This window comes from Crinia signifera, chromosome 1, assembly GCF_055691185.1.
Source record: "Crinia signifera chromosome 1, ASM5569118v1, whole genome shotgun sequence".
Classification (NCBI taxonomy): Eukaryota; Metazoa; Chordata; class Amphibia; order Anura; family Myobatrachidae; genus Crinia; species Crinia signifera.
This window is the reverse complement of record NC_139217.1, coordinates 268835698-268907786: the sequence shown is the minus strand read 5'-3', so window position 1 is coordinate 268907786 and position 72089 is coordinate 268835698. Positions and strand designations below refer to the sequence as shown.

At 46.9% G+C, this 72089-nt stretch overlaps 1 long non-coding RNA gene across 1 annotated transcript; it reads left to right on the top strand.

The window, feature by feature from the left end:
• The first annotated feature begins 27206 nt into the window (after positions 1 to 27206).
• LOC146074968 (uncharacterized) lies at positions 27207 to 57715 on the top strand. The gene is made up of 4 exons (XR_014473483.1): positions 27207 to 27624; positions 42437 to 42654; positions 54389 to 54535; positions 55682 to 57715. It is a non-coding gene; the product is annotated as an uncharacterized LOC146074968 (long non-coding RNA).
• The last annotated feature ends 14374 nt before the right edge of the window (positions 57716 to 72089 follow it).

Here is a 72089-nt window from a genome sequence, read left to right as displayed (position 1 = left end):
CTAGAAACGGCCCTGGGTGTAGGTCAAGGATGATGAACCTTCGGCCCTACAGCTGTTGTTAAACTACATATCCCAGCATTCCTTGCAACAGTTTTAGCAGGGTCAAATAGCAAAACTGTAGCAGGGCATGCTGGGATGTGTAGTTCAACAGCTGCAGGGCACACCTGCATATCATACATCTGAGCAATAGCTACTCAGACGCAGGAGCGTATCATTGCTGGAGCGTCTAAGACGCTCCTGTGTCTCAAACAAATGGAGCGCCTCTCTGCTGGCGCCAGCATGATCACCTCTCCGCCAAAGAGAGGGGATCATGCTGGCGCCGGCGGTGTGAGAGAGGTGCTGACTAGGCTTGCCAGGGACGCTGGGGACAGATATTATGTTCCTGGCAACAGTACGGTAGTTACTTGTGTAGTTTCAAGGCGGCAGCCTACACTGATAATGTAGCTTACGCTGCCGCCATTAAACTACACAAGTAAGGCAGTCAGGGACGCTACGCTACTTCTGACTGACTACACTAACTACGCTGGGGGCAGGAACACTACACTGATTCTGACAGGTACGGCATAAGGTGGCGCCGTGAAATTACACAAGTACCGAACTTTTTTCCAAATCCCGGACCAGACCCCGGATTTTGGTGGAAAAGGGATATAACAGATGGTTACGGTATAGATGACAGACAATGTCTAGGTTGACGACTAATGGTCAACAGTGACTAGGTCAACACCTAAGAATGGTTGACATAGCCTAGGTTGACATAAGCTTTAGGGCAACATGAGTTTTTCACGTTTTTGGTGTCTATGTCGACTCATGTAGGCATGGACAACATATAGGTGTACCGCTGTGCTAACCATGCATCAGGCACACTATTCTATTTTCACTCTATGCCCATGTATAGTAAAGTATGAAAAACCACCTCTCTTTAAAAAAGGTATGTGGACCATTCTTAGGTGCCAACCTAGTCAATGACAACCATAAGTTGTCGACCCAGGGACCGCATATCATAACAGATACCTACACAATTTAGATTTACGTATATTGTTGCTAGGGCATTGAAGTGAATCTCAAGTCCCCCATACACTATGCAATTTGAGTGAAATTGTCCCAAATTACATGTGTATGACATCCTATCCAATCCGCAATCCTGTGCACATCAGAGACGGACGAGCTGCACATATGTCGTTGGTGCAGCCTGCCAGTGACACATCGAGAAAAGAAGGGGGGGTTGTTGCAGCGCTCTCAGATTTTAATGAGTGAGTAAACTCAATACCAGTAAAAAATATTATTTAATCATGCATAACATACAATAAAAATGCGAATAAAAATATGCCAATAGTTTAAAATAAAAACAGCAAGTGGACCAATAAATGTGTGGGGAATATAACCTGCTCTGGTAGACAACCCTTAGGTGGAGGGCACTGGAGTCCAAATTGTATGTCCCAATTGTAATCCCAATGGCGGTCGCTGGAGGTGTCCCTGTCCAAATAGAGGAAATGTTGCTTGTAGGGATCCTCTCTAAAGTGCGATTTTGTGCAGTGGGAGACGGGCTGGAAACTCCAAAGGTGCAGATGGGCCTTGATCTTTTTACCCCAAACCAAGCTTATGCGGGGAGGCTCCAATTTGTAAAGTGCTCTGTGCCAAGGGTGATTATATTCCCTACATGGGAGCTCCGCGGCTGATTGACTTTCATACATACATGTATTGTCGCTCTCATTCCTATATGCACCGCCTCTCACATTCATACATACATGCAGTGACACTCCCATACATACATACATGCACTGACACTCCCATACATACATAAATGCACTGACGCTCCCATTCATACATATATACATGCAGTGATGCTCCCATACATACATACATGCAGTGACACTCCCATACATACATACATACATGCACTGACACTCCCATACATACATACATGCACTGACACTCCCATACATACATAAATGCACTGACGCTCCTATTCATACATATATACATGCAGTGACGCTACCATACATACATACATACATACATACACTGACACTCCCATTCATACATACATGCAGTGAGTGTGACACTCCCATACATACATACATGCAGTGACACTCTCATACATACATACATACAGTGACACTCCCATACATACATGCAGAGACACTCTCATACATACATGCAGTGACATTCCCATACATACATACATGCAGTGACACTCCCATACATACATACATACATGCAGAGACACTCTCATACATACATACATACATACATACATGCAGTGACACTCCCATACATACATACATGCAGAGACACTCTCATACATACATGCAGTGACACTCCCATACATACATGCACTGACGTTCCCATTCATACATACATATGTATATGCACTGATGCTCCGATTTATACATACATGTACTGTCGCTCTCATTCCTACATGCACTGACTCTCCCATTGATACATACAAGTACTGCCACTCTCATTCATACATACATGCACTGACGCTCCCATTCATACACCCATGCAGTGACACTCCTATACATGCATACATACTTACATACACTGACACTCCCATTCATACATACATTGATATTCTGATACATACATACATACATACATACATACATGTCCAGCTGCTCTCATTGATACATATACTGGTAAAGTGCCACGGAGGAGGGGGGGCTAGGATCGCGAGCCGCGGGTGTCAGCATTAAAAAAACATGTCGTCCATCAGAGGGTGTTCTAGGTACTCACAACTTCACATATCTACCCCCTTTCCTCCCTGGGTGGGCCACTTACACTGATAAATGATGTGCTCTGACAGAGCCTGTTGCCCGGCATCTTTGTGCAGCAACTCTTTCTTCTGCTGGCCTCAGCACACTGAAATCAGTGATGCTGCAATGACAGTCCCTGATGGAGCCCACCGCTTCTGTGCACTGGAGGGACACTAAGCGGCTACAGCTCCACTCCTCTCCCTCTGACGTTATCCCGCATACAGCGCAGGCTGCAAGAGCCTGCCTCTCGCAGCCTACAGCCGGGTGGCCCGGGACCAGTGTTCCCTCTAAGCTGTGCGCGTGCACACAACCTGACGAGCGTGCGCACAGACATTACAACAGAGCGCACAAAGCAGCAGTGGTCCCCTTTTTGCAGTTGTGGACTCAATTAATGTGTTTTACCCATTAACGGCATTGTGTATTGTGTTTTGAATGTTTAAATGTTTTTAATGTTTAATATCATTTTAAAGTAAAGTTAAAAAATGCTTAACATCGTTTTAGTTAAGTGACGCACAAAAATTTTAATTTCCTTCAAAAGTTGTACAGCCAATATCTTTTGCCACACGCAGCCTTCGTAAAATTAGAGGGAACATTGCCCGGGACCCGGGCATAACTAATAATTTTGCTCCCTTAAGCCAAAAACATTTCTGGCGCCCCTCCACGGCACTTTTCTAAAATGAACAGGGTTGTTATGCCACACACTGTAATGTTTATTAGACAATATGCCACACACCATAATGTCCATTGCACATTATGCCCCACACCATAATGCCAATTACACATTATGCCCCATACCATAATGCAAATGACAAATTATGCCCCACACCATAATGTCCATTACACATTATGCCCCACACCATAATGCCATTTACACATTATGCTCGATACCATAATGCCAATTACACATTATGCCCCACACTATAATGTCCATTACACATTATGCCACATACTGTAATGCCCATTAGACAATAGATCTCACATTTGAATGCCTCTTACACATTCCGTACAGAGTAGGGTAACACTACTCAATGGGAGGGTTAGGTTTAGGCACTAGTGGGGAGGGTTAGGGTCATGCTGTGTGTGTGTGTGTATGTGTGGGGTTAAGGTGATATAATCTATCTGTACAAACACACAGACATATATATATATATATATATATATATATATATAAATATATATATATATATATATATATATATATATACAGGAAAGAAGAGACTGGCACTCGAGGGTCTTTGTAAAACAGCAGTGTATTCACAGGAAAAACATCCAACGTTTCGGGGCTACGCCCCTTTGTCAAGGTGTGTGGTAACAACATTAAAAATGAGTGCTTACCTTAAATAAGTGATGGTGGGGGTGAGGCAGCGTGAAACGCTGTGAGCCGTCTGCCGTCACTGCGGTTGTATCGGCAGAAGTGACGCGGATGTGACTAGCGCAGCCGGAAGTGACACTGGCCGGGTCTTGAACGCAAGCTGCTGGGATCTTGAGACGCAAGCTGCTGGGGTTGCCTAGGTGACCTGGGAGAGGATCGCGTAGCCGCTGGCGGCAGAAAGATTAAGCGGAGGAGAAGAAAAAGCACACAATATAAGGAGGGCTGGGAACCTCCATAATGGGAGTGTACGAAGAGCTACACAATGACCCCATTATCCTTTATAAAAGGGAACTGGACGACATACTGCAAGATGCTAACAGATCAGGCTTGATCACAGACAAGTATGGACAAAAAGAGAAAAAAAGGGGTTGTGGATTAGGACGCACACCTTTGTTTAGGAAGAGTTTTTTTTTTTTGAGTAGGTAATTTTTATTAAAAATGTCCTTCTGGTTTTTCTTTTATTGTGCGAAACCTAGAGGGCATGTAAGTTCTTAGGGCAGTATTCAATGGAAATATTCTCCGTGCACGGCGAGCATTTTTTTTTGCTCGCCGTGCACTCTCCGTGTTCCGGAGGGCTCGTTGCCTCTCCTGCTCCCACTATTCAATGTTTATAAGACTCGCCGCCACTCGCGGCGAGTCTTAACCCCTGCAGCGGACGAGCGTCCGCAGCAGGGAGCTGACAGGGACGTGGCATCCAGGGAGATTAAAGTCTCCCTGGATGCCACAGAACATATGTGAGGGTAGGGGGCCCCCCTGGGACCCAGGCAGCACAGGCTGCCCCCCTCTATAGCCAGCGGGGGACCCAGTATTCACTGTACCCGAACGTGCATACGGGTGCAGTGAATATATGAATATCTAATGAGCGGCTCGAGCGCTCCGGCCCCCTGCTGGCTGCACTGTGTAAAAAAAATAAAAAAAAAAAAAATGTAAAAAAATATTTTTTAAAAAATTAAATATATATTCATGTGCTATAGGCACATGAATAAAAATAACATGGCCCTCCACAGAAAAAAAAACCTGATTTTTTGACACCAAAATTAAAAAAAACACCCTTTTAGTTTAAAAGTTCACATTCCTGCTCTCCATCAAAAGATGGAGAATTTCTTCACGGAGAGAGACGGCGAGAATCACTAAGAAAGACGGAGAATATTTCACATTGAATAGGGTGGCTCGCCTTTGGAGAAAAAAAACCTCTCTCCACGGCGAAAAAAGCACAAGTTCTCCACAAAAGACGGAGAACTTTTCTCATTGAATACTGCCCTTAGACATTGTGAAAAATGAAGAGGTTAAAAAATGACATACGATTAACAACATCAATGACCATATAGTGAGACAAGGAATTTAAAGTTGTGAAAAAAATAGAGTTTAAAAAGTAGGAGCTGAGCTGGGGATGTTTGTGCAGTCTTTGTGGTTTTTCACCATCTGGGATAAATGCTGGTCTGTCGATTCTTTATTTGTGGCTGTTTATTGCCTGTGTTATATATCACCGCTCTGCTGTTAATACAGAGCCCAGCTTTTTATCCCTTATTGGGTGGCTTGTAAATGTTAGAAATAGTGTTCTGCACAGTAAAGTTCTATTTGGTATCTGCTTCACATAAATTCACAATAACCCTAAAGATGTATTCCAGGTAATCGTTGGGAATTAGTATATACCTTGTGTCAAAAAACTCAGTTTTGATCAACAGTGGGTTATACTTTATGCGAGGGATGAGAGCCAATGTGATTTTATTACTAGCTAATTGCTTTTGTCACATATTACTTGCTCTGTGTTATTGGCACAGAGCCCGGCTTTCTACCTCTTCTTCTAGAGTGTTATACAATGTTGCAATGATATTTAACAAAACATTGTTTCACTTATCTCTCTCTGTTTGATTTTTAGATTGATCACAGACAAGTTGAAAACCACTCTGTCTCAACCTCACCCAGCAGTACCCGTCTTCTTCATGGTCCCAAAAATTCACAAATCCCTGGAAACCCCCCCCTGGTCGTCCCATCATTAGCGCTTACCTATCCATTTACCAACCGATCTCACAGTTTCTGGACAGTATTGTACAACCCCTCATCATAAAACAGCCTTCCCACATCAAGGACACTACCGACTTTTTAAACAGGCTCGACCTAGTTCCCCACCTCCCTGAAGGGGCTCTGCTGGTGACCATGGATGTCACCAGTTTATACACCAGCATTCCCCAGCAGGAGGGCTTGGCGGTTATGCAACAATTTCTTGTCCAAAACAACATGGACACCCTGGACTTGGACCTCTACATCAAATTACTGGGTCTAACATTGACCAAAAATTATTTCTTATTTAATGGTCGGTTCTTCCGTCAAAAGTCCGGTTGTGCGATGGGGAGTTGCGTGTCGCCATCATTTGCCAATGTATATATGTTTGAGCAAGAAAGAGTGATGTTCCAGAATGATCCTGAGATCCAACAGCATGTGGCTATGTTCACCAGATATATAGATGACTTGTTCATGGTCTGGACAGGAGGCGAGACACTTCTGACTAATCTGGTTGATAACATCAATGCACGGAACTCGCCCATTAAACTCACCCATGCTTTTTCCAGCATAGAAATCAACTACCTGGACGTCCTGGTGAAAAATAACAATGGAACACTGTCGACCTCAGTTTATTCCAAGCCAACCAACAGAAACACTCTTTTGAGAGCCAAAAGCTTCCATCCAAGGTCCTTGAAGAGGACACTGTGGCTGTCTTGCCGCCAGCGGCTACGCGATCCTCTCCCAGGTCACCTAGGCAACCCCAGCAGCTTGCGTCTCAAGATCCCAGCAGCTTGCGTTCCAGACCCGGCCAGTGTCACTTCCGGCTGCGCTAGTCACAGCCGCGTCACTTCCGCCCATACGACCGCAGTGACGGCAGACAGCTCACAGCGTTTCACGCTGCCTCACCCCCACCATCACTTATTTAATGTAAGCACTCATTTTTAATGTTGTTACCACACACACCTTGACAAAGGGGCGTAGCCCCGAAACGTTGGATGATTTTCCTGTGAATACACTGCTGTTTTACAAAGACCCTCGAGTGCCAGTCTCTTCTTTTCTGTATCCCATTGTTTGTATGGGCACCGGGGCAGCTGACTATTCGGAGTGAGTGCCGGACCGCATTACCCTATATATATATATATATATATATATATATATATAATCCTGTACAAGTTTGGTCTGTCCCTCTAATAAAAAGTGTATATGGTGGGGTTCCAAATGTAAAGTTTAAATGTAAATTGTCATACCCAGTCACGGCACATATTTGTTTGTGTTTGCACCTCTCAATCCCTCCTTCCCTGCACACCACCCCTATCACCAGTGCACCTCTCACTTTTCCCTTCTCTGCACCTCTCCGTCACACTTGCACATCTCACTTCCTCCTTCCCTGCATCTGGATTCGGTATGAGATCCGGACGGTCAAAATCCGACAGGGTCAAAATCCCAAATGGGTCATAATACCGACAAGGATGAAATCCCGATAAGGTCAAAATCCCCGACATGGTCAAAATACCAACATATAGAATGTACAGGTGAAACAGTCAACATGACTTTCCGTCGACAGGTCACGAGGTCGACATGGGTTTTTTCACAGTTTTTGGGCCTGAACGTCGACACAGTCGACATGGACACAGTTGGAAGTGAACCGCAGCCGTTCGCTATGCTTCAGGCACGGTGCCTGGCTGCACTTGGCACACTATTTTATTCTCCCACCATTAGTGGATGATAGGGCATGAAATAACGCCTGTCGGGTCAAAAAACAGTGGACAAAAAAACATGTTGACCTCGCGACCTGTCGACGGAAAGTCATGTTGACTGTTTCACTTGTACATTCTATATGTCGGTATTTTGACCTTGTCGGTATTTTAAATATCGGGATTTTGTCCTTGTTGGGATTTTAAATGTCGGGATTTTGTCCTTGTCGGTATTATGACCCATTCGGGATTTTGACTGCATCCCCTGCATCTCTCCGTCCCAGTCACCTCTCATTCCCTCCATCTCTTCTTTTCAGTCATATCTAATTCCCTCCTTCCCTGTACCTCTCCATCCCCCCTGTCACCCCCTGCACCTCCCTGTTCCCATCTCCACTGCACTTCACCATCATGTCACCTCTCACTCCCTCCTTAAATCCACCTCTCCATCCCCCTGCATCTCTCATTTTCTCCTTCTCTGTACCTCTCCATACCCTGTCCTACCAGCACCTATCTGCCCCTGATCGCCCGTGCACCTCTCCATCCCCTGGCTGCACCTCTATGTCCCTCTGTCCTCCCCTGCACCTTTCCATCCCCTTGAACCTCTCGGTCCCTCTGTCCTCCCCTGTACCTTTCCATCTTCCTGTCCCCCCTGTACCTCTGTCCCCCTTTACCTCGCCATCTATCTGTCGCCCCCTGCACCTTTCTGTCCATTTACCCCTCCACCCCCCCTGCATTTCTCTGTTCCCCGGCACCTCTCCCTCCATCTGTCCCCCCCTGCACCTTTCTGTCCCCGCTTTACCTCTCCATCCATCTGTCCCCCCCTGCACCTTTCTGTCCCCCTTTACCCCTCCATCTCTCTGACCCCCTGCATCTCTCTGTCCCCCCTTTACCTCTCCATCCATCTGTCCCCCCCTGCACCTTTCTTTCCCCCTTTACCCCTGCATCTCTCTGTCCCCCTGTACCTCTGCATGTTACTCAAATATATACTGTAGGTAGAAAACATAAAAAATTATTTTATTTACCTAAGTTAAGGAAGACAGCAGGCGGAGAATGAGGCAGGCAGCAGATGGGCAGTGGGGCAGGCAGAGGAGGTAAAGTGCCGCTCTAGCAGCCACGGCTGAGTCCCCTTCTCATCCATTGCAGCCCCAGCAACTCCCGGAGCAGGCTGCTTTGACGGCTGCCAATGGGGCAGCAGTGCCACTGGCTGCTAGCATGGCATGTCTGGCATGACTGGCCTGCAGAATTCAGAGGGAAGGACGCGCACGATATGCCCCTGTTCTTGTTAATCAGGCGGCACGGCAGCTTCCTCCCACTCCACAGCGCCCACTTCAGTTCCCGCCGGGTCTTCGCATTTCCCCGGCACTTAAGCAGGCAGCAGCTCCTGGCGTGTCCGGTGTGGCCTCTAATACAGACATGTATTGAAGTCCATATTATTACATTTAATAACACATTTCCCCTAGTGACAACTCCTACACAGAGATACCTCATACATCCTCCCCTCACCACCAGTGACAACAACTTCACAGCAACCTCCCCCACCCCCTCACATGCATATCTGCCCAAACACTGACCATCCACACACATAAATCCCCCCCTCAACACTGGCATCTCCATTTCCTCAGCTGACAGCACAGGCGGCAGAGGTTCCCTGGGATTGATACACAGTAGCAGCCGGCTTAGCTCTCCTCTGAGGCTGTTTGGGAGGAAGCGCTGCTGCAGCATCGTAAGCTGTTGGCTGCACAGTGCACCTCTCCGTGGCCCAGTTTAAATATTTCTAGAGTTAGAGAGAGCTGTGGGGTGGGCAGCAACTCGCAAGTGCTTGAGATGCACTGTGCATGCCCTGTGGCCTTTCTGGCATCCAGAGCTTGCGCTCCGCTGGAACCAACCTCCCTGACAAGTGTGCACATTCACATACCCTCCAACTGTACCGAATTTGCTGGTACAGTATCGTTTTTAAAGTCTGTACCGGCAAATTTAAATTGTACCGAATGTACCGCATTTCAGCGGTCAGTCATTCCTGGCTCCCGGGCACTCCATGTGTGCTGTCTGGACTGCGCCGCCAGCTCTCCCCTTCACCCGTTCCCAAGAGTGCAATGCGTGGGCATCATGATGTCACGCGGCGATGCCGCGCACCCTGTGCAGTGCGCACTCACGGGAGAAGTAGGACTCTTTTCCGCCCTCAGTTTCCCTCTTGGCGGTGAATCTACCGGAGTACTCAGGGGTGCGGTGGCCAGCCGGGAGCCCCGGCGCACGTGACACACTGACTGGGCCGGGATCATCTCGCGATTCGGAGGAGCCTGCTGCAGCACACAATGTAAGTGCAGCAATGTAAGGTGGCTCAGACTGTAGTAGTACTTTAAATACTCTTCTTTATGTATCCATCGTGTGACGCACCTGCTGCAGCTCATGTAACATGGTGGCTGCTGGTATATTAAATAAGTATAATAAATATACTTATTTATTTTAATATACACCAAGCCACCATGTGACATGAGTTTCATATGTCCCACAGGGCCACGCCCCCTTTCTAAATGTGTACCGATTTCTGCCCCTCAAATTTTGGAGGGTATGCATTCAGTTGGGAGGCTGTGGAGGTTGTCAAAGTCACCCGGATTCTGGGAGAATACCAGAGTCCGGGAGACTGCAAAAACGTCCTGGAGGGTTGCCACCAATTCAGGGAGAATCAAGGAAATCCTGGAGAGGTGGCAACCCTAGTCACACATGACAATACCTGACTAGTACAGGGTTGCCTACCCTCCCGGAATTTCCGGGAGTCTCCCGAAAATCAGGTACCCCCTCCCGGCCCCCGAAAGGGTGGGCAACCCTCCCGGATTCAGGGGGGACACCCGCTGACCCCCGGATCGCGGCATTAAAATGCTCGGGTCTCAGAGGAGGGGGCGGAGCTAAAACGGCACAATCGTGTCATTTTAGCCCCGCCCCCTCCATGGAGATCCCTGAATTCGCTGCTTTTACCAGTATGGGGCGGGGCTTAGTGATGTCACTCGTAAGCCCCGCCCCCTGAGCGGCTGCTGAAACTCTCCTCTCCGGGCTTCTCCCGGAGACGAGAATGTTAAAGTCGGCAACCCTGGTATATATCAGGGTTGCCGACTTTCTTATTCTCCTCTCCGGGAGAAGCCCGGAGAGGAGAGATTCCGTAGCCGCTTAGGGGGCGGGGCTTAAGCGTGACATCACTAAGCCCCGCCCCCATGCTGTTAAACCAGCAAATTAGGTGATCTCCGTGGAGGGGGCGGGGCTAAAATGACGCGATTGTGTCATTTTAGCTCCGCCCCCTCCTCTGAGACCCGAGGATTGCGGCATTTTAATGCCGCGATCCGGGGGACAGCGGGGGTCCCCCCTGAATCCGGGAGGGTTGCCCACCCTTCCGGGGGGCCGGGAGGGAGCCCCGATTTTCGGGAGACTCCCGGAAATTCCGGGAGGGTCGACAACCCTGGTATATATGTGAGTGAATGTATGCATAGCTGTATGTATGCACATGTGTGTGCCCTGTGCAATGACCATACCCCAGCCAGGCCAGCAGCAGTTCAGCTGACTTAGGTGAGCACAAAATTGAAAAGAGGGAAGAAAAGCGCCCAGGCCCTTGGCATGGAACATGTATGCACTTACAGAAACCATGTACCCCCTGTCAGAGAGAGTGTATCCCCTGACAGAGAGCGGGTATCCCCTGGTAGAGAGCATGTATCCCCTGGCAGAGAGGCATGTACATACCGGGCAGAGAGCATGTATCCTGCGGCAGAGAGCATGTAACCCCTGGTATAGAGCATGTACCCCCTGGCAGAGAGCATGTACCCATGGCATTACGGTGTGCAAAACCAATATTGTTTGTGGCATCTTGGGGTCAAAAATGCTGTCTGTAGGATCTGGGTGCCACCGATACTACCTGTAGGGTATGTGGGTGGGTAATCAATGCTATGTATGGGTCGTAGGTGCTGTCTGTAGATCTGAGGGTCACTTACGCTATGTACAGGTGTGTGCGTTTGTGTGTGTGTGTAGGGGGGGGGCACTACCATCTTTGTCGCCTCCGGGCACCTGGTATGAACTTACGCCACTGTGTGGGCATAATGTGCAACAACGGGCCACACTGTGTGGGTATAATGTGCAACAAAGGGCACTACTGTGTGAGAATAATGTGCAATAAGGGGCCATACTGTGTGGGCATAAGGTGCAATAAGGGGCCATACTGTGTTGGCATAATGTGTGGGCATAAGGTGCAATAAGGGGCCATACTGTGTTGGCATAATGTGTGGGCATAATGTAAAATAAGGGGCCATACTGTGTGGGCATAATGTGCAATAAGGGGCCATACTGTGTGGACATAATGTGCAATAAGGGGCCATACTGTATGGGCATAATGTGCAATACGGGGGCCATACTGTGTGGGCATAATGTGCAAAACATATTGGTACTATTGTGTGGACACCCCCCCCCCCCCCCCTCCCTCACTGTGTGGACACTGTTTTTTTTTTTTTTTGCATAAAGGTCCCCACCTGGGAAATCTTTACATTACATTAGGCATCTATTGGGGCATCTATTGGGGCAATTCCCCATTCTACTGATGCCTAGGTCGGCCATCAACAAAATCCAAGATGTTGTAAATCCTAGAATCACTGATTCCATCCCAAAAATGTTTTCCGCGTCCCCTCGCCACGCTTCAGGCTCGGTGGCTCGCTGCGCTCGACACGCTTTATAAAATCAACTCTATGCCCACTTGGATAGTGGAGAAATGAACAGGACCATGTTAACATTGAATCCTATGGAAAATCGCATCGAATCGATCTTAAAATCGAGCTCCCAGATACTACATAAGTACCTAAAGTACTGCCAGTGACCACTAGTGGGCACTCAACGGACCAAATTACTCCTTTGTGTGCTAAAAAAAAATAGAAAGTGACAGCAATTTTTGCAGGGACACTGATCTGCTTCAATCTTGCTGGATATGGGGAGAGGGAGCTGTGAAGAAAGAGATTGGAGGTAGGAGCAGAAAGGGGCTGGGGGTGGGGTGGAGAGTTTGTGGGCTAAAATCAATCACAGCTCAAAGTGAAAGTAAAAACTGCCACAGCTCAAAGTAAAAGTACATTGCAGGAGCCGTCATTTTGATGGACTTTTTGGTACTTACTTGTTTCCTAGCACGGCCACAATCGGTATCGGTCGCGGCTCTTATTTAGTGCACTATAAGGGCCGCGATCAACCCCGACGGACAAGATGCTCTTGATTTCAGAGATCGCGGATACTGTGTACCATGCTTCAATTACCGCGACGCGACCGACGCGATAATTGAAGAATTGAACGAAATCGGCGGCATTACAAGCTATCGGTCCCATCGGGAGCACTGAATGTCAGTATTCAATGCCCCCGACGCGATCAACGCGATTATTGAAGAATTGACTGAAATCGGCGGCATTACAAGCTATCGGTCCCATCGGGAGCACTGAATGTCAGTATTCAATGCCCCCGACGCGATTGACGTGATTTCTTCATTGCAAGCACCCATTTCATGTTTTGACATGGCTGCTTACAATTGCACACACTAGAACAATTTTTGGGCAGATTGGCCGTTTGCCGATAAATCGGTCGATATATCTTCCGATGTTTACCGATAATCGGTCGAAAAGCGACCGATTTTTGTCCAATGCGCGCTCCCGTGGATCTTTAGCTGAATCTTCTGATCTTATGTGCTGCACAAAAGATCAGAAGATTTAACAAAAGATCCATAGGAACGCACACGGGATCTTAACCACAAATTAAACAATAAATCACACGACACATGTCAATAGCTTTAACGGGTTTTATTTTAAAACATTTTTTAACCGATTTTTTTTTATTTATTTTTTTTATTTTTTCAGCAATAACTTGCTTTTTTTTTTTTTGGAAAAATAAGTACAAAATAAATTAATACATCACACAGCATTGTTTTTTTGTCTTTTTTTCTTGTTTTTTAACTTTTTTTGGGCATCTTTAAGAAATTTTTTTTTTTTTTAAGAACTTTTTTTAGTTTAAAAAAAAAAAAAAAAAAAAAAAAGATAAATACAGAAATACAGGTAGAACATAGGTTCATCAAATGCAGAAGAAGTTGATCGATCAGTACAAAGAGAATAGATGCCTGGCTATCACAACCAGGCAAATTGAAATGAGGCATGGGAAGATAACGGCACACTAGAAAACTGTGCCCACTAATGCAAACAATCACATGAATCCGGAAGAAAACACAAATATGCAGAACAGTGGTTAGTGAAGGAGCAAAACAAGTACGGTCATCGCAAACTTCAGGAAGACCGGACTGCAACGTTCACCAACCAAAATTGCAGTACATGACCAGAAACAGTTCATTATGGAGAAATCAGAAAGGAACAGAAACAAGAACATTGCTGCCAAATTATAAATTGAAACTCAAATTAGCCGAATTACAAATTAATAATTGAAGTAACGCTCTTCGTCTGGGGTGGGGGTCTGCACACTTCTCAAAGCAGACAAAAGACTCCCAGACAAAGACGAGGGATCACTGGCAGGTGGCATAGGGGGTCCCGGCACGTAGTAAGGGGCAGGCGGAGGAGCAACCGGCGCACTGAACATGGGGGGGGTGATGTGGGTATGGGCATGGTGGCTCTACGTGTGCAGTGCGGCATGTCGTTACCTTGCAGTCAGCACAGAGGTCATCCTCGGCTGCCCGCAACATACAGTAATACAGCAAACGCTTAAAGTGGTGTACCGTTGGACGCTTCCACTTTCGCATTTCTGCGCACACATGATTTGTGAACATTTGAAAATCATCGGGGGGATTATTTAATGCTTCCTCCTTGTAGGGGCAGCAATGTTCTCGGCCAGTAGCAGCAGGTCTTGTCGGCTGTCTCCTCCTACGCCTCCTGGGGGGAGCTGATGACGTGCTCGCCACCACAGGAGCCGCCACCTCCGACACCGACTCAGCCGGCTGCGTTGACTCAGAGGGAATTACCTAAAATGAAAAGAAGCAAAAAAAAAATGTTAAAACATTGCATTTCACTTCCATTTACATGCTGAACATGTTTGAACTAGATACTTACTACGTCCGCACTCTCCTGTGCACTGGATGAAGAGCCTTCATCCGTAGTAGTTCCCTCTGCTTCTGTCCTTCCTTGTTCCTTCACAATGAACAGCATCCGGTCATAATACCACAATTTCGGTTGGTACACGTTGGCCGGATCGGTTCCCGAAGCTTGCGACTCCCGGACCCGATTATGCTCCTTCACCAGCACTGTCCGCATATTAGTGAGTTTCTTCCGGACCCATGTGACATCAGCATTAGGGACACGTCTCCTAGCGTAGGCCGAGATCTTCCCAAACGCCTCATTCCGCTTTGCCTGATTGTGAATATCAATATGATCTTTTCGCCATAGGCATCTATTCTCTTTGTAGAGATCGATCAACTTCTTTAACAGATGGCGGTCCACATTACGCTCCATACTGTAAAAAAATATTCAAAAATGAACTTTACCCTGTAAACTACAATGCACTCCACTGTTATTCAGTAATACGCAACAGAAAGCCACTAATATTTACCTGAGGCGGTGTAGGTTTAATTAAATTTGAAAAATAAATCAAAAATGGCCTTTCAGGCACAATAAGTCAACAGAACTGAAATAGAATACGAGAAAAAAAACAAGGCTTTAATCTGAGACACTCATAGCATAGGACATAATAAATGCAATTTACACCACATTTGACAACAGAAGTACTGATATATTTGTGTCCCCCACTATCCACGCCATCCCGAAGCGTGGCGAGCGGCGGCGGTACGCGTCCTCCGACCTTTTCATACCCCCACTATCCACGTCGGCGTGGAGTTGAGAATAAAATAGTGTGGCGAGCGCAGCGAGCCACCGAGCCCGAAGCGTGGCGAGCGCAGCGAGCCCCGCGGGGGGGCGCTGATACCTTCACAGATCCCTGCGTCCCCTCGCGGGCCTCACAGGTATCCACCTCCCCTCATGGGCTTCACAGGTATCAGCGTCCGCTCGCCACGCTTCGGGCTCGGTGGCTCGCTGCGCTCGCCACACTATTTTAGTCTCAACTCCACGCCGACGTGGATAGTGGGGGTATGAAAAGGTCGGAGGACGCGTACCGCCGCCCCTCGCCACACTTCAGGATGGCGTGACATGGCCACTGTGATGGGACACAAGTTACTCAAAGTCTACTCCAACAGGTCATCCCAAAAAAAATGTGAAAAAAAAACCACCTCGCACATTAATACTAAAAGGACACATCATAATACACATTTCGAACACCAAAATTTAGAAAAATGCAGTTTTGCATGGAAAACACTACACACTCCACTGTTATTCATTAATACACTACAGAAAGCCACTAATATTTACCTCAGACGGCGGCAGGTTTAATTAAATGTGAAAAATAAATCAAAAATGGCCTTTCAGGCACAATAAGTCAACAGAACTGAAATAGAAAACGAGAAAAAAAACAAGGCTTTAATCTGAGACACTCATAGCATAGGACATAATAAATGCAATTTACACCACATTTGACAACAGAAGTACTGATATATTTGTGTCCCCCACTATCCACGCCATCCCGAAGCGTGGCGAGCGGCAGCGGTACGCGTCCTCCGACCTTTTCATACCCCCACTATCCACGTCGGCGTGGAGTTGAGAATAAAATAGTGTGGCGAGCGCAGCGAGCCACCGAGCCCGAAGCGTGGCGAGCGGACGCTGATACCTTCACAGATCCCTGCGTCCCCTCGCGGGCCTCACAGGTATCCACGTTCCCTCGTGGGCTTCACAGGTATCAGCGTCCGCTCGCCGCGCTTCGGGCTCAGTGGCTCGCTGCGCTCGCCACACTATTTTATTCTCAACTCCACGCCGACGTGGATAGTGGGGGTATGAAAAGGTCGGAGGACGCATACCGCCGCCCCTCGCCACACTTCAGGATGGCGTGACATGGCCACTGTGATGGGACACAAGTTACCCAAAGTCTACTGCAACAGGTCATCCCAAAAAAAATGTGAAAAAAAAACCACCTCGCACATTAATACTAAAAGGACACATCATAATACACATTTCGAACACCAAAATTTAGAAAAATGCAGTTTTGCATGGAAAACACTACACACTCCACTGTTATTCATTAATACACTACAGAAAGCCACTAATATTTACCTCAGACGGCGGTAGGTTTAATTAAATGTGAAAAATAAATCAAAAATGGCCTTTCAGGCACAATAATTCAACAGAACTGAAATAGAAAACGAGAAAAAAAACAAGGCTTTAATCTGAGACACTCATAGCATAGGACATAATAAATGCAATTTACACCACATTTGACAACAGAAGTACTGATATATTTGTGTCCCCCACTATCCACGCCATCCCGAAGCGTGGCGAGCGGCGGCGGTACGCGTCCTCCGATCTTTTCATACCCCCACTATCCACGTCGGCGTGGAGTTGAGAATAAAATAGTGTGGCGAGTGCAGCGAGCCACCGAGCCCGAAGCGTGGCGAGCGCAGCGAGCCCCGCGGGGGGGCGCTGATACCTTCACAGATCCCTGCGTCCCCTCGCGGGCCTCACAGGTATCCACGTCCCCTCATGGGCTTCACAGGTATCAGCGTCCGCTCGCCACGCTTCGGGCTCGGTGGCTCGCTGCGCTCGCCACACTATTTTATTCTCAACTCCACGCCGACGTGGATAGTGGGGGTATGAAAAGGTCGGAGGACGCGTACCGCCGCCCCTCGCCACACTTCAGGATGGCGTGACATGGCCACTGTGATGGGACACAAGTTACCCAAAGTCTACTCCAACAGGTCATCCCAAAAAAAATGTGAAAAAAAAACCACCTCGCACATTAATACTAAAAGGACACATCATAATACACATTTCGAACACCAAAATTTAGAAAAATGCAGTTTTGCATGGAAAACACTACACACTCCACTGTTATTCATTAATACACTACAGAAAGCCACTAATATTTACCTCAGACGGCGGTAGGTTTAATTAAATGTGAAAAATAGATCAAAAATGGCCTTTCAGGCACAATAATTCAACAGAACTGAAATAGAAAACGAGAAAAAAAACAAGGCTTTAATCTGAGACACTCATAGCATAGGACATAATAAATGCAATTTACACCACATTTGACAACAGAAGTACTGATATATTTGTGTCCCCCACTATCCACGCCATCCCGAAGCGTGGCGAGCGGCGGCGGTACGCGTCCTCCGATCTTTTCATACCCCCACTATCCACGTCGGCGTGGAGTTGAGAATAAAATAGTGTGGCGAGCGCAGCGAGCCACCGAGCCCGAAGCGTGGCGAGCGAGCCCCGCGAGGGGACGTTGATACCTTCACAGATCCCTGCGTCCCCTCGCGGGCCTCACAGGTATCCACGTCCCATCGTGGGCTTCACAGGTATCAGCGTCCCCTCGCCACGCTTCGGGCTCGGTTGGTCGCTGCGCTCGCCACACTATTCTATTCTCAACTCTACGCCGACGTGGATAGTGGGGGTATGAAAAGGTCGGAGGACGCGTACCGCCGCCCCTCGCCACACTTCGGGATGGCGTGACAAGGTTGCTGAAATAGGACACAAGCAATACAAACTATACCCCAGCAGTTTAACCCACCCCCCCTTCCCCCCCAATAAAAAAAAAACAAAAAACATTTACATGCACATTACTACAAAGTGGACACAGCATACTGCCTGCTGCACCATTCCAATAACAACCACATGACACCTCAAACAGCTATATTTACATATGTGTACCAAGAAACCATTACAGTCTATGTCACCCTGCATTACTATCACAAATAGCAGAGTATTCTGCATGTATTACAACACACAGTACATAATTTCCAGGCACATGATACCCTCTGCACATAAACAGGTTTTACACAGATTTGCATTATTAACATCACCCTAAAGCCATACACTTCATAAACTCCTTCACATGATCACTTTCTGGCTCTATAGATAAACAGTACCCCTTGAACATAAACATTATCCACTCTATATACCCAATGGTGACCCCCTAATCCACAAAAATTGATATATGAAGCACACATGTATATATATCATTAACCACACTAAGCGCCCCCCCCCACCCCCTCCCCCCCAAACCCCCACACTCCCCCCAAGCCTGCATATGTTCCTCACAAACCCCAAGGCCCACCTATGCTGAGGAATCCTCAAATTCCACTTACTTTTTTCAGCAGGGGCAGGGAGCCAGACACAGGTGCTTGGTGTTCTCTGCAATTACCATTAAAATGGCTGCTGTTGTCCTTCCCCAGAGTGCTTTTGGCGCCTTTCCCCCGGCAGAAAAATCGCGTCGGTCGGGCGGTGATGTTACGCACCCGTCAATGCATAAGACCGACCGACCGATATTTCTTTGTAGACGTACGGCGCACCACGTATCATGTACGTCACATCGGTCGCGTGTAACTGTATAACGGAAAGTAAACTCCGAAAGACGCGATTAACATGCTAAATGCGGCGAGGTACTTGGAAATTGATCAATCGCGTCGGTCGCAGCCCTTGTAGAATGCTCCCGACGCGACTGACATGCTAAGAACTGTATTAACACTGTATAGTGCTTATACAAGGAAATGTCACGTCGGTCGGCGGCATTGAGCTGTAAAGCTGACAGTACATTGCGTCCGACGCGATATGCTTTTAAACATGTCAACATGTGTATCATGTCGACATAACATGTCAACTTCAAGTTGATCATGTTTAGTATACTGATAACAGCGGGTCTCTGTGTCCAAACCATGGTGAGGCCCACAAGCCCCAGATGCCTATGCAGATTATTATGTTAGTAACCCACGCACCCTTCTTGGGGCTCGCTGCGCTCACCACGCTTTGGACTCAGTGGTCCACTGCACTCACCGCGCTCCAAGAATTATTTGGATACTGGTGGTGTGACTGCAAAGCATTCATCCATCCGAAATCATTCAGCTGAGACAAGAAAGACAAGTTTTTTAAAAGCATTTTTTAAATTTTACTTTAGAAATGAAAAATGCTAAATTGTAGGGAATTCACTGAAAATAAAACATATAACAGCAACAGAAATGGGGGGAAATTTTAAGAGTACATGTCAAGGTTGTTCAAAATTCAGTCCTTAGGCAATAAAGTCAAGGCATATAATATGCGGGCAAAAGGATTTTCATGTCCAAGGCTCTTCCGCCACATAAATTCTTCTAAGTAGCTTTGAAGCATATGCCTGGCGGTGCCCCTGTGGCGTTTGTTACGCCATTTGCATGCCCCCCACATACGTTCAACATTTTGGGTGTGAACCCCTGTTGTAGGGTCCACAAAGTTATACCTGTGGTTCACCTGGGCATGCTCATATCCTGCGGCATTGAGCTGGGCCGTACTGTATGCTCTCCAACAATCTGTATAGACAGTAGACCCAGGCTCCACAAATTGCAGGATAGCTTCCATGAGGGTTTTGGCGTCCCGAGTGGCAACTTTGGTGGCAAAACACTGGCCCGTTTCTCTGCAAATGCACCAAAAACCCATTGCTGAGGTAAAACTCGGCCAACATTTGCCTGCCTCTTCACGAACAAGGTCTCGTCGACCTCAACGATCTTGCCGGGACCTCCAATCCGGCGCTGCGGCTGCGCCATGAGGTCGAGCAGGCAGGCCTCCCTCATGTATTTATTGTAGAGTACGGCCGTCTTCTTGGAGAGGGACAGGTTCTTCTCACAGTACTCTACACTGGTAAATTCCTGTACCCATGAAAAGATGAAGCGGACCAGCGTCAGGAATGGTAAACGGCAGCCAGGGAAGAACATTCCTGCTCTAAGACTCCTCTTCAAGCGGCAGTCCCTCACATTGCAGCGCCACATGGTCTCCTTAAGATTCAACCGCATCGGATGACCATTGGCGCACATAGCCTCTGCTGGCAGCAGATGATGGCGCTGCAGAAATGCCACTGCCTCCTCCTCACTTGTAGGCAGTGAGAAGATATTCACCCCAGCCATCTCAGAGGTCAGGGAATCAACCACAGAGCAATCCACAGCACAGCAATCCACAGCACAGGACTAAGGATCAGCACGGCTCAGGGTCAGGATCAGCAGAAATCAACAGCACAATAGTCAGGATCAGCAGAAATCCACAACACAATAGTCAGGATCAGCAGCAATCCACAGCACAAGGCTCAGGATCAGCAGCAAATAGTATTCAAAGCACAGGATCAATCAGGGAGATATCACCAGCAAAGGATCAATCAGCCAAAATTTCACCAGCAACTGAATACACGTCTCACTCCTACCGAGACAAACCCACAAAGAGATTGGGGAAAAAGAAAACAGAAGGGGCTGTCAATGTAAGGGGCCGGATTACCACAATAAATATTGACATTGATGCTGTAACTGAGCAGATTACAGAGGGCAGATTTAATATTTACATAGAAACACACATTAGAACACATTAAAACATATGTTACTAGGAAGATTTTATAGGGGGCAGGACTACAAGGGTTAATTGGGCCTAATAAAAAAGGGCCTTAACAGTGGGACCAATGGGCCAGAATGACATCGTGTGCATCATGAACATCGTGTGCTTTTGCATAAACATGTGACGCGACCGACGGGATTAACGCGATTGACGGCATTTAGAAAAAAAAACGATCGGGAGTAAAGAAGTACATCGGTAGTATTGCGTCGGTCGCGCGTACATACTTAAAGGAACCCGACGCAATTAACAAGATGGCGATGTGAAGACCGCCGAAAAAAAAAACATCGGGAGTAAAACAGTACATCGGGAGTATCTCAAGGGTCGGGATCATCGTAACCTTAAAAAAAAGACACCGATGCGACGCGATGGTCAAGACTAACCAGATACATATCGGTGTGGCCGTGCTAGGAAACAAGTACCGACTTTTTATTAGTAAGACATAAAAAAACAAATTGTAGGAGCTTATCTTTTAAAATGAGATATGTTCAGGAATCACCCAACGCGTTTCAATGTGTGGAGCAGGCTGCATTGTTCAGCTCCTACCTCTTCTGTTGATGCCTTAAAATGGAGGCGCGGATGTTTCTTCTGCCCCGTGGCTGTGACAGCAGCGCGCACATAGAGTAAGTAGATCCGCAACAGGTGAGGGAGTGGAGGGGAGATAAGGAGGTACTGTAGGTGGTTGGTCATAGTTAAGAGAAACTACTTAGCCCCCCCGATCGCTGCATTTAAATGAGGAGGGAGCAGAGCTAAAATGACACTCGTGTCGTTTTAGCCCCGCCCCCTCCATGGAGATCAGTGATTTTGACTATTTCCCTAATGGGGGCAAGGCTTAATGACGTCAGTCAAGCACCCCCCCAGCAGAGAATTTGAAAGTCGGCAACCCTGCGTTATACTATACAGTAACACCCTTATAAATGTTTTGTTACACAGTAGTATCACTACACAGTACACTACACAGTATTGCCACTTACACAGAACACCCACAGTAGTTGTGCCACACATCATGCCCACAGTCGTAGTGCCCAGTACACATAATACCCAAATTAACAGTGCACAATACACCCACAGTAGTAGTGCCACACATAACGGTACTTATGTACTAACTGGGCTGCCGATTTTGAAATCGGGTCCATCGCATCGCATCCGACCATATCGCATGCGATGCGATGGACCCGATTTTTCCATAGGATTCAATGTTAAAATGGACTGAGTCCATTTTAACATGGAATTCAATGGGAAAAGGGGTCCTTTTCATACCCCTACTATCCAAGTGGGCATGGAGTTGGATATAAACCTGTGGCGAGCGTAGCGAGCCACCGAGCCGGAAGCGTGGCGAGCGGACACAGAATACCGTCCCCTCGCCACAGGTTTATATTCAACTCCATGCCCACTTGGATAGTAGGGGTATGAAAAGGACCCCTTTTTCCCATTGAATTCCATGTAGTAGTTGGGTGGTGTGGTTATTACACAAGATATCTGCACAGTGCTTAGATTGGAGAACTATTAAGCTGCTGATGCGGCTGATGCTTTAATCAAAATAAATCTTCAAATAAAGACAAAGAAAACTTTATTTGTATAATCTATGCATCCATTTTTAAATGGTCAGTAGTGTGATTAGGGGATCAATCCTATTTTTTGCAGCTGCACTAAATCTCGCACCCTTAGCATCCTGGGGTAGCGAGCACTTTTGTTGCCGTAATGATTTGCATCAGAAAATGAATTATAAATAATAGGTTCAAACCCTGGGGAGAATGTGGAGAGGCTGTGGGATGCCAGGTATCCGCGTCCACCCACCTACCACACCTGCCACTCCACCACCCACAGCACCCCCACATCCACCTGTGGAAACACCACACACACTCCTTACACACCTGCCCCTCCCCCACCCATGGCACACCAGGCTCTCCCACATCCACAGCAGGCCCAGACCCTGTCTAAACATTTTTTTAACTTATAAATGCAATAAAGCTGGGGTAGCCAACCCTAGTCCTCGAGAGCTACCAACAGTGCATGTTTTGCAGGTCTCCTCACAGAATCACAAGTGAGCTAATTAGCTCCATCTGCGTATCTTTTAAAATGTTTCAGTGATTAATAAGTGCAGCTGTGCAGCAGCTAGGTTGTCTGGAATATGTGAACTGTTGCATACCCTCCAACATTTGAATATAAGAAATCGGTACACATTCAGAAAGAGGGCGTGGTCATTAAAAAGGGGGCGTGGTCATGTGCAAAAAGGGTGCAGCCACGTCCCCTACTGAATATGTACTGTGCACCAACCAACTACTACACCCCATGGCTATATGTACCCAGGTTACCTAGGATTGCTGATGGTGTCCCCTGTCCCGTTTCTCCGCTTATTTATACAGATGGGCAGCTCCCCTGTCAGCCAAGCCAGCATCGGCTGTCATATTCTGCAGTTCCCCATAACAGCACCACTATAGTGGATCCCCAGCTGCTATCAGGCTCCAAGTGGCCAGCAGTGCATGCTGGGACTTGTAGTTCGGAACAGGAGATTCACGTTTGCAAAACTTGGCCAGCAGATGCGACTACTGGTATAAATTAAGTTCAGGAAAAGGAGACGAAGAGCGGAAGTAGCGGGAGCAGTCGTCCACCCCCGAAGACACTCCACTTTTCTTACCAGTTGGTCTGTATCGTCCATTGCGGGTCGGGTGGGCACAACAAGCTGGGCCACAGAACGCTAACTCCTGCTGCTCCAGTGTTGCCGCCTTCTCCTCCTCCCCCCGCACGCCCGGGACTGGTGCGAGCTTGCCGCCGCACATGAGTTAGGCAGCTTGCTCTGCATGACACCCAGGCCAGTGCAGGAAGGGAAGCGCCGCTGAGTCAGTATAATAGGGCTGAGCAACTACACGTGTGGGTTAGTTTCTCTGGTACTTATGTATTAACTGGGCTCCCATGTTAAATGCACCCCATTTTTTCATACCCCTACTATCCAACTACGCATGGATTTGATTTTATATAGTGTGGCAAGCCACCGTGCCCGAAGCGTGGTGAGCGCACGCGGTCTCATAAGAAAAACGTACCGTTTCTCTTCGTGGAACCCTTACTCTGCGACTGCAGCCAGAGTCCAGACACTCCTGTGCTGCCCGCACCTTCAATGACACCAGCGCAGGGTTGTCTAAAACCGGTACACTATGATTTAGCCGGTACAGACCATTTAAAAACGGTACTGTACCGACTAAATCGGTACAGTTGGAGGGTATGCTGTTGGTAGCTCTCGAGGGCTAGGGTTGGCTACCACTGCAATAAAGGACCTCACAAGTTAAGGAGGCGGAGCAATGAATCACCTAGTATAATAATATGTTTTGCAAATAAGCTGAAAGTTGTCAGTACAGTCACACAGCGAGTCTGACAGCACAGTTACACGGTTCTAACTTAACAACAAAATGAATATTGCGTTGGTCCATGGTGGCTGTGCCACTACCAATAAAATGAATTGGTAACCCCATCGCCAAGGGGCCACGCCCGATAGCCATGCAATAACAGCCACGGGTGGGGGGGGAGGGGGAGGGGGAGTGGGATGGGATGGGTTTCTTTGTCTTCGGTTCCCAAGCCTGTATGTGGGTCTCTTTGTCTTCGGTTCCCAAGCCTGTATGTGGGTCTCTTTGTCTTCGGTTCCCAAGCCTGTATGTGGGTCTCTTTGTCTTCGGTTCCCAAGCCTGTATGTGGGTCTCTTTGTCTTCGGTTCCCAAGCCTGTATGTGGGTCTCTTTGTCTTCGGTTCCCAAGCCTGTATGTGGGTCTCTTTGTCTTCGGTTCCCAAGCCTGTATGTGGGTCTCTTTGTCTTCGGTTCCCAAGCCTGTATGTGGGTCTCTTTGTCTTCGGTTCCCAAGCCTGTATGTGGGTCTCTTTGTCTTCGGTTCCCAAGCCTGTATGTGGGTCTCTTTGTCTTCGGTTCCCAAGCCTGTATGTGGGTCTCTTTGTCTTCGGTTCCCAAGCCTGTATGTGGGTCTCTTTGTCTTCGGTTCCCAAGCCTGTATGTGGGTCTCTTTGTCTTCGGTTCCCAAGCCTGTATGTGGGTCTCTTTGTCTTCGGTTCCCAAGCCTGTATGTGGGTCTCTTTGTCTAACTCGTGCTGCACCCACAACGTTTCAGAAATTTGGAGGCCCTTGACCTGGATGAGCCAGGGGGCACCTTCTCAGCTGGGCAATCAGCCACAGACAGGGGTGGGCATTTGGGAGCATTGACCGGGTCTGCCTGCTTGTCCTTGACCAGGTCTGCCGGCTTGGTCTTGAATTCGTTTGCCGGCTTGGTTTTGACCGGGTCTGCCGGCTTGGTTTTGACCGGGTCTGCCGGCTTGGTTTTGACCGGGTCTGCCGGCTTGGTTTTGACCGGGTCTGCCGGCTTGGTCTTTAATCTGTCTGCCGGCTTGGTTTTGACCGGGTCTGGTGGCATGATGTTGAATGGGCCTGCAGACTTGTACTTGAACGGGTCTGCCAGCCTTCTCATGCGTAGGTCTGCCAGCACGTACTCCCATGGGTCAGCCGGCATGTACTTGGATGGGTCTGCCAGCAGGGACTTGACTTTGTCTGCCACCAGGTACTTGACTGGGTTAGCCGGCCTGTACCTGGATTGTTCTGCCAGCCTGTACTTGAATATGTCTGCTGGCTTGGATTGTTCTGCCGGCTTGTGCTTGACCTTGTCCGGGTCTGCCGCCTTGGATCGTTCTTCCGGCTTGTGCTTGACCAGGTCTACCGGCTTGGCCTTGATCGCCGTTGCCGGCTTGGCCTTGACCGTGGTCGTCGGCTTAGCCTTGACCATGGTCGGGTAAGTGGCCTCTGGGTAGAGTGAGATCCGCTTAGATGTGTGCCTTCGCGCCGGATGATTATTTACCACAAGTGCATACGGAGGCCAGTGTGGTGTTGCTGATATTTGAGCAGTAGGCATGTCAGCTGTGACTACTTTGGACACTCTTGTGAAATGAATTTCCGCTGTGACTTCTCTAGACTGTGACTTATCTTCTTAAGAGGCTGCAGCAGAATGAGAACCAGCAGCTCTGAGCACTCTTATTTATAACCTCTGTTTGGGCATTGTGATGTCATAATAGTTGTGTTCTATGCATTGTGATGTAATAAAGTACTTTCTAGATGCCCAGACATGCCCAGACATGCCCAAGCCAGTTCAAAAGTTTGGAATCGCATAGATATTTCCTTATTTTATAAAGAAAAGCAATGTTTATTTTTAAAATAAAGATAACCTTAAATTAATCAGAAATACACTACACTGTTAATGTGGTAAATGCATAGTTGCCTTCTCTCCTAAATTTTACAGGAGACTCCCTGAAATAGCAGCAATCGCCCTCTCTCCCTGATTAGTCTAGCAATCTCCCTCATTTCACCTAGCCCACATTATGTAGCTGTTACATTTTCGGAAAAAAAGGATAGAAGGATAGATGAACAATCCCTGACACGTACTAGTGACTCTTCTTTAGCAAGTATAGTGGCTCTTACTAACTGCTTTGGGGATCATCTACATTTGGATATGTAATTTTAATAGTTTCCTCAGATGTAGTAAAACACACCCACGCTTCTAGGTGCCAAATTCACAATATCTTCAAATATGGAACTAGACACGCCCTTTTGGGTGGAGCATGACACACCCCCTCAATGGGCACTGTGCTACATTCTGCTACCAACCATAATCTCCCTGAAATTAGTTTTGAAAAGTAGGCAAGTATGGACTAGTAAATAACATAAGCATGCTGCTATCACCATGGTTATGAGCCGGCATTCATAGTCTAGGAGCTACTACTGTAATAAACGTGTTCATAGATGACAGAGCCGACAGATATGTGTCAGTACAACATATACTCCAAAACTCCCCATTACATAACCTGAGGAATATCTGCCTTGCTCTACGGTGCAGCAGCAGGCAGCACGCGGCTAGACATCGTCCCCTGTCCTACCGTCACACACTGATCACAGCGGCTGCGTGGTGTGTGTGCTGCTGCTGCAGCAGCAACGGAGGGGCTAGGTGACGGCGGGCACACGTGTCGAGGGCGAGTGTGTGCTGAGGGGGAGGATCCAGAGGGACTCGGGAGGAGCCGGGGACTCTGGGAAGGCGAAAGTGAAGTGATCCCATTCCGCAGCCGCTGCCTCAGTGATTGGAAACGAAACTGATAGGAAGCAAGCAGCCGTGTCACATACAGAGCCGCCTCACACCCGTAACCCGCCGCTGGTGCTGCTGCCCCAGTTTCTGTCCGGCGCCCTGTGTCCTGGAATGTCAGCTGGTGCTGCATTCCCGCATTAGCCGCTACCCCCATACCCGCCCGGGGCGGGAGCAACGGGAGTCAAACGCGTGACCTGCCTACGCCGGAGCCCCGGTACCCAGCTGGTGAGTGATAGGAGTACCGGCCCCCATACCTCCCAACATGACCCTCTCCAGGAGGGACACACAATGCTCTGTTTCTGGACTTCCCGATAATGTATGATTGCCATCACCTGTGTGGTGAACACACCTTTCTTACCCATTAACCTGTTTATAACAGGTGATGGCAATCATACAATAAGAGTGAAGTCCAAAAACAGAGCATTGTGTCCCTCCTGGAATGGGTCATGTTGGGAGGTATGGGCCCCGCTACACCCAGACACACCTAGCTCTCATGTGTGTAACATACCCCCCCCCACTGCTCGTTTGTTTGTGTACATACACACATGCATAGCTCATAGGTGTATACTACCCTCACACACACACACGCCCACCTCCTGAGAGTTCACACATGTCCAGTGTCCACACACACACTATGATCAATAACCACTGTGATCACTATGATCTATAACCACAGTATGATCAATAATCACTGTGAGCATTTTAGTAAATACACGGTTCATATGTATAGGTCAGTGACTGATCTGAAAGTAAAAACTCCCCGCCATATGTTTTTTTGGGTGGGGATTGGAAGTATAGGGGGTATTCAATGTCCAACAGTTGGAATCCAATCTTCCGACTGTCGTAAACATTCCAACAGTGAGAACGACTGGACTGTGGAAAACGGCCACAAATTTGATAATCCATCATCCATTTTTGACCATGTAGATTTGTGACTTAAAAAAAATGGCTACATTGAATACCCCTCATAGTGTGCAAGCAAATAACATCTTCCTCTTGTGTAACAGACGTGTGTATATACAGTAATTATCTGCTTTAAGTGTGTACTCTCCAGGCCTTCATCACCTCCTGTTATTACAGTTGGGTGGGAATGCGCAGTTTCTACATAGTGCATAACAATTTAAAACCTAACCAGAATCAACTTTATTGGCCATGTGTGCTTGCGCACACTAGGAATTTCTTTGGGATTACAGTGCAGCATCAAGCAGGGATGAGGGATGGCGGGGAGCATTACGTCCATTTATTAAGACATTACATGCGGGGAACGCATACCCGCCGAGCTGCACAGCACCTATGCAGCCATCAGCGGCACCACTGGTCGTTGCAGCAGAAAGGTAGGTAACATTATAAGCAGGGACAGTACAGTTAACACACAGGGAACATATATGCCGCCAAGCTGCACAGTGCCTAATGCAGGCATGTCCAAACTGTGGCCCTCCAGCTGTTGTGAAACTACACATCCCAGCATGCCTTGCCATAGTTTTAGCATTCCCTAATAGCAAAACTGTGGCAAGGCATGATGGGATGTGTAGTTTTACAACAGCTGGAGGGCCATAGTTTCGACATGCCTGGTCTAACGGAAGAGGTTTTGTTGAAATTTACTGCAGAATGCTCATTAGCGCTGCCGATTACAGATGCCTATTTATCAAGATTCTTTCATTACTTTACACCATGCTCAGTTGGTGTAAACTGTTTAAGCCTGTGGTGGTATAGTAGCAGGAGAGTGATCTTCCAATCTCTATTTTGCCGCCTCTGTTCTTCTCCAAATCTGGAAACGCTGGAGTCTTTTATACCCCTTTCACATTGGACCCGGGTTATTGCTGTGTTGCTCATCAATGGGCTTGGGTGCAGGTACGGTGTAAAAAGCACCACAGCTTATAACCCGGGTCGGCCAACCTGGTAATTCGACCAGGGTTATATAAAGAGTTAAACCTGGGTCACCCTCTGAATAAGGGGTGAACCAGGTTTAATGTGAAAGTGCCAAATCCGGTTCGGCATCCTGGGTTTGACCCAGCTTTGCTATGTGAAAGGAGTATCAGAAATGTCAAAAACTCTTCCAGAATTCTGGGGAAGTACAATAACTTGCAAGGACAGTGGATATTGTTACCACTGCCCGTGCAAGTTACAATTAGTATGTAGAAGGGATCTATTTAAAGGGGTGCCGGACGCGATCCCGACAGTCATTTACCCGACGTCGGGATCCTGACTGTCAAAACTCTGACCTACTGGTGCCCGACAGCCACCGCTATTCTCCCACGTGGGGGTCCACGACCCCCAGAGAGGGAGAATAGAATAGGTGGCGAGTGTAGCGAGTCACCGTGCCCGCAGCGTGGCGAGCACAGCTTGCCCGCAGCGTGGCGAGCACAGCGAGCCCGCAAGGGGCTTTGTTGTGCTCACTATGCTGTCTGAGTACGGGAAGTCGGGATCCCGACGTCGGGCTAATGACTGTCGGTACCCTATACCACACCCATTCAGAGGTGTAAATTCATTCCAGTCTCCTGGAGGCAATGGAATTGCTTTGGAATTTGTTGCCCCCTCCTTCGAAAAAGGTGTGACAATGACTGGTGGGTCCTGGTCTGACTCACAAGATGCAGCGATCTCCAGTGTGAATGTGTCCCATCTCACAGTCCAATAGCAGTGGCGTGCACACTGTTTCTTGCTGCAGCGCAGGCAGAGAGGTACTAGGCAGGAGCCACCATGTCCTCTATTCGGGTGTGGTATAGCACACTGACAGTCATTAGCCCGAACTCGGGATCCCGACTTCCTGGACTCAGACAGCTACACTCCCCACCTATTCTATTCTCCCTCTATGGGGGTCGTGGTCCCCCACAAGGGAGAATAGCCGGTGGCCGTCGGGAACCCGAGTGTCAGGGTTTTAACAGTTTGGATTCCGATGTCGGTGTAATGATTTGGTTTGTCGACCACCCGGAATCCCTCTATTCCAGGTGTTAGCAGTGCTGGGACAGAGCTGATTAACTATGCACATTAACAGCAGTGGGTGTGCTGCAGAGCTGTATTGGAAAATCAGCGGTCACACCTGGGTCCCAATGTGAACCTCACAAGTGCTGCTGTAAATGCAGGAGTCAATGTTACATCCGACTTTCAGTAAATTTATACTGGTCTCTAAAATCAGCTTCCCTTACATCTATGGATGCCCATCCCGGGTCATTTTTTCAATCCCGGGAATCGGGACTGAAAAATGCTCAGTCCCAGTATTCCTGGGATTTTGGGATTGGCATCCCTAAAAGAAAAACCCAAATTTACTTACTTGGGAGCAGGTAAAAGCAGTCAGTGGTGGTGTGACATGTGTGGGTGTATGCTGAGCGCCATAGCTACTAAAGTGGAGCTGGGAGCGGGCGTTGTCCACCCTAATTACGTCCCACCCTTTATCACACTCGCATAGGAAGTGATACGATAATAATCCTGACCTAGTGTGAAACAGTCAAGCTTTTGATTCAACCAATAGAGTATTGTGCAACTTCCTAAGAAGGTACCTGTATTAAGATTATATTCAAGCCAAAGTGATTGCAGTCATGGACAGCGGCAGTGCCGTCCATCAATTCTAGTGTAAGGGGGAACTGCTCATCACTTATAAACATACATGTGATCTTGTTTGTAATATATATCGTTTATGGTTCCCTGGGGATTGGCTGAATACAGCAGCATGCTTCACACACTCCTATAAAACTAGTCAATGAGGGTCCTGGGGATGGCTTATACCCCTTTTACACCAGAGGTTGGACCCGGGATATTGCCTCTCCAGTCAGGGGCATGGCATGGTGTAAATGGGCTGAAAAAAAATAACACGGGTACTGTTCCCCGGGAATCTGACCCGGCAAATGTTCAGGGTCGGACACGGGGCTTATCCGGGGCTCAGGGTGGTGTAAATGGTCATTATCCGGGTTATTTGGCAGGGAGAAGGCCGCAAAGAGCTGATTGGTGCTTCTGCGGCTCTGGCAGATAGTGTCATCTGCCGGAGACCTGCACATGGAGCAGCGCAGCAGCAGCAGAAGCAGCGTTACCACACTGTGTGCAGACTGTGCCCTACACTACAGCAACAGTCTGTGCTGGAAGCACTCTCCCCAGTGAGTTTACAGCCTCATCTGCAGGAACACACCCTGGCTGTCACACAGTGTGTCCCAGTGTGTTACAAGTTTGTATTCATACGCATCTTCATCTTTCTTTATGAGAATACATAACATCTATAAAGATTCCAATGTATGATGATTTTATGCATATTTTCAGCTTAATAAAGCAAAAAAACTTGAGGAGTGTCATGTTCCATTTGTTGTGACCTCATCAACAGGCCAAAAATCCATTTTTTAATGACAGCAGCAAGGAAAGGCAGGGCTGATCCGTTCTCAGTGTAAAAGGGCATTACCCGGGAATAACCTGGATTGAAGTGCAGTGTAAATGGGGTCTGAGGCAGGGCATGCCCTGGTAATTTCCCGGGTTCAATTTCCCGGGTCCTACCCGGCATTCTGGTGTAAAAGTGGTATTAGTGTGTTAAGCATGCTGATTCCTGGGTGCCACATGGAAATTTCACTAGCTCCTTTGAAATGTAAGATATATTTATTTTATATTTTGCAAGATAGTTTGGTTAAGGGAAACTTGGTGTGTTTACCCTGTGTGATAGTTTCTGCTTGAATCCTATATAGTAAAAGGCTAACACTGCTCCTTACCTCTATGGTAGGGATTCACCACTAGGTGGTGCCCAATGGAGCAAGTAAAGTATTTCGGCAGGCGAGCTCAACCGCCGCTGCTAACATGACCATTATTTGTCAAGTCATTTTGATTGGCTTGTAACTAGTGGGATATAAAAGGGTATGTATATCTTCTGTGACATCAAGAATAATTATACATGTGTATGCTGTGACATCAAGAATAATTGTACATGTGTATGCTGTGATACGAACAGGCATACAGCTGTTCCTATCATACCTGGTCTCATCAGCATTTAGCTGATGGGATCAGGTATGACATCGGGATGTTATGTCTGCATGTTACTATTTTGACACGACAGGCAACCTAACTTACACACCCAAGAGGATATTGAACACCAAAGGAGAAACAAATACATATAGAATTCATTTATCAGCTTTTCACACTGATTATTGCAAGGATAGTGTTCCTTCTAGGAACTGTAAATGGGGGCAGCATAAGGGGGGGATCCAGCCGCTACCGTCAGTAAAGGGGACGGGTGTGGTATGGGACTCCGACAGTTGGGATCCTGACAGTCATTATCCTGACGTCGGGATCCCGACTGGCCGGAGTCAGACAGCATGGCGAGCGCAAAAAAGCCCCTTGCGGGCACGGTGGCTCGCTACGCGAGCCACCTATTCTATTCTCCCTCTATGGGGGTCGTGGACCCCCACTAGGGAAAATAGCGGGTGTCCGTCGGGCACCCGGCTGTCGGCATTTTGACAGTCGGGTAAATGGCTGTCGGGATCCCGACTGTCGGGAACCCGTCCGGCACCCAAGGGGACAGGCTGTCCGCCACCGACATGAAAGGGGGAGGGCCTGGCCCCGCCAAAGACACTGCGCTGCCAGTGAAGGCATAGTCTTCTATGGCGGCGCTGGGCTTCCCCGGGGACAGGCAGCATGCTCTTTTAGCAGGGCTCTGCTAGAGGGGCAGGGTGTATTTTGCCTGTTAAAAATCAGTGCCATGCTAAAACAGCCTAGTGGGAACACTAGAGATATTTAACAGTAAACCGTGTGAAAAATTTATAAGCCCATAACCACTAGAATAGAACATACATTTTCACCATACACTGAAAGTGGACAGTAAGTAGAGAATAAGGTGTTGAGTAAGATCTCTGCTGCTTTTGACATTGTTGACCACTCTCTTCTCATACAAACAGGTCTTTCCTGGTTTTCATCCTACCTATCTGATTGCTCTTTCAGTGTTGGCTTCAGTGTTCGCTTCTCTGATACCACCTCCTCTTCACTATCTCTGTCAGTTGGAGTACTGCAAGGCTCAGTTTTAGGTCCTCTGCTCTTCTCAATCTATACCTCCTCTCTTGGCAAACAAATCAGCTCTTTCAGATACCAGTATCACATGTCTCAATATCCTGTTACATGCATCTAAAAAACATCCACGATACGACCCTATCTTACACACAACACTGCTAAAACATGCTAATCCATGCACTCATTATCTCTCGCATTGATTATTGCAATAGTGTCCTCATTGTTCTTCCCAAGAATAAACTGTTGCCAATGCAATGTATTTTGAACGTTGCTGCGGGGCTAAGCTCTGCCAGTCCCTCCATTGGTTGCCCATATTCTACTGTATTCAATATAAAATACTTCTATTCACATATAAAGCTATTAACCAAACCACACCAGCCTATAGCTCTTCACTTATCTCAAAATATCTCCCAACTAGCTCACTCTGCTCTGCACAAGATCTGCGTCTCTCCTGCATGGATCACTAGCTCCCATTCACTGCTACAGGACTTTCATAAGTCTTCATGGAATGCCCTCCCATGCACAATAAGACTCTCATCAAGCCTCCAAACTTTCAAGCGTTCCCTGAAAACTCACCTCTTCAGTCAAGCCTATAATATTTAGGTACTACCCAAATAACCCTCAGAGGCACTTCTGTATTATATAGCTTTTCTTCTGGACTTGTAACTTGGTGGGACTGCTATGCTATTACTGGTGCCTGTCCTTGTGTTTCCCTCCTATGTCCCTATAGATTGTAAGCTTGAAGCAGGGCCCTCCTTACTCCACGTATTGTATGTCTGTTATACTCAGTTTCTTCTTTTAGTCTTGTCAACATTTGTAAAGCACAACTGAATCTGCTGCTATAAGAAACTGTAAATTAAATAGAAACCTACTGTAGATGCATGACGTTACTAGTTACCAGTACATTTTAGTAGTTTAGATTAGAGTACACAAGTTAGTCCATGTTAATAGGGACCTTTTAAATGGAATAATGTTAGTTGCGGGTCAGCAATTAACAAGTACCATTATTGTTTTCTCTGTTAATTGTCAGCGCTGCAGCTGTCCAATTTAAAATCTCCAGGACACCGACATCTTTACTTGGTGTGGATAGTAATTTCAGGCTGGTATATGATATAAGCTACAGGTCAAAAGCAAGGAGTATACTTACGATAATACCTTTTCTCCGGAATACTTCATTGCAGCCTTAACATTGGGTTTATCCCTCTCACTCTTCCAATTAGACAGGCAGATTTTCCCCTAGGATCTAGCTCCTCCTCCTTCCTCCCCTATATATCTCAGCACCTCCCTGTTAACAGTAGTCTTTGAATGTCTCCGTCCTGATCCTAGGGAAAAACACAACAGGGAGGGTAATTTTTTTATGGGCTGCCATAAAGTATTCCGGAGAAAAGGTATTATTGTAAGTATAATCCTTGCTTTCTCCTTTATACTTCATGGCAGCCTTAACATTGGGATGTACCAAAGCAGTAGGGGGGCTTATACTATACCTCAAGCCAATACTTGTCTCAGTATCTCACTCCCAAAATGAGACTTGGAAACATCCAGAGCATAATGTTTGGAGAAGGTGTGCAGGGAAGACCAAGTAGCCGCTTGGCATATTTCTTTAGCTGAAACCTTCTCTAGCCCACGAAACCGCCATTGTCCTAGTTGAGTGAGCCTTAATACCTTCTGGTACAACATGACCTACTTTCTTGTAGGTAAACAAAATTACCTCTTTAAGCCATCGTGAAATTGACTGTTTCGACGGAACAAATCCCTTCTTTGCTCCCTGAGTAATCACGAATAGGGCTTCTGCTCAGCTGTCCTTTTCAAAAATATCTTAATAGCTCTGACGACGTCCAGTGTACGCAAGTTTTCTTCTCTTTTCCTGAGGGGATTTGGATAAAAAGAAGGCAAAATGATCTCCAGATTTAAATGAAACAATGAAACCACTTTCAGAAAGGATGGCCTGGTCCTAAGCACCACTCTATCCGGAAAAATCTTTAAATATTGCTCATTTATACATAACGCCTGGAGTTCACCCACTCTTTTAGCTGAGGTGATGGCTATCAGAAAAATCACCTTCCAGGTTTGAAATTTTAAATTAACTCTGTCCAATGGCTCAAACGGAGCCACCATTAAACCATTCAAAACTAAATTAAGGTCCCACTGTGGAACCATAGACCTAATTCTTGGTCGAATCCTCTTAATAGCTTATGTTCTGCCAATTTCCTGTCCAACAAAGCACTTAATGCTGATATATGTACTTTGATCTTAGCAACAGCAAGTCCTTTGTTAAAACCATCACATAGAAACTGTAATATCTGGGATATGTTTGGATTAGGAAAAATTAATTTGTCTCTACCAATTTGCGAATATTCTCCATATTCTATAGTAGATGGCTGATGACACTTTCTTCCTTGCCTGAAGAAGGACTTATACTACTTCTGGAGACAAATTCTTGTCTCTTAACTGTTGCCTCTCAATTTCCAAGCTGCTAAACTCAGTTTGTGAGGGTCTTGGCATTTGACCGGACCCTGACTCAGGAGGTCCTGTGTCACTGGAAGAAACAGTGGATCTGCCACCGCCATGTCCTCCAACATAGGGAACCAAGCCCTTCTCGGCCAGTATGGTAACACGATTATGACTTGAGCTCCCTCTGTCCTGATCTTCCATAATACTCTGTGGATGAGCGAGAACGGTGGGAAGACGTAGGTCAGGGCAAAATCCCACTTCTGGGGCAGTGCATCCACTCCACTTGACCCTTGCATCGGGAACCGTGAGAAAAACTGAGGAAGCTTCTTGTTTACTGCCGAGGCCATGAGGTCTATCTCTGGCTTGCCGAAGTGCTTTACTATCCATTGAAACACTGATTCCCTCAGTTCCCATTCCCCTGGGACTATACTTGTGCGACTTAGATAATCTGCCAGTTGATTGTCTTCTCCTGGGACATGTAGTGCCGATATTGACTGTAGGTTTTCTTTGGCCCATACCATGATATTCTGTACTTCTTTTAACAGCACTTGACTCCGCGTACCTCCTTGTCTGTTTATGTAAGAGACTGTTGTACGACGGTCCGAGAAAATACGCAGGTGTGACTCTGACTTCTTCACCAAAGAACTTTATCGCTTGCCACACTGCTCTTAACTTTGTGGTTGGAAGAGAATTCTACCTCTTGAGCTGACCATAGACCTTGACAAGTTCTGCCCAGCCCGTGAGCACCCCAACCAACGGCGCTGGCATCTGTGGTGATGACTTTGTACTGGGGACTTGCCAGTGACGACTTTCTTGGCCTTAATTGATCGATTTTCCCACCAGAGCAAGGTATTTTTTCTGAATTTTTATCCTTCTTTCCAACGGAATTTTCCTTCAGGTGTAACTTAGAAGAAACCACTACAGAGGTCTCATCCTCCACCTTGCCCATGGAATTACTTCCACTGTGGAAGCCATCATGCCCAACAGGCTCATAGCCGACCTCAGGGATACACTGTCGCTCTCGTAGATTAGGATGATTAACTGATGGATTTTCTCACATCTTTTTTCGGTCAACGACTTTTGGAATGACATGGTATTTATTAACACCCCTAAGAATTTACTGTTTTGTACCGGTTTTAAGCAACTTTTCTCCCAGTTTACCAGCCACCCGTGCTCCTGAAGAAACTGGATAGAATAATCTCTGGCTGCTACAGCTTCGTTTTCTGATTGCGCCACAATCAAGAGGTCATCGAGATAGGCTCAAATGATGATCTTCCTTCTTCCTAACTCCTCTATCAGTACTACCAAAACCTTGGTAAAAACCAGAGTAGATGAGGTAAGGCCTATTGGGAGGCAAGTGAACTGATAATGTTCTTCTCCTATGCAGAATCTTAGGTATTTTCTGTCGCTTGGTGTGATGGGGATGTGGAAATAAGCATCTCTCAGATAGAGACCATATAATCGCTTCTTCTGATTCCCATAAGAATAGACTTTGTGGTCTCCATATGGAATTTATTTTCTTTATGCGATTGTTTAAATTTCTTAAATCTAGTATAGTTCTGTAACCTCCAGAACTTTTGCTTACTATGAACAGACGGGAGTAAAAGCCTGACCCCCTTTCTTCAACGGGTACTCTTACGACTGCACCTGAGACAATGAGCCCCTCTAAACTTGACTTCAGCGCTTCTCTTTCTATCTTCGAAAGAGCAAGCCTGGAACTTAAAAATTTGGCCCTTCTTGGCCTTGAAAGAAATTCTAGGCGGTAACCTGAGGTAACCACCTTCAGCACCCACTTGTCTTCTATGGTCCGCTTCCAAATGTGAGCAAATTTTAGCAGCCTTCCTGCTACCGGAACCTGCTCCACAGGAGGCCCACTGACACTACTTCTGTCCGGTTCCAGAACTTTCGCCTCTTTTCTTAATATATTGGCGAAAAAATGCTTGCGATGTGCCTGAGGCATATCTTTCACGAAAAGGCCTACCTGGCCTGTACGATCTGGCTTGTCTATATGATGACCTTGCAGAATAAGTGGGAAACCTCCCCCTTTTGTCTTGTGGCAATCTTACTGATTTGCCCCCTGACATTCTTTGAATCATTTGATCCAACTTACTGCTGAAAAGAAAGGCACCTTCATACGGCAATGTAGCCAATTTGTTTTTCGAATGTGAGTCTGCTGCCCACGACTTTAACCACAAAGCCCTTCTAGCAACAATGCCTGACGTCCGAGATTTGACTGCAAAATCTAATCCGTCTAAGGATGCTTAGTTTTTGCTAATTTGGTCACGGGACACCTTTTCTTGTAAGTCCTCCTGCAGTGTGGAACACCATATCCAAATATGCAGCCTTTTTTTTTTTTTTTACATGTGTTTTATTGAAAATTTGCACATTAAGCACTGTACATGCAAACAAATTGAAACATCTTCAGTCATCATAGCAAGGATTGCAGTATTTAGGTAGTATATATTGTTAATGTGAGATTGTCATCATAAACTGTGACCATATAATCCTTACAAATCTAATAATACCAATGATATTGAAGTTTTGGTAACTGGAAAAATGAACATTTAGACAAATATATGTGTGCTTCTACATAGTAATCTTATGCAGCCTTTTTAAGGCACTCTCCATTCTCTTCTCCATCGCGTCTTTTAACGATGCCCCATCCTCCAGGGGAATGGTTGTACCTCCGACACTGCCGCATCCACCTTGGGAATGCTACACCATTTTAAAAATTCTTCATCTTCAATGGGAAACATTTGATCAATTCTCTTAAATGAACCCACTCTTTTCTCAACACTAAGCCATTCCTTAGACAAAATATCTTTAACTACATTGTGCACCGGAAAACATCTCCCTTTTTTAGATCTGTCCACGAACAGGGCATCAGTCAGATTTCACAGGCTGTTTGTAGTTAGAATCCTATAATTAAATAAACGCTCCCCTTCCGGCACTTCACCAGATCCATCTTTATCGGGATAACCATCCCCAGATCCACAATCATCATCCTTATCCAGACTAGTCTGTGATCTAGACTTCTTATTTCCTAAGAATTCGTCTTTAGTGACAAAGTTCTTTTTCATCCAGGTCATTAACTCCGAAATCTGTGATACATTTGGAGCAGCATCCCTCCTTGCTAAACAATCCTGGGTACTTGTGTATTATCTGGGCGCCCACATTTTTTCATCGCACGTTAAAAAATTGCGTTGCATCGCATACACTCATATCGCATGCGATGCAGCGCGATTGGACCCAATTTTTAATCGCACAGGCACCCAGATGCCTGATTCTTATGTTAAATGCCCCCCCCCAGACCCGATTTTTCATTGTACACCCACCCTGATGGGTGATTACTATGTTAAATGGCCCCCCGTTGTTAACGCCACCCCAGTATCAACGCAAACCCGAAGCGTGGTGAGCACAGCGGTACGCGTCCTCCGACCTTTTTCATACCCCCACTATCCACGTGGCGAACGGACGCGTAATACCTGTGAAGTAATGCGCTGGTATTACGCGGGGCTCGCCACGCTTGTGGCTAGCTGCGCTCGCCACACTATATAAGATCAACTCCACGCCGACGTGGATAGTGGGGGTATGAAAAGGTCGGAGGACGAATATCCAAGTTGGTGTGGAGTTGATTTTATATAGTGTGGCGAGTGCAGCAAGCCACCGAGTCCGAAGCGTGGCAAACGGACGCGTAATACCTGTGAAGTAATGCGCTGGTATTACGCGGGGCTCGCCCTGCTTCAGGCTCGGTGGCTCGCTGCGCTCGCCACACTATATAAAATGGACTCCACGCCGACGTGGATAGTGGGGGTATGAAAAGGTTGGAGGACGTGTACCGCCGCTCCTCGCGGGCTCGCTGCGCTCGCCACGCTTCGGGTTGGAGTTGATACTGGGGTGGCGTTGGGGGGGAGGGGGGGGGGCATTTCACATAGTAATCACCCATCAGGGTGGGTGTACAATTAAAAATCGGGTTTGGGGTGCATTTAACATTGTAATCAGGCATCAGGGTGCCTGTACAACGTATAATCGCATCGCATGCCACTAGTTAAGGCATGCGATGCGACGCAATATTAAAATTGTACACTCCTCCCGGGAAAGGCTCAAAATCGGGTACAATCCGATATAATCCGAATAATACACAAGTACCCAATCCTGACATAACACATTCTCTCTCTCTCTCTCTCTCTCCTGCAAAGGGCTTGTCACAGGCAGGACAGACTTTGGTATTCTTCTTCTTGTATGTCTTCTTTTTAGGGGCTGAAGGCACACTAAAAAGAAGAGTAAAGACAGTAACTAACTAATCTATAACCGAAAATAAAGTAAATAACCAGTCCTCAAATGAGGACTTACCTGGGCAGCGGTATATCAAGTTTGGGAGAGGCATCCTCCATAAGGGCAGCAGGTAACTCCAGCGCCTATAACACCGGTCAGGCGCTTTTAATAGCCCCACTTGCTGTGTGGAACGCATGCGGCCGCTGGAACGCAGGCCGCCTGCACTGGCATCATAACTACGCACCCTCATCGCTACTGCTGAGGCGCGAGCGATCCCCTGACACGCAGGACGTGTGCCCCGGAAATGAGATGCCGTCGGATAACATGCATACCCACGCCGAGGACACCGCCATGCTTCCCCGCAGTCTAGATCCAAACAGCCGCAGAAGGAAGCCACAGCAGGGTAAGAACGCCATTACTCACATGGGAATACCATTAGCTGCTATACTTAATTTCCATCCCTGCCACCGGCCCGGACAGCATAACAGGCTCAAGGCACCACCAACCTGCACTGCCCAGGACCCAACAGCATAACCAGCTTGCTTGGTATTTCAAAATAAAAGCCAAAATACTAACTAACTACCTGTCACAGACAGAGGAGACAGAAAAAATACTACTGTTAACAGGGAGGTGCTGAGATATATAGGGGAGGAAGAGGAGGAGCTAGATCCTAGGGGAAAAACTGCCTGTCTAATTGGAAGAGTGAGAGGGATAAACCCAATGTTAAGGCTGCCATGAAGTATGAAGGAGAAAGGGTTCTCTAAACTAGGACTACAGATGCACTCAGCCTTTTGAAACTTTTTTGAGACATGTGATTGGCCTCAGTTGCTAAGGTTGCTGGTGGTCAGGGATTTCCATGTGTACTCCCTACAAGCGTGGGGTGAGGGGGGGTCAAGGGCTTATGTAAGCCGATAGCAACAAGATGCATAGCTTTTATTGGCTTCAACTGACAAGCCAATGATCTGCAGATTGTTTTGTGCATTCCTGTTCTCAAAGCCCTCTATTTTACATGACTTTCAGTAGTTGTAAACTACAGAAAAGTAGTTGCGGTTACAAAAGCTTTTCAAGTAGGGGACAAATGATATTTATATATTTCATTAGTCCGTTGCAACAATTGTGAGCTGTAATGTCATTCGATTACCTCATTGTCAAAAGACAGATCATCAGCAGAAAAATTCTTAAGGTGGGTACACATGGGGCAATATGATCGTTGGCAATCATATTGCTCAGCAATCATATTGCTCAGTGTCCCATTTTCATTAGCGACCAGAGATGGTTGCTGATGACATGTCACACTGCTGGGGGAAGGCAGGGGAAGTCGCTGGTCGGACCAGCGACCGTTAGGGGGCTGAAAACGGGAGCACACACCCGGCAATTTTTATCGCCGGTGCACACTCCAATTGCTGGCAATTTGGTCGCTCAGTGACCATATTGCCAGCAATTTTTTTTGCTCTTGTGTACGCACCCTTAGCCTTCACTAATGCTGTTTGTCCACTTGTACAGTATCATTTGCTGCTTAGCCACAGACTTCTCCATTTCTCTCCAAGGGTTGCGCTAGCATGCCCTAGGGGATAGTGGGGCATGAAATACCGCCTGTCTGCTAAAAAAAAAACCCCTGAAACCCCATGTCGATCTTGTGACTGTCGACCTAGCCCATGTTGACCTAATGCTTGTGTCGGCCTAACTTTAAACAGAAATAAATTATTGTTTCAAACTAGTATGCTACAAATACTTAAGTAATGGCATAAAACAGGATGAGCAATCAAAAAAAATCTGTGATTACAATATGCTGGTGTGTGTGTACTTCACTGATTACTGATATAAAGGTACAAAAAACATAGAAAAAGCTGATCAGTGGAACATTGTTAACCCTCTGCTGCCTGCCACAACATAGAAACATTAGCATAAAAACTGAGAATTTTGCAGTGTAATAGTTATGCCGAACTGACTAAGCTAAGGAAAGATCTTCTGTTTTATTGTGAAAACGGGATGTTGCCCATAGCAACCATTCAGATTGTGTCTATAACTTTGCAGGATGCAATAATGAAATTATAGCTAGACTCCGATTGGTTGCTATAGGCCTGGGGTAGCCAACCCTAGTCCTCGAGAGCTACCAACAGTGCATGTTTTGCAGGTCTCCTCACAGAATCACAAGTAAGCTGATTAGCTCCATCTGTGTGTCTTTTAAAATGTGTCAGTGATTAATGAGTGCAGCTGTGCAGCAGCTAGGTTGTCTGGAAAATGTGAACTGTTGGTAGCTCTCGAGGGCTAGGGTTGGCTACCACTGGTCTAGTAGAACTTGTCTTCCAATTATCATTAATAATTTTTTTTTTTTTTTTAGCAAAAATGCTGGAGACTGATAAAGAACATGTTTCGAAGATGCTGCGGTCTGTCTTGCAGTCAAACAAACATGGTGTAGTTTTACATCGTTTACAAAGCGAATATAAATCCCTCACTGGAGAATTTATTCCTTTCAAGGAAATGGGTTTCCACACTCTTGAAGCCTATGTGAAAGCCATCCCAACAGTAGTAAGGATTGATGTCAACCGTGTTGGCGAGGTAATGTGTTCGATCTTGATGCTAAATATTAATAAAATGTGCTGTAATCCTGTAGTAGATACTCAAGCGTAAACACCTTGGAGAAACTTGGTGAAAAATTAATGTGAATTTTGGTAAATTATGGGAAGACTATGCTTTTTCACGGCATTATGTGTTGTTGTTTTTTTTGGCGTGATGATTATACCGTTCTCTCATAAACTATGCATTTGTTTGTTGTGCTCCTTTGCCAGAAATGTGCACATTTATGAATTAGAATGCCATAGTCTTGTTATAAGCAGATGCTGCTTCTCTATTTTGTATATTGGCCGTTATTCCGTTAACAAAAAAAAGTAACATTGGCAGCAGGTTTAGAATAATCTGTTAATTGTTAAGTCAATACCAATTGAATTTTAGGTATATTTCCTGTATCATCATATTCATTTTCATCAGCTACAGGCTAGTATACAGTACTGTCCATTTAAGAGAAGAGAGTCCTGTTGTGATAGAATAACTGGACTGGATTTTCATCGTCAAAGCAGTCTGACTCGGTGAATGGATTGGACTTGCTGGACTGCATTTGGATTTGATTGTTGCTTGCGTCATTGGGAATGTCTGAATCTATATAAGTATACACTGTAGGATTTTTTTTAGGGCAGGGTGCTGGCTGTTAGGATCTCCTGTGCCACGCTGTCTGGCGAGACACCACGTGACACTGGCTGGAAGGAGATAGAGACAGGACCAGGGCAGCCTCGCCAACCTGACTCCGTTGTACCCAGATGGAGTTGACGTGTGTGTGCGGGGTGCTAGGCTTCACCAATAATAGCCGCGTTCGTGGGAGCCCGTTAGTCAGGCTCCCACCTCGATGCCACCTGGTCTTATGTTAGGACAACACACACGCCAAGGCCAGTGATGAACAAGGGGAAACCTATCTACAAACAAAGAGGCGAGAACCACCCTGCCCTGCGGAGAGGGGTGCCAGTGGATAGCACTCTAAACAGGAACCCGCTGTGCTAATGCTTAACAGGTGTAACCATACACAGTATGCTGACACACTAAGAACTGCTGACGGGTGTAACAATACACGATATGCTGACACACTAAGAACTGCTGACGGGTGTAACAATACACGATATGCTGACACACTAAGAACCGCTGACAGGTGTAACAATACACTATACGCTGACACAATAAGCAAATGATTAGTACGGAGACAAAGAGGGGGAATCTTCCCAACTTATCTGGAACCGAGGGATATCAATATCTGGAGAAGGAATCCCACAAAGACCAACAGGAGCTGCAGGGACCGGGAGACGGATAAAGGACGACACACGGACACCGGGAGGACAGGAGACTGGATGGAGGACACAGCTGGGAATCAATGACAGGATGCAGGATGACTGGACACAGGAACCAGGAGCAGTGGGTAAGCAGGAACCAGGAACACTTGAGACCCTGAGGTACAAGCTATAACCGGCATGGGACTGAACAACCAGAGGGTTTATATAGAGAGCACAATGTGGTGCTGATTACACATAGCCTGAAGGTGTGCACTGCAGGCTAGGAGCCTAATCAAGACACCTGAGTCCAGAACACACAGTACTGAAAGTTACCTGCAATGGCCCAGGCTGACCACTGGATGCCACTAGCGAGTACACACACAGGCTGAGATAACCCCAGGGAGAACACACAGGGAGAACACACAGAAAATGTGAATGGTACATGACACCGATCCGCTGGAAGCGGATCGTAACAGTATCCCCCCCTAAAAAAGGTGGACTCCGGACACCCCAGCTTGATCAAGGGGAACCAAGAACAAAAACAGACTCAATGTCTCCGAGAAGACTTCTTCTTCTTCTTCTTCCCAGGTTGCCTGGGAGTAAACACAGTAATACCAAAAATATTGTCTGAACTAACGGTACCCTCAACTAAAGGCATTTCATCGATTTCAGAGTTATAATCAGAGTTGGAGTCCGCATCTAAGGGAAGGATTATGGTTTCAATCTTGGTAACATTTGGCACTGGAGAAGAAGTGGTATCGCATGACTGAACATAGGCAGGACTCTTGACAGATTGAGTCGACACTGGACAAGACACTGGACAACCATCGATCTCTGAATCGGAATTCAAGACAGAATCAAGCCTGGATTCCACTGCTGTAAAAGCTAAGATTCCAGGGGCATTCCTGTTAAAACGAGCACACCCAGCGACCATAGCTATGGGCTGGGGCTTTTGTACTGACTTTCCTATGCATGATGGAGTCTCTGCGGAGAAGATGGTCAGTCCAGAGGCAGGTGAACCACTTTTATTGGGACCAAATTTTTTCAATACAGCGTCACTGAATGCTGGGAGATTCTTAAGAATGGGATCCTCAGATTCAATAAATTTGGACGCCCATTTGAAAGGTTCACCTCTGAAGCAATAAATTAAATGGAGCACCACATTATCTGAAGTGATACCTAAAAATGGTCTGGACTCCAAAATAGTGATAAAATGTTTAGTGAGCGCAACAAATTGGGTTAGGTCCCCATCAAAAACTATAGATGTAGAGATATCGTTCAAAGCATCAACAGTAACTTCATTATCAGCTAACTGACTGGTCTGTATAGCTGGAATTATGGCCCTTGAGGCTGAGACTTTAGGGACCCCCTTAGAGGTTATGACCTCTTCCAAGTCTGATGGTCTTTCTGGTTGGGCAGCACTATGATGAGTCTCTGGCTGATCACCACTGTGATGCACTTCTAAGTGGGCAGCACTATAGTGAAACTCTGGCTGGGCAACAACAAAAAGACCAACAGATGGTCTCTCCATGTTACCGACATGGCTGGAACTCTGTTCAGAGACAGGACAATCAGAATCCCTCTTAGGGACTAAATGGACAGCGTCCCCATCTGGGGCGACACCGGCTTGAACCCCCTCTGGGGCGACACCGGCTTGAACCCCCTCTGGGGCGACACCGGCTTGAACCCCCTCTGGGGAGACACAGGCTTGAACCCCCTCTGGGGAGACACAGGCTTGAACCCCCTCTGGGGAGACACAGGCTTGAACCCCCTCTGGGGCGACACAGGCTTGAACCCCCTCTGGGGCGACACAGGCTTGAACCCCCTCTGGGGCGACACAGGCTTGAACCCCCTCTGGGGCGACACAGGCTTGAACCCCCTCTGGGGCGACACAGGCTTGAACCCCCTCTGGGGCGACACAGGCTTGAACCCCCTCTGGGGCGACACAGGCTTGAACCCCCTCTGGGGCGACACAGGCTTGAACCCCCTCTGGGGCGACACAGGCTTGAACCCCCTCTGGGGCGACACAGGCTTGAACCCCCTCTGGGGCGACACAGGCTTGAACCCCCTCTGGGGCGACACAGGCTTGAACCCCCTCTGGGGCGACACAGGCTTGAACCCCCTCTGGGGCGACACAGGCTTGAACCCCCTCTGGGGCGACACAGGCTTGAACCCCCTCTGGGGCGACACAGGCTTGAACCCCCTCTGGGGCGACACAGGCTTGAACCCCCTCTGGGGCGACACAGGCTTGAACCCCTTCTGGGGTGACACCAACTTGAACCCCTTCTGGGGTGACACCAACTTGAACCCCTTCTGGGGTGACACCAACTTGAACCCCTTCTGGGGTGACACCAACTTGAACCCCTTCTGGGGTGACACCAACTTGAACCCCTTCTGGGGTGACACCAACTTGAACCCCTTCTGGGGTGACACCAACTTGAACCCCTTCTGGGGTGACACCAACTTGAACCCCTTCTGGGGCTGCGGCCTCCGGGCCCCCACTCGGGGCTGCGGCCTCCGGGCCCCCACTCGGGGCTGCGGCCTCCGGGCCCCCACTCGGGGCTGCGGCCTCCGGGCCCCCACTCGGGGCTGCGGCCTCCGGGCCCCCACTCGGGGCTGCGGCCTCCGGGCCCCCGGCATCTGACCGGCTCGGCGGGCCCCCGGCCTCTGACCGGCTCGGCGGGCCACCGGCCTCTGACCGGCTCGGCGGGCCACCGGCCTCTGACCGGCTCGGCGGGCCACCGGCCTCTGACCGGCTCGGCGGGCCACCGGCCTCTGACCGGCTCGGCGGGCCACCGGCATCAGACTGGCTCAGCGGGCCCCCGGTATCTGAGTCAACCACCTGGGTTTTCCCTTCAAGGGTTTGCAACTCTGACTCCCTGGTCAATAAAACATCAGCACTGGAACCAGTAGAAAAAGGCAGAGTGCTTTTACTGGGAGACTCGGCAGAGAGCTCCTCTGCCACAGTGGAGACAGGCTTAGATCTGACAACCTGCTCAGACCTGGCCAGAGGAGATACCCTGACGGCACCACAGGAATTACGCAAGCCACACGTCTGCAAGAAGTGGCCAGAATCTCCACAGTATAAGCATAGGTTAAGGTTTCTACGCCGCTGACGCTCCTCTAACGGAAGCTTCGGTCGTAGATAACTTCTATGCTTTACCTGACCCTCTGGGTCTGAGGACTTGCTGCCTAATACTTCCCTAGGCAGGGCCTCATTAGGGGCTGAGATAACCCCAGGGAGAACACACAGGGAGAACACACAGAAAATGTGAATGGTACATGACACCGATCCGCTGGAAGCGGATCGTAACACTGGCCACCGAGCAGGGCACATTTTACGTTAGAAACAACAAATCATATTTAAAAAAAATTGCTCACTGCACCAGTATTACTCCCGTTGCACATTGTCGCACCGTAATCCCTATTATACCACACACAGTAATGCCTAGAACATAATATACCACACACCATCATTCCTATAAAATTATTTGCCACACACCATAATGCCCATTACACACTATGATTCTAACCCTAATATGTCTCCACATTCCAACACCCCCTTCATGCCAGCCTGCTCGACCCCCTAATCTGCCAGACACACACACACAATTTCATCAGCATCCCCCCCCACCCTGGTATCCTGGGACTTTACGATTCATGCAGCCAGCAGCTCCATAGCACAACAGCTTGGGGAGCACCCTGCAGACCCTGCCCGTGCTGGCTCCATTGTTCCGCCACAGGCAGAAGGCTCCTCTCCCCGGGCTCTGGCCTGTGAGTTCTCTCCTTCCTCTCCAGGCTCCTGTCCCTTCACTCGCTGCTCGTCTCCTCACCTCCATCTCCTCACACCTCTCTGGCTGGGATAGGAGGTGGTGGGACCGCTGCAGCGTCTTCACTGTCCTGTGTCCGGGTTCGCTGGGCATTCACACCTTGTATCTTCCCGGGCGTCTCCTTCCTCCTGGGCTGTCATTAAGGCGGCTGCTTGCGGCTCCTTCACATTGACTGAATAGTATTGCACAGGGGAGGGCGACACCTGGAAGAGCTGACAGTCGCTGTAAGCATAGAGCTCAGCAGCTGTCAGCGCGGTGGTGGGCGGGTGTATTCGGGAGTCTATAATATGGGCATGGTGCAGCGCCCTGCAAAAAATTCTTGGCTGGAACCTTAGATTGTACAAAATTAATGTTTATTCTATACTGGCAAGAAACAAGACATGGTAGGAGGAGCTTATGAAACACCATTATAAATTCACCATAATAGAGAATACACTTGTCACCAAATAACTAGTTGCACATCAATATTTATTGTATGAACATGTGAACTAATGACCCCCCCCCCCCCAATAACTAGTTAAGCAATTTGAAGTTTCCAGGTTGCTTAGTTAGTCCATATTTACTCACCTTCCGAAGCAGTCACTGACCCTCACTAGCAATGTCTTCTGCCGGCCCGCACAAAGGGCGGATGGAGGATGATGTTGATGACGTGCAGGGTCAGCTACATAACTGGTATACACTAGACCTGGGGTAGCCAACTCAGTCAGCAACATAACTGGTATACACTAGACCTGGGGTAGCCAACTCCAGTCCTCGAGAGCTACCAACAGTTAATATTTTCCAGATCTCCTCACAGAATCACAAGTGAAGTAATTAGCTCCACCTGTGGATCTTTTAACATGCGTTAGTGAGTAATGAGTGCACCTGTGCAGCACCCAAGTTGTCTGGAAAATGTGAACTGTTGGTAGCTCTCGAGGAGTGGAGTTGGCTACCACTGCACTAGACAATGTGTCCAATATGGCGGCCCGATCCACTGGATTGAATGGCATATAATCTAGTGCAAACATGGGCTACGTGTAGCTCTACAGCTGTTGTGAAACTACCCAGCATGCATTGCCACAGTTTTGGCATTCCCTAATTGCAAATCTGTGGCTAGGCATGCAGGAACTTGTAGTTTTACAACAACTAGAGAGCCACACGTTACCCATACCTGGTCTAGTGCGTACTAAGCTTAACACTGTGAACCTTTTTGTATATTATGTCCTTTCATTTCAACCCTAGGAATTCCCTCAACATCTCATGCATTCCTCAACCATCCTCCACACTGTGGGTTGGAAACTGCTGTGGAAGTACACATGCCAACATACCCAAACAGCAATACTGAACCAAGACATGCTGTAATGTGTAGTTCCACAGCATCTGGAGTGCCACAGGATGCCTACCACTGGTGTAGAAGATGGTAGATGGATGTCTATCCCTTTTCTACACCATTGTTCTCAAACTCTATCCCCATGGGACATTTACCAATACACCACCCCAGTCCCCACCATCAGTGGGGAGACTCCATATATTATGGAGCTTCACTGCATCCTAAATATTTATACTTCTACACCTGCTACTGGTTTCTGTGGAACTCAAAACACTCCACCTACCGTGGCCTAGGCTACTAAGACATGCTGAGTCTTCTAGCCAACACTGTCTCCTTCAAGGCATTACTATATACAGTTGAAACTCGAAAAATTTGAATATTGTGCAAAGGTTCACTTATTTACGTAATTTCACTTTAAAATGTGAAACTAATATATTATATAGACTTATTACATGCAAAGTGAGATATTTCAAGCCTTTGTTATAATTTTGATGATTACGGCTTACAGCTTATTATAACACCAAATCCAAAGTCTCAGAAAACTAGAATATTGTGAAAAGGTACAATACAATAATGTAGGATCAAAGTGTCCCACTCTAATCCGCTAATGAATCTAAAACACCTACAGTACAAAGGGTCGCTGTGCCTTTAGATGGTCTCTCAGTATAGTTCAGTAGAGCAGGTGCAGAAAACCATCATTATCGCCTCACACAAGTGGCCTTATTCTGATTCACTCGCCGTTCGGGGGGGGGGGGGGGGGGACTAAAGACTGATTGTTGGTTTAAGCATGCACAAAACAGTTGCCCTGGTAAATAATTAGAGGACTGGAGCTGTTATAGTGTACATATTGCCCAGCAGACAAAAACTGGGTCTGAGCACAAGGCCTGTATAGCTACTACTAAGAGGGCCAAAGGTGCCCAAGCTGTTGTTGAACTACACATCCCAGCATGTCATGCTTTTAGTTTTGCTTTTTGGCCATCTAAAACTGCTGGCATGCTGGAGGGCCAAAGGTTCCCCATCCCTTAGCTACAGGATGCTTGAGGGAAGGAAGAGTATTCAGGTGTGTTCAGTCCAACAGACAATTACAGATATTGGGGCAGATGTATTAAGCCTTAAGAAGAGATAAATGTAATGGTGCCCACACATGCACCGATCCCGGCGGTGCTATGCGATGGGGTGCGCGCTCCCACGGCACCTCATCGCACAGTACAAAAAGTATGTGCAGCACATACTTTTTGTACTAGCTTTTTATCGCATCGCATGCACAAGGCATACGATGCGATGCTATGTGTGCTAGTTAAGCACAGAACGCACGCCGGGATCGACGCGTCTGTGGGCACCTTAAAGGCCCCCATACGCTATGCGATTTTCGGCCGATTTCACCCGATTTCTGCCCTTTGGGCCGATAAATCGGGTGAAATCGGCCCAAAATCGCAGGTGTTTGACATCTGATTTGATCTGATGCGCGGTCCCGCGCACATCGGATCACGGCGTCGGACCTGCTGAACATCAGATATATCGGAATCTGACCCATCATGGGTGCTTTTTAGCACCCATGATGTTCAGATCCGATATATCTGTGGGTACCTGGGGGAGCGGCAGGCGAGGACCGCAGGCGGCGCAGATGGAGACGGGGGGCGCGGCGGGAGAATAGGAAGAAATCCTATTCAAAAGACCGGGCGGCCGCTGATTGGCTGAGCTCTCAGCCAATCAGCGGCCGCCCGGTCTTTTGAATAAGATTTCTTTATATTCTCCCGCCGCGCCCCCGGTCTCCATCTGCGCCGCCTGCCGCTCCCCCAGGTAGCCGTCAATGCAGGTGGGGGGGGGGGGGACGCTGCGGGGGACAGACGCTGCGGGGGACACAGAGGTGACAATTATTTACAGCTGAGTCGGGCAGGGGGAGCCGGGAGCTGTCACTGTCAGTACGGAAGGAAAAAAAAAAAGCCCATACAATGAATGGGCAGCCTGTGATTGGCTGAGCACTCTCTCAGCCAGTCAGCAATTGGCTGAGAGCGCTCAGCAGCCAATCACAGGCTGCCCATTCATTGTATGGGCTTTTTTTTATTTTCTTCAGTACAGACAGCTCCCGGCTCCCCCTGCCCGGCTCAGCTGTAAGTAATTGCCGCCTCTGTGTCCCCCGCAGCGTCCGTCCCCCCAGCCGCCTCAATGGCCCCCTGCTCCCTTCACATTGCAGCTCCCTGGGAGTTGCAAATGATACATCGCATGCGATGTATCATTTGCAAAACTTGGCACATCAAGTGCCAAATCGTGTGTCCCTCTCCCGGCGAGCTGCAGGGGGGAATCAGGTCCGACTTGTCCTTAGGACAAGTCGGACTAATGTATGGGGGCCTTTAGGGTGATAAAGAGAGATAAACGTCCAGCCAATCACATTGTAACTGCTGTGTCTGAAAAAAGTCAGTAAGGAGCTGATTGGCTGGATGTTTATCTCTCCTTATCACCCTTGCATTTATCTCTTGTTAAGGCTTAATACATCTGCCCCAATGTGAATTGGAGACCATTTCAGGTGGCTTCTTACTGAACAGTACACTACATATTACATTGTCATGACTTATACCGGTAAACATTATACAATGCTGTACGTTGCATTTCAACTAAATGTACAATCCATGCCTAGAGGAATTAAAGCTATTTTTTAAGCTAATTCAAGCTATATTAAGGGCATATGGTTATATTTCTATTGATCTATTCCATTTATCGTGTTCTATATTTGAGAGTTCTGGTACCATGTGTGGAGGTTTGTTATAAAACATCTTGAATACATCCCTTTTACCCAGGAGGTTGGGTCATGGCAATCTCGGTGGCTGTCAGGAAGTCCATTCTCCGCATCTTTAACTTGTTTTCTTTTTACTTTGTTCCAGCTTCATAATTAAGGGCCTTTGAGATTTTCATTTACTTCGTGTGTGTGTGTGTGTGTGTCTGGTACAGTGCTTTTAAGCTGTTCCTCTGTGTATAATATGGCTAGACTAATGCTGGGTGCACACTTGAGAAATGGAACAACTGCCACATGTCTAATGGACTAACAGATTTGACAATATTGGTAAGTGTTATGTACAAACAATATTGTGCATACACACTTACAATACGACTCCAAACATGGTTGGCCACAGAAACAGATATCGCATTACCCTCTCCAAAATTCTGCAAAGTACTAAAACACAGTGGTTCTGGACTGCTTCCTCCCTAAAACCAGCTTGTAGTAAAACTCACCAGCCTCCCCATTGTCAAAGACCACTCTTGTAGTCATATATGACCATTGCTCTACAATGGCCTCTGTTGTGCTCTATAATAGGTTTGTGAAGGAAGTGAAATGCTAGTTTCTTAGGTGTGCGGTGCTGCATTTATACGGTTCTGTGTTTTGACAATTTGCAATTCTAATCATAATTGTAGCCCTGATTATACACAATCTGGTTGTTAACTGTAGAGTCACACACTCTTTGCATATTGACTGTAGAGTCACACACTCTTTGTATATTTCTGATTGTAATTTCTTCTGTTCTACTTTTCGCTTGTTACAGCATGGTGATTGTTGTTTGCTCCATTGTTACACCCCCCTTACTTTTGTCAATGTTCTTGTCTGATCATTTTATTTACTGTACATACATTTATTTAAATGTGCCCTGTATTTGAAATGTGGAGGTCCGTTATTAACAAGTATAATTTACTGTACCTATACACCGAAATAAGTTATTAGAATCTTCCATGTAGCTCTTTTCCCAGTGCTCCAGACAGGTTTTTTTATTCCACATTAAAGCCCAGCAGGTAAGTAAATATAAAAAAAAAATTCGGATTAGGTCACAGGTTCTCTTAAATGTTATTGGTTATTCAAACAGCATTATGGATTTGATACCAGTGCTTTGTTGAAATGCTAAGTATTTGAGCAGACCCTGTCACACAGATGGTTTAAGGAGCTCATTATAAGAAATGAAAGTGTTGACTATCTTTTGCTTCAATTAAAATACTAAGTCGCCACATGTGATTTTAGTCCTGGAGAGAAGTTACAATAGCCAAGTCCCCTTCAACTTTTTACTTAAAAAAAAAAAAAAGCAATATGTTGTGTATGTTGTGTGGCGTGTCTGCCATGAATGCTAACACTCCATTAGTGCGCCAAGTTAGTGTTGTCGTTGTGAGGTATTCTCTCACCTGGGTGTGGATCTTGGGGTCACCGGTTATCGGGCGACATGGATAATAAAAAATGAAAAAGGTAAATGCATTCTCATGCATCGACCATTGTCATGTTGACCTTTTAGCTTGTGTCAACATGTTGATTTATTGACTCTGGACCTATTATCCAGATCTCCTCTCGCCTGCCCGCAACATTCTGCCAGCTTACTGCAGTTGGGCGCCTCTCCTTGTTGCTGCCGGCAGTGGCGGACTCTTCTGATCCCAGAGTGTAACCCATGCATGGCGTACAAGATTTAAGCTGAGCAGTATCCCTTGGACTGAACATTTGGAAGCTGCTATGTCAAGTTTTGTCTCCCTGTACTGTTCCATTGTACTGCGAAACACTTGTGGCGCCCTATAAATAAAATTATAATATAAGGAAACGCTATGCTTTGCTTTTTTTTCTATAATTGTTTGTGAACATAACATGGGTCAGTACGGATGGTGTAATGGTTAGCATTGCTGCCTCACAGCGCTGAGGTCATGGGTGCGATTCCCACCATGGCCCTAACTGTGCAGAGTTTTGTATATTCTCCCCGTACTTGCATGGGTTTCCTCCGGGTACTCCGGTTTCCTCCCACAATCCAAAAATATACTGGTAGGTTATTTGGCTTCTAACAAAATCAACCCTGGAATGAATGTTTGTGCGTGTACATGTGGTAGGGAATATAGATTGTAAGCTCCACTGGGGCAGGGACTGATGTGAATGTTCAAATATAGGTGACGCATCTAGGCTGACGGGGTGTGACATCATCACCCAACACTGGCGCCAGTCTATGCAGTACCTAATGTTCTTGTGCATGGGGGTGGGAAACCTTTATAGGTAAGTCATTTTCACATTCTTCTTTGTACTCTGATGAAGGATTAAAACTCTGCAACTAGTAAGCACCTTTAGCTGCTTGTGGTGTCAGCTTTATTGCAATCGTACCAAGTCCTCTTATTGACTGCCACCAGTGCCACACACAATGCTGTACTATCTTCTCTCGGAGGGCACCGGGGCTATTATACTCAGTCGGATTAAGCCTCAATTAAGCCTCATCCCCTGAAAAGTACCTTGGCCTAGCCATAAGCTCTACTGCTCCGACTGTATGAACATATATTTTATAATATGCTAGATGAACTAAAATTAAATAATAATGTTTTATTTGTTTTCCAAGGCTACAAGACATGGATTGGAATGATATATGTGGATCACTATCATACTAACCCGGTGCTTGTATGTTTCTGCAACATTCTTCTGACAATGAGTGCCGAGAAGAGGCTGAGAGAGTCACCTGCATACTATGCATTTAGTAATACAACAGGTTAGTGACACAGTTCTCTTTCTCACCTCTAAATCTTATAAATCCCAAATGCCACCAAATCCTGGCCACATTCTAGACAACTAAATTGCTGCCATATGTGTCTGAATTAATTTAATTCAATAGCACTGCATGCACCATGTCTGTTCACCATTGCCATTCTGTTCCACTCACATTGGAGCTTTGAAGTATTGACTGTAGCCATAATGGTATCTTCATTGCATTCATGGGACTAAGGGCCTGATTCAAACATAATCGCTAATTAAAGAATTCGCAAATCGAGCCGTTATGGAACCACTGTACATGCTTAATGTTCGCATTGTGCATGTGTGAGGGTGAATAGTGACAGATAATGAATCAAAAACGTAATCCTCTCGCAATTTCACTGACAGGAAGGCAGCGTTTGTAGGTGGTAACCTGCTGTTTTCCTGGTGTGTTGGAATAAATGCAGGCATACCCAGACATTTTTGAGGAGGGTTTGTGAAGTCACGTCCACCCTGTCTCAGTTGCAGATTAGTGGAAGCCTCAGACATAAGGTGCCCATACACTTGTCCAATTTGAGCCAATTTCATCCGATCCCGACGCATCGGGCCAAGAAGTCAGCCAAAATCGGATGTGTTTGACACCCCCCTCAGGTCTGAAGTGTGGTCCCATGCCAAGGTACAATGTGCGCTCTTATGGGTCGTTAAGGCCATCTGTGCAATACAAACATGGGAGCAGATCGTTAACGCATGGCATTGACCTTTTGACTGTCGACCTAACCCATGTGTCGACCAAGACAATTGTTGACCTTGCCCCATGTGGCCATGTCGACCTAGACACCTGATGACTTTCCAGCCCCAATGGTGTCGACCTAATGATTGTCGACCATCTTAAGGTCGACCCATCGATCGTATCCCGTAATACAGGCTTAACAGTCTTAACACTGCAATATTATGAAAAAGAGAGTCAAATACAGCTCATCCCTATGCAGGGCTAGGCTACCGCTAGAAATTGTGTGGCCTGGGAATGATTTCTGCTTAGAAGTTCAGCCATGCGTGAAACCATTTACATAAGAATTTGTGATTGCTAAAATGTGTCATGGTTTTGGATCTACATGTTCTTTAGGTTTAGCTGCCCAGAAAACATATAATTTTTCTTCTTTTACAGGACCTCGTACATCAGTAAAAGCCAGAACAAGATGGCTCCTGTATTATACTCTCTTGAAAAACCCTAGACTCATAATACAAAGGAAACTAAAAGAAATGAATAATGTTGATTTGGGGAACATGGTGACACAGACCAGACTTATTCAAGCTTCTGTAATGGAGGCTGAAATAAGAAATAACCAAGAAAGACCAATTGATGTAAATTGTGTGGAAATACGTGAAAGGCGCTAAATACTTATTTAAGAATTGAAGAGTGTATGGAGGGAGAGAGAGAGAGAGGGCCAGATGTACTAAGCTTGAAACATGATAAAATGGAGCGTGATAAACTGCCAGCCTATCAGCTTCTACCTGGCATGTCACAGGCTGTGCTTGAAAAATTACCGGATGGAGCTGATTGGTTGGTGGTTTATCACTCTCCATTGTATCACTTTTCAAGGCTTAGTACATCTCACGGAGATAAAGCGAGGGAGCGAGATACAAAAGCATTTACTGGGGAGTGACTACCCCTGTGCCAGCTGCTGCAAAATACAAAATGTAACCATTGTTAATATTGAAAAGCATGAGCCTTTAGGTACAGGAACACAATATTCTATTCTATGCAAGAGGCTATGGCTTACATGGCTTTCAGTGCACCTTTAAATCTTTATGAATGTATTCATAATATTAATAATGTGCCATATCAGCCCGGGGCAAACTTATAAATGTACTCTTATTTATCTTATCTACTACCCCGCAGCCAGTCGGTGTTCCCCAAGGGTCAGTCCTTGGCCCTCTCCTCTTCTCCCTCTACACCACCTCTCTGGGCACCCTCATCAGCTCTTATGGCTTCCATTACCACCTTTATGCTGATGATACATTAATGTATCTCTCCTCCCCCGACCTTTCCCCGTCACTCCTGTCGAAGGTCTCAGAATGCCTCATGGCAATCTCAGCCTGAATGACCCAACGCTTCCTGAAACTAAACATGGCTAAAACTGAACTTCTAATCTTCCATCCCCCGAACATCCCCTCTTCTCCCACTATCTCCATTAGCATTGGTGAAACCGAGATCACCTCGACCGACCAAACGCGCTGCCTCGGTGTCATCATTGACTCCTCCCTCTCTTTCACCCCCCACATTCGTGCTCTCTCACAGTCTTGCCGCTTTCACCTCCGCAACATCTCGCGCATCAGACCATTCCTCTCCACTGACGCGACCAAAATTCTCATTCACTCTCTTGTCATCTCCCGCCTTGACTACTGCAACATCCTTCTCTCCGGGCTACCTCTCGCCCGCCTCGCAAATCCATTCTTAACGCTGCTGCTAGGCTCATCTTCCTCTACCGCCGCTCTACCTCTGCCTCCCCCCTCTGTCTATCTCTTCACTGGCTCCCCATTCCTTTCTGAGTTCTTTTTAAACTCCTCCCCACCACCTACAAAGCTCTCTCCTCCATCGCTCCATACCTCTCTTCACTGATTTCTATCCACACTCCCTCCCGTCCTCTTCGCTCCACCGCCGACGGACCTCTCACCTAATCACCTCCTCCCACTAACCTGTCCAAGACTTCTCTCACGCTGCCCCCCTCCACTGGAACAACCTCCCTCCACCCATCAGGCTTTCTGATTCCATTACCTCCTTCAAACTCTCCCTCAAAACCCACTTCTTCCGACTAGCCTATCCCTCCTCCTCCTAACCTCTTTTGCTCCTCCTATCTGTTCCCATCCGTTCCTACTTATCCTATTGTTTTTCGTTCATCCACCCACCTCCTTTTAGTCTGTTTAGTCTTATGAGTAGGGTCCTCCTTACTCACGTACTCACCCTACCTCTCTACCTCACCAGTGCTCCTGCCCTGTTCTTCCCTTCCTCTACTTCATCTTCAGTCTCCTCGACAATTTCCACACCTACTTCAGAACTGATGCTGATTTTAGTTCTACCAGCTATACCCCTATTTATGCTGTATTTATCACACACCCTATACGTTACTTTGTGATTTGTTTTTTTGTTTGCTATGTACGGCGCTGCGGACACTTTGTGGCGCCTTATAAATAAACGTACTACTACTTTTCTCTTTCAATGGTCCTGGTGACACAGCTTCACATTGGGATGTAGGAGGGTCCGCAGGAGCCAGGCACCTATCCTAAAGCTTTTGGAGGGTAGGCTCCTCCCCTACTGCATCCCAGATTCCTCAGTTCGTGTTAGGTGCCCACTGGAGTGGGTGCTATTCTAAAGGGCTGCCGGAGCAGCCGAAGGAGTAGAGCTAGTTAGGGTTTTTATTATTTTATTAACTTTTACACTAGCTAGGTAGGCACAGTGTGAGGATTCTCATTAGTGAATCCTCACACTGCTAGCGCAGCAGGAGCTGACAGAAGCGAGTCCTGTCAGCTCACTGTGCACGAGGGAGTCGCTGTCTGGCCTCCCTGTGCAGCGCTTACAGCTTCTTTTAAGAAGCTGCCTGGGCTCCGGAGCGCTCTGAAACCGGCTTCACGCTAGGTGAGGATCATGGGGGACAGGCACTCCGTGATGGCGGCGGCCATTTTATGCGGAGCTTACACACTGAGCTCCTGATATGAGAGGACAGCAGTGTTGTTACAGGCATGTTCCGAGTGGTCCCCAGCTGAGGGGGAGATACTGGAACAAGGAGATCCTACAATGGGAGCGGCTGTCTGGGGGTAGTTGGCGCCAAAAGTCACAGACCCCGCAGCAGCAGGGACTTGGTCCCTTCCCTCACTCTGTTTTGGCGCCATTCAGAACGCTTGCAGCGGAGCTGAGCTGGCTTACAGATCCTGACAGAGTGATTGGATTTCCTGGGCATCGTTTTCCCCATTCTGAAGACTACAGAAAGCTAAGTGAACTGAGTATATTGGTTCTGTATATAATGTTTGTACATTTAATGCTGGGACTGTGTTAATTGAGAACATCAGGTCTGAGCAACAGCCTGTGGTCTTGGGGGAGGGAGCCTTAAATGCATTGAGCGCTTGCAGTGGTTGTACACTGAGATTTGTCCCTGTGGGGGGCTTATGTATTTATATGCGCTGCTGTGAAACCCATGGGGAGTGAACTCCAGAGGGTAGTACATCGGAACTTGCATGGGCCAAGCCCTAGGCAGGTCAAAAGAAATGCTTTGGTGCATTACTGGACAGGCAGAGTGATGGCTGGTAACCTCCCTAGACCATTGCCATTCTCTCAGCAGTCTTTTAGCTCTTTGCCTCGGCCCAGACAGATCCTGACTGATTACAGGTCATGCAGGATACTGCTATGGGAATCAGCAGGTTTAAATTACTTGTTGCACAAGTTTTATGGTTATTCTGTGGGGACCCCCAAAAAAGGGTCTTATTCAGGGCCATTATTAGCTGCTGATGAGGTAGGAGAGTACACAGAACAAACCAGGGTGATATTTCTGAAGAGTCCTCAGCCTCAAGGGTAGAGGATTTTATTACTGCTGTTAAACAGGCATTAAATTTGTCTGTGAAGGATAAACTCCTGCAAAGGTTGTTTTTTTTATGAGACAGCGTAAAGAATCTGATATCTCCCTGCAAAGGGGCCTGAAAAACCCCGATAAAAGGCTTCAGATACTTAAAAGATTTCTAAGCCTGTACCCCATGCCTGAGGCGCATGCTGACCTCTGGAAAAAAGTCCCAGTGGTAAATGCTTCTGTGGCACGTGTATCAAGACCTCAGGTGGAGCCACTGTGCTACCAGTACAAGGGGGAGCAGCGTTTAAGGACCCCGCAGACAAAAAGCTGGAGGGTAACCTCAAAGCATTATTTTAAGGGGTGGGATACACCCTACGCCCTCTGATGGTTTCAGCCTGGGTCTCTAAGGCCATGATCGTGTGGGCCAGAAATTTGTGCACTATTTTACACGCTGACCCTTGTGGTTTATTGCTTGCAGAGAAGCTTAAAAACGGCTGCAGAGCATGTATTGGAGTCTGAGAGGAAGCTCTCAAAATGGCTGCCAGAGTTTCCACAGTGTCTGTAAATGCCAGGCGAGTGCTCTGGCTTAAGGCTTGGGAGGCAGATAATGTGTCTAAGAAAGCCTTAGAGACAATAGCTTCTAAAGGAAAGCTGTTATTTGCTTCTGAACTGGAAGAGATTATTAAGCAGGCCACAGGTGGCAAAAGTACTTTCCTGCCAGTCCCTGCAGCCAAGCAGACATCAAGGTTTTCTGCTTTTAGGCCAGCCTTGCGGCCCTCCCTTAGAGGAGGTGCGTCTTTCCGAGGGCAGCCCTTCAGGGGAAAGGTCCTAAAGTCTAAATTTGGTTCCTTTCATAAGAAACCAAACACAAAGGAGAGGACAAACCATCTGCATGACTGCCAAGGGTTTTGCCCGGCGGTGGTCTAGATGGGGGGACATCTGACACTGTTCAAAGACGCATGGGCATTGTTAGACCGGGATTCTTGGGTGTTAGAAATTATAACCCAGGGTTACAGAATTCCCTTCAAGGGTCTTCTTCCAAGAAGATTCATTCCCACGCCAATACCAAAAGGGGCTCGGCTCCGTACAGCTCCCTTGGGAGCGGCTCATTCTCCTTTAGAGAAGGGTGTGGTGATCCCGGTCCCCAGAGCGGAAGGGAAAAAAGGCTTTTATTCCACTCTGTGTCGTGTGTCCAAACCAGACGGGTCTTTCAGACCGATTCTCAATTTAAAGTCGTTAATTATCCATTTGTGGGTAGACCATTTCAAAATGGAGTCTCTACGGTCAGTGCTGTGAAGCCTGGACCAGGGAGAATTTTTGGCGTTCATGGATGTCCAGGACGCATACCTTCATGTTCCTGTTCACCCAGGACATCAGGCTCTATTGAGATAGGAGACCATGCACTTGCAATTCCAGGTGTTGCACTTCGGCCTGGCCACAGCGCCAAGGGTATTCACCAAAATAATGTCTGTAATGGCGGCTGTGCTTCGACTGAGGGGAAACACTGTGATCCCATATTTGGACGACCTGCTGTTCAGAGCGGAGTCAGCAGACATGTTGAAGAGTCACTTGGCAAAAGCCATTGGGTTTTTGGCAGGCTCACGGCTGGTTTTTAAACTTACAAAAGTCTCAGTTGGTGCCGTCACAGAGAATCCAATTCTTGGGGATTGGTCTGGATACCCAGTTGCATTGGGTGTTTCTACCAGAGGCATAGGCCAGGGATCTGGCTGCCTTGGTACAAGAGATCCTAGGGTCTCAGAGCACAGCAGTATGGAGGTGCCTCAAACTGCTGGGGAAGATGATGGCGTCTTTCGAGACGTTACAGTTCGCCAGGTTCCACTCTAGAGTGTCCCAGTGGACAGGGAACACTCAGACCATGAGGTCAGAACAAATGGTGTTGTTTTCAGAAACTCGATCCTTCCTAAAATGGTGGATGGAGGTGGATTCCCTTCGGGGGAGTCGGTCCCTGCAGTCCTGGAGCTGGTTGGTAGTCACTACCGACGCCAGTCTCAGAGGCTGAGGGGCAGTAGTCGTGGACCTGCGTCTGCAGGGCTTGTGGACTTTAGAGCAGAAGGACTGATACTTTACAGTCTGCCTTACTGATCAACATCTTGGAACTGAGGGCTGTGTGGAAGAGGTTTTTCTCTGGCGGGAGAAAAGATTACAAGAGCTCCCTTTTTAGGCATTCAGACCGACAACGTCACAGCTGTGGCGTATCTGAATCACCAGGGAGGCACACACAGCAATCTGGCCATGTGGGAGGTGTCCCGAATCTTCTTGTGGGCGGAACAGAATGTTCTAGCATTATCAGCAATCTTCATACCAGGAGTGGAGAATATAGAGGCCGACTTCCTGAGCAGGGAGAAACTGATGGAAGGAAAATGGAGGCTGAATCCACAAGTATTCCACTAGATTACAATAAGGGGGAAACCCCGGATAGGGACCTGAAGGTTCATCCATCAGGTACCCAGGTTGTATGACAGGACGTGGGATCCACTGGCAGAAGCAGTGGATGCCATGACTATCCCCTGGGAGGGGAATCTTCTTTATGATTTTCCGCCAGTTCCAATGCTGGCAAGAGAGTTGAAAACAATACAGGCCCAGACAATTCCAGTAATTTTAGTGGCCCCAGATTGGCCAGGGAGATCCTGGTACTCGAGGCTTCAGAGATTCTCTGTGGACTCGTGGCGTCTACCTCTGAGGTCAGACCTTCTAAAACAAGGACCGTTCAACCAGCTGGATTCAGCTCGATTAATTTTGACGGTCTGGCTGTTGAAAACGCCATTTTGAGGAATATAGGATTCTCAGAGGCGGGGGTTAACGCAATGAGGAAAGCCAGAAAGTCAGTGTCTTCGGTAAATTATTTTGGGGCCTGGAAGACCTATATTTGGTGGTGTGTAAGACAGAGGTCACGCACATCGAGATTTAAAATGGCTAAATTGTTGGAGTTTTTTACAGGAGGGCCTTTCCTCTGGGTTAGGCCTTCAGTCACTCAGAGTACATATCTCGACCGTGTCAATTTTTCTTTCCAAAGAAGGATTGCGTTAGAACCAGAAGTACAGACCTTCCTGCAGGGGGTTTATCTATTGAAACCTCCCTACAACCAACCAGTAGCGCCAGGGGAATTATCTCTGGCTCTGGAGTACCTTAAAGAGGCGCATTTTGAGCCGTTAAGGTCGGTTGACCTTAGTTTCCTTTCAGGGAAGCTGGTATTTTTGTTGGCGGCGGCGTCAGAAAAAAAAAAAAAAAAAATATCGGAGTTGATTGCTTTGTTCTACAAATCTTCCTCCCTTATATGTCATGATGATAGGGCTGCCTTTCGGACAGTACCCCTAGATTTGTACCAAAAGTAGTCTCTGCTTTTCTTCTAAATCAGGAGATTGTTCTGCCTGTGTTTCAACCCCCAGAGGGTTGTTAGGAAAAGGGACAAATTGAGGAATTTGGATGTTGTGCGCGTCTTGCGCGTTTATGTGGACAGATTTAAGAGTGTCAGAAAGACTGATACTTTATTGGTTTTGTATGACATACACAAACTTAGTTGGCCTGCTTCTAAGCAGACCATTGCTAGGTGGTTGCGCTCTGTTATTGCGTTTGCATATACTAAAGTTGGTAGGCCTGTACTGGCCAGGATTAATGCGCATACCACCAGGTCGGTTGCCACCTCTTGGGCGGTTCGACATGGGGCAACAGCTGAGCAGGTTTGCAGCGCTGCCACTTGGTCATCTGTTCATAATTTTGCCAAATTCGATAGGTTCCATGAGTTCGCGTCGGTGGACGCATCATTCGGGCGAGCAGTGATGAATACTGCAGACCTGAGCGTACCCACCCAAAAGGACCGGCTCTGGAACGTCCCAATGTGAAGCTGTGTCACCAGGACCATTGAAAGAGAAAAAGGGATTTTTGTAAGAACTTACCGTTCGAATCCCTTTCTCTGATATGGTCCTGGTGACACAGCGATCCCTCCCTTACGCTCAGTAAGTATGCCAGTGTTCATGATGTTTCATGTTATAATTGGTTGAAAAGTTAAATTTAAAATTGTGCATATAATATGTGCAGGCGTTGTACTGAGTTAATGTATTCCAGTGGCTTTGAAAGATTGAACTGAGGAATCTGGGATGCAGTAGGGGAGGAGCCTACCCTCCAAAAGCTTTAGGATAGGTGCCTGGCTCCTGCGGACCCTCCTACATCCCAATGTGAAGCTGTGTCACCAGGACCATATCAGAGAAAGGGATTCGAACGGTAAGTTCTTACAAAAATCCCTTTATTTGTGCAAACATTTGCTAAAATAATAATAATCCTATTGTGGCACTAAATGTGTTCTGTAAATGAACTTAGGGCTTGATTCAGAGTTGCAAGCAAATTTGATGGTCTGCATCCAACTGCGCTGTTTTGTGATTGGTGCAACATCTGTACTGAACATGTGCCCCCTAAGCTGCAGCCTGTCAATCTGTTTTGGGCAGGGAGGGGGATGGTGACATTTTACAAAATGGGTGGCAAGTCACCCATGTTTTGGAGGTGTACAAACCTCATGGTCTGCATCTTCCAATGCCACATTTATAGCCACGGCAGCATGAAAACATCGGTCACTCAGATGGCGAATGTTCATACCAGTGATTCAATGACTGCGTCTTCTGATGCAACAGCAGATCACAGAAGCCATCTAGAAGTGTTGATTTACATATGAGGCCTAGTGTGGCATTACCACTTTGACAACCTACAATTTAAGATCAGGCCTTTAGTGTGTGTGTGGGCTGTGTAGTATCAGTCCCAGTACAACTGTATACAGATGTAGATGTTGTTGCAAGCATGTGCTGGTCATGTAGCATGAGAAAAGTAGTTAGCCATAACACAGCTGGAATATGTAGATAAACACGGAAACTAATATGTATTAATTTATATTATTATTATTTACGCAATACTGCACCCTGTTACTTTTTGCTAATAAAAGTGGTGTATTAATATATGTTTACTGTATTGGAGTATATATTTTTATCGATAAACTGCTGTTTGCTTATATAATGTTATAAACCTGCTTCTTTTTTATGCAGTTATGACCAGTATTCACTGATGTGCAACAACTCAGGTGTAGAAAGTTTCTACCAGAAACACCAGGGTACGTTGAGGGCAGCTGTGGCTTAGGTTGAGACAGGCAGTTATGCTTTCTGGTGGATCATTTAATTAGGAAATGAAAGAGCCAACATAACGAAATGGGACTTGTAGTGTCACTGCAGCTAGAGAGCCCCAGTAAATAAAATCCACTATAGTATCATTAGATAGATAGATAGATAGATACTGTAGATATGCTAAATGTTTATGTGGAGATACAACAGTATTATGAAAATAAACAATATTGTTGACCCCAAAAGGCCATATGAGATCTTCATGATACCAACATGTCAAACAAGCATTCTAACATGTATTTACAGCCTCGTTCCTTTATTACTTCTCTTTCTCCACCTTTGCTGTCATCCCAAGCTGCTGATACACTGATACTGTGATGGTTTAGGGATCATGTTGCTTGGGATGCCAGCATTCAGAAGATCAACACTTTTTGGGTATGCAAAGAAAAGTGACTGTGGGCCTTATTCTGATCGGATCGGTGAAACGTGCGTACGGTCTGTCACACCGTGTGTTTTCCGTACGCTCACGGTGAGCGTAAGTCCGCCCACAGAACAGCCACACACAGATGGTCACAAACACAGACAATGGGGTGTGGCGTTCACTTGAGCGTACGCCACCGTGCATGGACGGATCTCCCTCTTAGCCACCGATACCTGGCGTACATCAGAGCGTACGCCACAGTGCACGGACGGATCTCGTCCGTTTTCCCACCGACACCTTCCGTATATCTGAGCGTATGCCACAGTGCACGGACCGGTCTCTGGCCATTTTCAATGGAAAACTCAGGGTGTGTTACCAATCGTGAGAGGAAGCGTACGTCCGTGCACTGGGGCATACCCTTCACATATATGGGCCTGCAAATATTGCCTTTGAAGTATAATTAAGACAATTACTTAATTATTCTAAGTGTTATTTAATAATTGTTTTCTATTACCTCAATTGTCTACCTTAAATAAACATCCTAATAAAACAACATTTTAACCCTCGTTACATGTATATTTATTATGTTCTAATGTGGCATTTTACTCACTATCTATGTGTCCCTCACATTGCATTAACTTTTAAATATAGTCATGTTGGTGTTTGTGTGTATGTACTAAATTATGCCCATAATTAGTTTGTTCCTAATTTTTAACATGTATACCTACCCTAATGTTATGTGTGATGTTTGAATGTAACAACAACAAACAATCATGCTTTTACACAATGTGTTATTTAACCATACAACCCATACATTCAGACCACATTCATTCGTTACCCTTCACGTTACATTACATATTTAAGTCACATTACACATCTGTATGTACCTGCCCTTACTAACACTCTAACATATTTAAAAAAAACACATACAACTTCTAAATGTATATTAAATTTTATTTTTAACCAAATAATAATACAAATTTAAAGGAGGTCCTCAAGTTGGGCAAACAGGATGGCCAGGTAAATGAGGGTGAGGTGAATCTCACCCAATGTGTGGACCACATCTTCCTGGTGCTGTTGATTGTCTGTGGTGAAGGGAAAAAATGGATCACAATTATGTTATAATATACACAAATGATTGTTGTATTTTAAAAGAAGAAGTTAACTGTGAAGGGCAAACAAATTTTTATTCAACATTGAAGATGGGCCTGCTGTGAACATGGTACAAGCTACTATGATGTTTACACACACACATACATATGACATAACATCAAATAAGTAAGTTCCTCCTTCTTGGATGAATGTATGCTGCATCACAATTGGGAGGTTTGTGCTGGGGGAATCACCTCAAACCTCAGAATTACCCTGTGCGATTTAAGGGTAATGACATTGTTGAGGCTTAACCACTCCTTACTTTTTAAAATGTAGGACATTGCTGTACATATCATGGGCCTAAAGCTGTTTCTGAAAAGCATGCCTCCGCATGGCCTCACACAGTATTAACAAACCAATATATAAATGTATGTTGCACATCATGCTGGGAAGTGTAGTTACACAACAGCTGGGCCCACATAACTTCAACACCACTACTGTAGTATATGTCATTGGAGGTACTGTTATGTCAATTACTCAAGGGGTGAGGCATGCCCACACTCAAAAAATACACCAAGGGGACCGTTGTTCCTAGAGGAGGACAGGCCACAGCTCAGGGTGGCACTGCAGTGATTTGTTGCAACTAATGATGATGTGGGCTACACATATGTGGGTGTTGTGATTGTTTATGTGTAGAAATGTGTATGTAAACATTAGGCACATTGTTTACTTATGGCTGCCAGTCCCATCCTGCTCACTGCTGGATGCGGGTCCTGTGCTTGGGGGTGGGGGGGGGACAGGAGCAACGTGGATGGGATGGGAGTTGGGGTTAAGGTGGTGGGGTGGAGTGGGGATTGGTAAGGGTTGGGGGTGGGAAGTAGTAGGGGGTTTGGAAATGGGGTTGGGGAGGGGAGTGGGTTTGTAAATAGGGTAGGGGAGTGGGAGGGGGCAGAGGAGTGGGAGGGGGCAGAGGAGTGGGTGGGGGCAGAGGAGTGGGAGAGGGGAGTGGGTGGGGGCAGGGGAGTGGGAGGGGGCAGAGGAGGGGGGAGTGGAGGGGGAGATGGGGTGGGCACCAGCGGGCCCCAAGGTGGTCTCCCCATCATCTTCCTCCTCTCGCTGGGCCTCTTCTCTGGCCCTCATGCATGCCCTGGCGCGTGCTGAAATGTTCATGTTGATGGTATTGATTTTGAAGGTTGCGGATCATGAAAATGGGGGAACAAAAATCTCACTAATCATGGTCATAACAGTACTAATGTACATTTTTCAAATAACTATTTAAAATATCATGCAAATGAATAGATATGCTCAGAGGCGTAACTAGCACTTTGTGGGCCCCATAGCAAAATGTTGAACGGGGCCCCCCTACTATAAATGAAATTAAAGTGCCGTGAGCACACAGGTCTCCATTTCGGCGTGAGAGAAGGGGAGACGGAAAGAGAGAGAGAAGGGGAGACGGAGAAAGAGGGAGACTGAGAGAGGGAAAGAGAGAGAAAGGAAGACGTAGAGAGGGAAAAAGAGAGAGGGAAATGGAGAGAGAAAAAAGAGAGGGAAACGGAGAGAGGGAAAAAGAGAGAGAGAGATAGACGGAGAGAGGGAAAGAGATAGACGGAGAGAGGGAAAGAGAGAGAGACGGAGAGCGGGAAAGAGAGACAGAGGGTGGCGAAGAGAGGGAGAGCGAGGGAGTCGGAGAGAGGGAAAGAGAGTGGGGGGACGGAGAGAGAGGGAGATGGAGAGAGGTAAAGAGAGAGAGGGAAAGAGACAGAGGGAGACAGAGAGAGAGAGAGAGGGGGAGACTGAGAGGGCGAAAGAGAGAGGGAGACGGAGAGAAGGAAATTGAGAGAGAGAGGGAGATGGAGAGAGTGAAATTGAGAGAGAGAGGGAGACGAAGAGAGGGAAAGAGAGAGAGAGAGGGAGATGTAGAGAGAGAGAGGGAGACGGAGAGAGGGAAAGAGAGAGAGGGAAAAAGAGGGAGATGGATAGAGGGAAAGAGAGAGAGGGAGACGGAAAGAGGAAGAGAGGGAGGGAGACGGAGAGAGGAAAAGAGAGGGAGGGAGAGAGGGGGAGGAGAGGTAAAGTTTAGTAAAGTTCAATTACCTCCAGCAGCGCTGAGTCTCCAGGGCCTCCCCTCCTGCCGGGTATCCAGGGACAGGCCTCCCCTTCTACCGGGGACGGGTCTCCCATTAGGTGCATAGGTGCCGGGCCTCCTGACTGCCGTGCCCGTGCTCCAGCGGCTTTCTTCCTGCAGATGTAGTGGGCAAGGTTTAGTTCACATGTCGGTGTTGGTCACTAGGTTGTGACGTGAGCCCAGGCACCAGTACTACCAGAGAGGGAGAAGGGGAGAGCCTGAATCAACTGGCCCTCCTCCTCCTTCATGTAATGTGCAACCCGCCACCGGTTCCGGGTCAGTAGTAGTTTGTACAAATTCCAGAGGGTGCAGGGGGCTTGCTGGGTCCTTGGCCCCCCCGGGCCCCGTAGCAGCTGCACCCCCTGCACCCTCTATAGTTACGCCACTGGATATGCTACACACAAATGCATACATTAGCCATATATACCCATATAGACACTACCCATATAGACCCATATATACACCCATATAGGCCCATATATACACCCATATACGCACTACACATATATACACCCATATACACACTGCCCATATAGGCCCATATATACACCCATATACACACTACCCATATAGGCCCATATATACTCAATACACATATATACACCCAGATACTCATTCACATATATAAAAACATTCCTTAAAACTTTGCTAACAAACGCATACATATTTGTGAAAATAAAATTACTTACAACGGCTAATATATCGCCGAATGCTACAGAGGAGCTCCGGGTGTCTCCTTTTCAGGTCCAACCACCTCCGCTCTAACTGGGCCACGGTCCGCCGTACGCCCGTGCGGGCGTAGATTCTGCGCTGGGCAGCCTTATATGCCTTGCGCTTTTCATTGTTTGTGACATAGGGGCACCTGCCACTGGTCCATGACCTGAACCAGCGCCAGCAGCTCCCGCTTCCTAAATGGGGCAGCTCTAGTGGAAGTCATATTGGCAATGGCACGGCAAATAATTCCCGGTACATATATAAGTTTTGCTGGTCACCGATTGGTCGAAAACATAGTTTTTTTTGTTGTTAACTTTATTAATTCATCTAAGATTAACAATATGTATGCAAATGAAAAGATTCGCTAACCGTTCCGATATGCACGCACGAACATACAGTATACATTAAATGTAGGGAGACACGTACTGTATATACAGTATGCGAAAATGTCTCCACGCAACTATGTGTTAATACATATTTACGCTGATAATAACGCACATACAACATGTTGCTCTGCGAATAATTATTACACATAAGAAATGTAAGGAAAACATTGTGACGTTTGAATGTTTGGTTTTTTTTAATAAACCATACAAGTACTCCAGCAGAGACCACCCGAAAACACATACTCATCAGTGGAATAACATGTGAACACATTTAGCCATGTAGCACAGAATGGTCAACAACCTGTGTTTGTTCATGTACAGGTGCATGCTCAGGTGCGTTGATACCGCGTAATTTACGCTGGATTTTTGTTGGGAATTAGCTACGTTAGCAAAAAAAAAAAAACCTTGTGAAAGGCGGGATTTTAGCATATAAATATGCAGCTAGATGAAGAGCACTTTTGCTGCAAACATGTCAGATTCTAAAGATTCCGCAGCTGAGGAAGCCCTATTGAGAGCCAAACTTCAATCTATGACAGATGAATTGTTCAGGAGGGAACAGGAGCGGAGAAGGAGGAACCAAGAGAGGAGTAGCCCAGCAGAACAAGGGGCACCCTCTCAAGCAGACCCTGTCCCAACTGCACAGCCTCAAGAAGGGCCCAGCAACCAGCCAGAACAAGAGGTTGCATCTCTGCAAACATGTGAGACCCAGCAGCTGCATGGTGAGGTGACTGGGCACACCACCAAACACCGTGCATCATCTAAGAAGAGTGCTGGGCAGGATACCAGCAGCAAAAAGAAAAACCCTGCATTTCAAGAGGCTGAATTGAGAATTTTAATCCCCCGAGCACGCAAATGGATTGAATTAGTTCCCAGGAAGCTGCTTCCCACTGCAAAGATGAAGATTTGGAAGACAATCACAGAGGAAGTCAATAAGGTGGCACCAGTGTAGAGGGATTTGGCAGTGGTGAAGAAAAGGCAAGTGTGTTTCTCCTCCTGATATTCAAATATGTGTGTACATATGTTACATGTATGTTTTGAGAATAGAAAGGTGTTTGTAGATAGTTTTACACTTCAATGACACAAGTGAACACAACCATGTCTAATAACCCACATTTATATATGAAACATGCACCATTGGTGTGATGTGAGGTTATGTCCACAGTTCTGCTCATGTGAAGTATGTGATGGGACAACAAGTGTGTTGTTTTAAAAGACTTGTGGAAACATGTGCCATATGAAGCAAATTAAATAAGGATGTCCAAACTGTGCACATTTTGCTGTTGAGAAACTACACATCCCAGCATGCCTTCCCATAGTTAAATTACTCCCTAATAGCAACACTGGCAAGCTATGCTGGGATGTGTAGTTTCACAACAGCTGGAGGAGCATACTTTGGCCATGCCTGCTCTCATTTCAGCATAGTGAGATATGTATGTGCATTTAGCGGCCTAATGAGTGATATAGGAGACACTGTAATGCTTCATAATGGTGACATAAATGTGTGTGTGGCAAACGTATGCATAAAAATAACATATCAGCCACACTAGTAAATGTAACGTACTAATGCTGTGCAGTAGCAGAGTGGTAAACATATGTCCTGATTATACTTTGTTTTTATTATTTGTAGGTGGACAGATTTCAAAAGTGGGCTGAAGAAGAAGATGAGTGACCGGTATGCTCACAGCATGTCCACCGGGAGGGGGCCTATGCCATCCAATTTGGAGTATACCCCCCTGGAGCTCGAGGCATTGGATGTTGTGGATGTGGTAGAGGTCAGGGGGGTATCCAATATGGATAGTAAGCTCCCGGTGGAGGTGTTTGCTGCTGAGCTCGCAGGTAAATTAGAGTCATGCATTGACTGTGGTAACAGACATTGTTTGTGTATGTGATGGTGACATTGATTTGTCTTTTCACCATATGTGAGCCGGCGAGTCCTGAAGTACCGGCACCATCTTCTTCTTCAGGCTCACCAGCCTCCTCCAATAGGATGCCCCCAGCCACAACAGCCAGTGGATAACATGGCGACACAGCTGCTGGAGAGGATCCTGCAGCAAGGGGTGGAGGATGCGGCCCGTCAAGAGCCATGTCATTCTCAGCCACCAGAATGACATTCTGGCGGAGCTTCTCACCACCGCCAGGTCGCTCATGGCGGGCCAAGCAGCCACCCCATCTGCTGCCCCACCCCAAGCTGCACCTCCACCTTCTTCCAAGCCTCCTGTGCCCACTGGCCGAAGAGGGCGCAAGGCCGCTGCCCCCAAGGACCCATCAAGCAAGGGGAAAAGAGGGCGGAAGTAATGCCACCTAATATTGTTCAAAATAAGACTTTAGAGTGTGATAGGCAGATGTTGGGATCCTTTGTTAGAGATATGTGATTGCAATAATGTGCTTGGTGGCATCTTACATACAGAGTGTGCTACATAAAATTCATAGCAGATATGAAAGTGCATAATGTATGTTGTTGGAAAAAAATATACAGATTGTGTGCAAAATAGTGGCCATGGCCTAGGACATTGCTCCACCATTGCAAGTAGAAATTGAGTCCAAAAACATAATTGTTGCTCTTAGACGTGGGTTATGTGTCTTTTTCATAATAAAAAACTGGTATGTTTGTTACAGTGAAAAAGTTGACACATGTTGACTCCTGTGAATTGAGTGTCCTGCTTTTTAAAGTATAAAAAAAACACTTTCTGAATGGGTGTAGATGGTTATAAAATAACTACCTGGACATATATCACCAGGTATTAGAATGAATATTACTTCAAATTAAACCAACCTTTACATGTTGAGAAGTGTAGAAAGATACGATTCCAATGTGTTTGAGGGCTGTGTGTGGCTTGCAGGTAGTGAAATAATGGTTTTCACGTAATAGCCTGCAGCATTGCTTATTACATTCAGGTGTATGTGTTTGTGTAGTAATCAGTGTTAATTAGCAGACCCAGGCATCCGCTCTCATGTGTTAGCTCTGGGGGGTGGTCATGAGCACTCTTTGGCGTCCCCCTGTTTTTGTGCCAAAATGCACGGCGTGTTCGCCGATCGAGGCGGTTGTGGCACTGTGAATTTTTCTTTACACACCCCCGTGTACGCCCATGTTTACGCCCAGTTTCCCTCATTATTCTGGCCGCTCCCATAAAAACGCCCCCATGCCGCCCACAATGACCG